Here is a 72,089-nt window from a genome sequence, read left to right on the forward strand (position 1 = left end):
AGGAAAAAAACAAAGCATATCAATTTCACACAGCACATTCATTTATTCTCATTCACCTACTAAAATTAAATTCTTAGTAATTATTCTTAGTCTGACTTCTTCATCCACTCCTTATTCTCCCTTGTTCCTTCTACTGTACATAGTGTAAATTGAAAAAAAAAATCCATTATATTTTTGAATGACCAATGCCCAGTTTTGAAATTGAATCTTGCGTCAGTTAAATGGTTAGTGTATATGAAGATTTGTGTTACTGTAAACATCTTTGAAGTTAAAGACAAATTCTGTGTCAAAGCTTTAAGTTACACTTATTTGTTGATGAGAATAGAAACATTCATGTCTTTGTAAGATTATTTCTTCATTGAGAAATAGAGAGGTATTTATATATATATATGGTAGTTATATATATAGTTATAGATATAAAACTATATATAAGAGGTAGTTATAGATAGTTATATATATATATAGGTATAGGTTTATATATATGGTAGTTGTATAAATATGAATATATATATTCATTCCTGAGTAGGCCTGTGAGATACTGGCTAACTGCTAATGTTCACATCAGGATGTATCTGGTGATGATTCCCTGCTACCCACTGACAGAGTATACCTTGAACATCTGTTGTCGGCTTGGTTCAAGGTACTTTGAGAGTGAGCCACTGAAGGTGGCCTCTATCTGTCTCTCTCTTGGTAAATTCCACTTCATATGCTTTATGATTTAGTAATAGTTCCACTGTTTTGCACATAAGAAGTTATGTTTATTATATGAATTTCCTTCCTTACTGAACTGATCATTCCTATTTGTGTCATATTATATGTATTAATAAGCTTGTTTTATAAAGTTGTAATAATTTTAGGTCACAACATTGATTATCTTTATAGCTGATATATAATTAGATGCTATTTCACCTGCTTATAATCACATGTCACATACTGAAATGCATTATTATTAGATACAATCATTATGTGGCACCTTTCTTAACTTTCAAATACAGTGAAAGCATACATCCATTTACAGCTGAATATTTCAAATTACTTTACAGATTTAGGCTTATTATTGTTATTTCAATTCTAGGAACAATCTCAAGGTTTAGAAAATATATGTAGTCATTTGCTTTTTATGGTTAAGAATAGAAAACTTAACATGGATATAAAAACACGTAGCTAAATTCTGTTGTTGATTTACTAATAATCCTCCAGGTTTTAATCAAAGCCTGTATTTAATGAACCGTCAAATAAAATTTCTATGTTTGAATAACAACTGTCCATAAGAATGTGTTGTTTCAGGATATTTACTCCCAAGTAATCCTTTCCAACTGAGAAGATCATTGAGGAATTTGGATCTGAACTCCTATTAAGCTAAACACGTTATCTTTTTTTTGCAGTGTGTTTTATTTGTTGTAATCACTGTGACTGCTCAGATAACACGTTTCCATTTTTATTCTTTGCTTAAACATCTGTGTGTCACCTTCTGTATAGAATGCCAGCAGCTAAGTAATCAGAAAGGAAAATTTAAAAAAAAATGTGACTGCTATGATACAGCACTAGTCACTGAAAGATTATTTTGAACTTAGCAATATAAATTCAGACTAAGTAACAGAAAGCAGAGGAAGTTGCATTAGCTAGGGCTTATCTAGTCTAAGATTTACACACACGGGTGGTCAAGCTGAATGTTAATAGCCCAAGATTCTATAAATCAGTGGTAAGGACACAAAAAGTGTTTAGGCTGGTCCCATTAGATAAGAAAAAGGAGAAAAGCAGGGTAGAAGATATGCCATCTTCTTTCTTCTCTCTCTTACTCATTGTGTGTGCATATGTGTGTGTGTCAACATTTTTGTGAAATTTGAAAGAAAAAACTTAGTATTTTCTTTAACATGCTGAATTCCTGAGATGGCTTCCACAACCATGAATGTTTCTGTACCATTAAATGTATCGTCAAATACCTTACATTGAAAATTAAGACCAATACATATTTTAATATGTTCATCATTCTAATATTTTGAGTTGCACTTTAAAACAAGCACAAACCAAAACATTTTTCTCAATTTTCAAATAATTGTCCAAAAACATGTACATGGAAATTATATGCAGCTTTTGTGCCAGCACCCTGCTTTTCACACTGGCACCCAGATGGCAAGCTTGTGTGTATTTGGGCGTGTGGGCTTACTGGGATGCTGGGGGTATTGCTGATGTTTTGACCTAAGGAGGCTAGCGGGAGGGGAAGGGAGTGTCATGCTTTAGCATGCTGGCCTGGTGAACTGGTGCACTGGGCTAGTGGTACATTGAATGGACCTGCTGAATCAGTTCACGTCATCCACTGGCAAATCCCAACACCAGAACAGAGTGTGGGTTGAGCCAGATATGGTCGCGACAAAAGCGGTACACAACACAGAATGCCAAGGTGAGGTTGCCTGTGCCAGATGTGACCGCAGCACCCTACCAGCACACATGAGAACCAGGAAGGAAGGGGACAGAGCCAGCAGAGGAATAAGGGGTGGTTCCCTTGCTGGACAGCTACTCCCACTGGAGAGCATGAGCTGGGATGGGGGCAGACCAGACTAGGCAGGGCTACAACACCTGCATGTGGACCAGATCAGGGAAAAAACCAGGCTGGGCTACTGGTGTAATCTACAATTAGAGTGGGGTGAGGGTTGTGGGGGCTTAGCCGCACCATCAGCTGACAGAGGCTGGCACTGGGGGCTAGTTCTGTCAAGTTAAACCACAGAACTCCCTGGAGAGTGCATAATCCGGGAGTGGGAATGGCCTGGGAGGGAAATACTGGGCTCCTCCTCTTAGGTTTCCACTCCCCTCAGAATGGCATGAAAACCACGACGGGGGCTGGGTGGCTTGAGAGACACCCAATAACATCCGTGAAGGTTGGATAGTTGAGCTGGTTAGATGGAGCAAGGTTTAATACCCATTGACATGTATGAGAGCAGAAGGAGATGTGGGACAGACTGGACTAGTCTGCCACAGATACTGGCAAACCAGGGCAGGGGGTGGGCCTGGTGGGATTTATTGTGGGTCGCTCCGACCAGGCTGCAGCTCACATTGGTTTGTGTGAGGGCCAAGTATGTGCTGGGCACAACCAGGCTGAACTGCAGCACCCATTGGTTCCAGTAGAAGTCGGAGTTGAAAGCAGAACCAACCCAGCAATTGCAACCACCAGCTGATCGGGGTGATGGACTGTGCTGGGCCCTGTGCTTGCTAGAACACATAAGAATCTGGACTGGGAATAACATAATTCTTAAAAAAAAAAAAAAAAACCTAAAATTTTGTGTTTTGGACCAGAGTTCTGGCTCAGTGGTTAATTTGTTACTTGCAATATATAAACCCTTCAACAATTCCTTGAATGCAGGTGTTAGATGCCACAGGCCCCAGTTTGCTAGCTTGAAAAGCACAACATCACTGATCAATCAAAGGAAGACCATAAATTCATTGTTCTAGTGGATACCCATACAAATCCCGAAAATGCAACACTATGCCTCATCTTTACTCCATAACAAACATCTGCAAGCTTCTTTGAAAAGCACAATAATGAAAGCACCTGTTCAGTGCTATGCACCTTGCAAATGAAAGCCTGCTTTCTTTTACCGTGTTTATGCCAGTGACTGTCTTTCTGTTGTTTGGCAGAGAAAACCCAGGATTAGGATTTTATAAAAATTTTTTTGGTTATTATTTCTCATTAAATCATTTGATTTCTATCAGGTGAAGAAATTTCATCCTACCATGCCTGGGAAGAATATCATTTCTCACAAACTCTCACATTTCTCACAATTATAGCAGTGCAACTGGTTAGTTCTGTAATACAGAATTAATCCACTTGTTTTACCAGTAATGACTAAAATGTCAACAAGTCTTGCATGTTATTAACTGTAAGACTCTTTTCTAAGCAGGTGATTTACTTTCTAGATTAAATTTTATTAAGAACTGAAAACTTTTCTTCTAGATTGCAAAAAGTAACGTCTGCAACATTTTAAAGGATGAGGGCCATGGATTCAGGTATGCAACAAAGAATAAAACATATTTAGCATTATGTGCTGTGTAGGATTTTTAATAAAATAACTGTAAATAAAACAGATTAGTAAGTCAAATATACTGCTAACTTTTAACGTATAAGTTATTATTTACACCAGAGAATTTGCAAAAATAGCACATACATTCCTTATCTTGACTATTTCTAATGCCAACCCCTATATTATACCAACGTGTTGTGGGCTAAGCTTTGCCTGTGACACCAGAATTCCATGTGGACAACAGTATGACCCTCAGCAGCTACACTCTGGACCCAAGCCCTGGCTTGTGGCCTAGAAGATCAAAAGAGGATAGCTGAAGTCCAGGGGAATCTTCTGCTTTTGGACAGAGTGATTCAACTCTGGACATCTGGGTCATTCACAAAGTCAGCCAGTTAATTGAAGGTTGTGTATATGTGCGTGTGTGTGTGTTTCGTGTAACTTCTTCAAATAAAGATAAAATAAATCTTTTAAAAATGTTAAAATATATATTGCCAAGTCATGATTTTTATTTGATATTGTTTGCATACTTTGTGCTGTTTTACAGTAATAAGAGATACAGAGTTATATACAGATAAATGGATGTATAAAGGGATACGTGATTGGAGAGAGAAAGAGACAGAGAGAGAGACTGAGATTTTAAGTTACTCCTTTAATGAAAGGTATTTTTCATGGTATGAATCCCTTCCAACTGTACTCCTAACCATCAAAAACTTTTGAAAAATGTTAATCTACATTCTATTTCAGATTTTACATTTCATTATTTCAGAATAATTGCATCTTTTGGAACTTGTTTTCCATTTAGTAAAACTCTTTTTAAAGCCTTCATTATTATTATTATTATTATTATCATTATTATTATTTCAGCTAGGAAAGTATATTGAAGTCTTTTCTGTTCATTCAAGAATGACCATAGTCAATAGTACATATCCAGATTATCAACAAAAAAATATTTGGATGTCATGGAAAAGGTATTATTTATAGGTGGGGGATAAGGTGCATTCCTGTTAACCATGCTTACACTCCTGCGTACGTGTGCCATTTTGTGACTGATGCTATTAGGCAGCAAAAGCATCATACTTACAGTTATTTTTTTCTGAATTAATGACATTTGAAGAATCATGCTTATGATAGAACCTGAGGCCTGTAATGGCCGCAGTGATGGAATTGTCCTGAAAAACTGCATTGGGCTGCTACATGAGTAATAGGGAAAATTCTACTGGGGTGTATATTCTTTTTTTAAATTTCTTTTTATCATTATCATTTAATGATACAGTTCCTAAGGCCCTGAGATTTCCTTTATCCCCTCCCTAATTCTCTCCCCTCTCACTGAGTTCCCCTATAACATTACTATACTATAATTTCATACACAATCATATGTCCATTTTGCAGGCATGGATAATAGCAGAGAGTCCAGCATCGTATTGTCAAGACATAGTTAACAGTTGCATTCGGAGTCCATCTTTGTCTGGAAGTAGAGATGCATACTGCATTGCATCCTCACTTCTGGATAGGATGGTCTCCATTACGCAGTTACAATACATCTCCTTAAATGAAAAGCCACAAAACAAAATCAACAACAGGACGAAAAATAAAAAAAGAAATTAGCAACAACATGAAGTTAAATAACATGATACTGAGTGACTAATGTGTGTTGCTGAAGAAATGAAAAAGAAAACCAAGAACCTTCTTGAAGAAAATGATGCTACTGTATGCTGTATGAGTCACTGAAGACTTTAATCAGAAGAAAGTGTTTTGAAGAGATGAAACTAACAACAAAATCAAAATCCATGAGATATAGTTTCTGCTGTTCCTTGTTGGTGAAATGTGTCTCCTGTAGGCAACAAATAGGTGGGTTTTGTGTTTTTAATGCAGTACACTAATCTATGACATTTCATTGATGAGTTTAAGCCATTTGCATTCAGGGTTAATAGAAATAGGTGGTAATTTGGTTTCATCATTTTAGCAATGGGTTGTTCATTGATTTAGTCTTCTGTTTTTATTTTACTGGGATGTTCTTTGCATTTATGTCTGGTTTTTGTGGGCACTATTCCTTTTCTCTGTCAAATGTATATCTTTAAGTATCATTTGTAGGGAAGGTTTAGAAGAGGCATATTCTTCTAACTTTTCTTAACTGTGGAAGAATTTTATTTCACTTTCAAAGACAAAGAAAAGCTTTGCTGGGTACATTATCCTGGGCCTACTATTTTTTTTTTTTTTTTTTTAGAATCTGAAATATCTAGCTCCATTCTTTTCTGGCCTGTAGAATTTTCTGTGAGAGGTCTCCCGTGTGTTTAATTGGCATCCCTTTATATGTCAATTGATTTCTTTTTCACATGAAGATTTAAGGAGCTTTTCCTTGTGTTAGATTGAAGAGAGCTTGATTATCATGTGTCTTGGTGAAGATTGCTTTTGACCAACCCTGTTTGGAGTTCTATGCCCCTCCTTGTTGTTTTTCCCAATTCTTTCTCTACTTTCTCTAGATTAGGGAACTTTTGCCTTATTGTTTCATTAAATACATTTGTAAACCCAGCTTCTCTTTCTGCACCTTCTGGGACTCCTATAACTCTTTTTTTTTTTTTTTTATTAATAAAATTAATTTTGACATTCTTCACATACTTAGTTAGAGTAAGAAGGTTCAAGGGCTACAGGAAAGTGGATAATACTAGTATGTTTTCCATATTGTTACCTTCATGTTAAAAAGGGGGGTATTAAGGGAGAAGGCCCACCCAATTTCCCACCCTCCCCAAGTCCCGGGTGTAGGGCATGCTCTGAGGTTCTTCCTCGAGTGGTTTTGATATTGCAACAGTTATGAATCGCTGTCAATCTTGCCACTCCAAGCACTATGAGGTCTTTGAAAAATCCACTGATTCACATAGTCCATCATAGCTGAGATGGTTGGTTGACCTGTTCTGTCTTCTCTCTTTTCTTCGTTAGGGTTCTGAGTCCAGCATTTAGATTAGGAAGATCTCCAAAGAAACTTCTTGTATGTGCTAACAAGTACAGGGCCAGGCACCGTCCATCGCTCCAATCAGCTGGTGGTTGTAATTGCTGGGTTGGTTCTGTTTTCACTCCCGACTTCCACTGGAACCAATGGGTGTTGCGGTCCAGCCTGGTTCTGCCCCGCACATATTTGGCCCTCACCTAAACCAGTGGGAGCTGCAGCCTAGTTGGAGCGACCCACAATAACCCCCACCAGGACCGCCCCTACCCTGGTTTGCCAGTAAGTGTAGTAGTAATCCAGTCTGTCCCACACCCCATTCCACCCCAGCCACTGTTTAGTTTTATGTCCTCCCGTGGAAGTGGTAACCCAAGAGGGATGAGCCCACTATTACCCTCCCAGGCCTCTCACACTCCCAGATTCCAGTTACTGCTGCCCAACTAAACCTCGCCCACTTTAATTCTGTTTGCACCAGTAGCAATAATCAGCTCAGCTCGGCTTTTCCCTGATCTAGTCCACATGAGGCACGCAGGTGTGGTAGCTCTGCCTAGTCTGGTCTGCCCCCATCCCAGCCCATGCTCTCCTGCGGAAGTAGCTATCCTGCAAAGGAACCCTCCCTTATTCCCCTGCTGGCTCTGCCTACTTCCTTTCTTGTTCTCAGGCTGGTTGGACGCTGCGGTCCCCTCTGGTACAGGCAACCTCACCTCGGCATTCCATATTGTGCACTAGTCTTTGTTGCGACCGAACCTGGGTCAACCCACACTGGTGCCTGGATTTGCCAGTGGATGACGTGGACAGATTCAGCCTGGTCTTGCCCCCACGTCTGCCAAGTGTATGCCAGTGGGTAGCTTTCCATGGCCTTTTCTGGGCTGTTTCCTATCATGTTTCTTGCGCTGACCTGTCGGGTCTGTGTCCTGCCAGAGGAGTTGCCCAGGCTCCTCCATCAGAACCTCTCCCAATGCCAGGTTACACGCTTACCAGTGGGTCCATGAGCCAACCATACTCAGTCCACCTCCTGTCATAGCAGGAACTGTGGCTTTTCCTGACTGGCCTTCCACCCAATCTGGTTCTTGCTGTTGGATGTTCCGGCCCAGCCATGGTTTGTCCATACCTACGTATGGCTCACACATGGCTCAGTAGGGGTTTGAGACCTTGCCTAGTCTATCACACATCTGCCCTGGTCCTCCAGAACACCAGGGGGAGTCGGGGTCCAGCCCGGTTCGGTGCATCCAATCCCAGTCCACACTTGTGCCAAGGGAGACTACAACTGTATCCAGATCAGAACGCAGCCCCCCTTCCAGGCCATGCACCTCTTTGTGGGAACCTCAGCCCAGCTAGGGTTGTCCCCTTTGCTCCCCAACCGAGTCTGTTCCCAGCCATAGATCACTCGCATGCCAGTGGTTGCTCTGACTCAGCTTGGCACAGCTCCTCACCTGTCCCGACCTCTGCCTTAGACACTGTGGCTTCGTGTCCCTGGCTCCTGCAGACCAGTAGGTACAAGAGCCTAGCCTGGCATGACCTTTGCTCCCTCCTGGTTTCTAGTTTTACTTGTGGGCTAAGGTTTGCTCATTCGTACCAGATCTGCTCTGTTCCCTACCAGTTGACACATTAGCCAGCCGTTGGAGCTACTTTTGCAGGACAAGCCCCAAGCCCAGGCTTCTGCATGGACTGGTATTTGGTGCCCAGCATTATTAGTGATTACAACTTTTACAAGGAAAGAGTTACTGCCTGTTTGAGGTCCGAGAATCACAATGGGTTCAACCTGGAGCTAATTAAGCAGCGAATCAAAGAACCAAATCCCCAGAGCTCCCGGGCCGGGCGGCCAGCAGGCGGAGCCTGGCACCAATGGCGCACTGGCCGCCCGGGGAGGACGGCTCACCATGTGCCCATGGCGGCCGTCCGGAATCCAGGCATGAGACGCCCCGTCCTGAGACCCGCCAGCCGCCGGGAGGCTGCTGGAGGTTTAAAATTCCCAGGCCCAAGGTCACGCCCCTCCCAAATCCCCTTCACCGCCCAATGAGGGCGGTGGCTGGGTGCCGGACCTGCCGTCCTATAACTCTTATATTTGGCCTTTTGATCACCCAAGATATGTCCAGGTAGCCCTCAAACATGATAGTCAGCAGATCAAGAACTCCAGTAGTGGCACATCAGGCGCCATTTTGTACAGTGTCATAAACATTTTAAGATTACAGGAACAACAGTGAGTGGTGCATGCACCGAGCTCAGCTGAGCGCAGTACTTTGCACTGGTCCCACAGGAAAACAATACCGACTATCTCATCATATGAGTCAAAATAGGTGTGTGTGGCTCTCAATACTAATAGCCAACAGGTTCCACCAAGATCAGTCTCACCAACAACCTAACTATATATGACAATTGGTATTTCCCTAACCCTGGGTCCTGCCCCAACAAGAAGTGAAAGGAAGGTTGTACAGACAATGTTGCAGCTTCTACATGGTATCACAGGAGGCGGAATCTGGTGAACAAGGAGCTGGAGCTACGGAGACCGTGGTGGAAATCTAACATAAGAACCCAGACATGGAACTTGCTATAACTGCAAACGAAGAGCCATGTACCAGCTGCAATAAGTAAAAGTGAACTGTAGACCTGTGGTGATACAGTTTAGAAATCTGCCCCAAGGAGAAGAATCTGATAACCAGAAATACAGTGACCAAGAGCAGAAGAGACAAAGGCATAACAAATTTTCCTGAAGATTTCCCTGCAAAGGAACAAAACCCTTTGCCAACCTCAGAGTTAACTGAGGAAAACTTTGAGAAAATGGGGGATACATGATTCAAAACATTTGTTGTAAAACTTCTTGTTAACAATGAGAAGCACATAAAACAGGCATTCCAGGAATTTAAGCAATATGTCACACTGGAAATGCATCAAATGAAAGCTGACATATCAAAAACGAAGAATACAATGGAACAAATTAAAAGTACAGTGGAGAGTCTCCACAATAAAATAAATGAAGCAGAAAAAGAATCTCAAAATAGAAGACATTTCCTGTCACCAGGGGAAACAAACAAGAAAGTGGAAGCAGGGCTGGATCAGGGTAAAAAAAGTATTCAAGAATTGGGGTATATATTCTAATGTGATAATTGCTATGCTAAATATTCCAGTACCTTATTACAGTTTACCTGTAACTAACTGAGAAACAGAGAAGTTGATTGTATGTGCTGGCTCACTATCACAAATGTCCACAAAAATTGAAACTTTGCCTGACAATAGATAGGATCGAAACAATCTAGTAGCTTCTAGGGTAGGTAGGAATTTAACTCTCTCAAGCCATCATCAGTGTCTTCCAGAGTCTTGCCTGACAGGGAGATGGTGTCAGAGGCCAAAACTGGAGTATCCCCTGTGCTATCCTGGGGGCAATGTGGCCTTAAACAATTCTTAACCAATAAGCTGACCATCTAAGTCTTCAAATCTCATTTTTGTCTTGCTAATGAATTGAAATGTATATAGAAAGCTTATGAGCACTGGAAAATGCAACAATCTTTTATTTTCTTAAAGTTGAATGATTTCACTTTCTGGTAAATTCACTTATGTTTTCCACTTCTCTTTATAAAATAGGTAGACTTTTGTTTTTCTCCAAAAAGGTAAGAGAGTATTCTAGATGCTAAGTGCATCTGACTTACTTATATTGACCAAGTTGTAAGTAAATTTGCATGAGTAATACATAAATACAAGTAGCTAAATCAACAAGGCATGTATTTCTTCAGCACATCTATAGAATATATTATCTTCCTCTCTAGAAAAGGAAGCAAATCATCTTTATTTTCTATCTGAATGTCATATCCCATACAAACTGGCAAGCCTGCAGTGAAAGAAGATAATAACTACCCCTGCTTTATGGAGTGCTTCTCCTGACTAGCACAGGCAAGAATCGAGCCTCATGATGAAAGAGGTTGTCTCCTTCCTGATTTTGAAATATGCATGAAAGGAAGTGTTTGTTTTGATATACTGGACTAATAGTGTTAATATTTAAATGGTTTCTCTTTTATTCCTAAAGGAACATTTCATTCATATGTGAGATATTGTGTCACCTTTGGTCACGTTGTTTTAGTCTGTTTGGCTGCCTGCTTGTGGTGCCAGTTGCATTGATTTACATATTGAAAACCACATTTTTTTTGCTGCTCAGAAGCACTACAACTTCATGTTTAAACATGGGATTTTTTTAAACACAGAATAAAAAAATGAATAAGTAGAACTGATAGAGCTTAAATTATTACTGGATATGAAAAATGTTAGTATGTCTGAAGGTTCTTGTCTTTGATTAAGTAATACATATCAGCTGCTTCCTAATTGTCAGATATCATCATTAAACTGACAGAGATTAAAAATTGATGTTCTAAAACTCCTCTAGGATTAGTAATATTTAACAACTTGCTCTGAGAAAGTTAAATCCAGCAGTATTACTCATATGCTTTTTAAAATTCTTTTCATGTGAATAAAACTTCCATATTTAACCTCTTATTATTGAAGCCTTTCAAAGAATAAGTAGATTCTACACTGTAAGAAAAAGAAATACCTCTGCTTTGTTAATGACAACGATCTAATCATGGCCAATCTTGCTTCATCTATGTCTTTACCTATTTTATTTTCTGATTAATTTGAAATCAATCCTACATGTAAGAACAAAATTAAAATATATTGATTTTCATGGAAAGGCAAATTTTGCAGTGGGGGGAGACAGAAAGATCTTTCCCTGGAACTAACCATAACAGGTGAAGACCAGCCGATCCAAAACCAGAGGTCAGGAGTTTCTTGTGAGACTTCCACACAATTGCAGGGTCCCAAGGCTTTGGGCCGTCTTCCACTACTTTCCTAGACATCAGGCAGGAAGCTGGATGGGAAGCAGAACACCTGGGACACAAACCGGCACCCATCTGGGATGCCAGCTCTTGGAGGTGAGGGATTAGCCCATTGAGGAATGGCACCAGCCCCATGTTAAAAAAAAAAACAACTTTGAATTATAACTAAACAAAATTTGAAATATGGTGAAATAAAATATCCATCCATAAGAAAAAAAAATATATATTATGTATCTATATGTAAATAAAATGTATATATTTTTCATTGCTATGGTTAATTTGGAACTATTGACACACTATTAGAAAATAATAGTTTAGTCCTTCTCATCTTATAAATGTTTTAATTCTATCATTATTTTTCTTAAACTACTTACTAATGCCATTAATTGACAAAAGACAAATGACATCATGAATCACATTATTTAAAAAATAAGTAAATGGGCCTGACATGATAGCGTAGCAGTTAAAATTCTCATCTTGAACGTGCTGGGATCCCATACTGGCACTGGTTTTAATCCTGGCAACTCCACTTCCCATCCATCTCCCTGTGTGTGCCCTGGGAAAGCAGTCCAGGACAGCCCAAAGCCTAGGGACCCTGCACCCACGTGGGAGACCTGGAAGAAGTTCCTGGCTCCTGGCTTTGGATTGGCTCAGCTCCAGCCATTGCAGCTGCTTGGGGAGTGAACCACTGGATGGAAGATTTTCCTCTCTGTCTCGCCTCCTCTCTGTATATCTGCCTTTCCAATAAAAATAAATAAATCTTTTTTTAAAAATAAGCATATGACCCTGTGCAATAGCATAGTTGCTAAATTTCTCATCCTCCAAGCACCTTGGATCCCATATGGGTACTGATTCTAGTCCCAGTGGACCCATCCAGTTCCCTGCTTGTGGCCTGGGAAAGCTTGGGGAGTGAATCAACAGATGAAAGATCTTTCTCTCTGTCTCTCCTCCTCTCTGTGTATCTGACTTTTCAATGAAAATAAAATAATAACATCTTAAAAACTAGCAGATCGACCAAATGGAAAGACAACAATAATGATGATAAGCCATATAATTAATACACATTTGCACTTATTAGTACTAAGGCAACCAGAATTACACAGAAACCTCTAACACCCCACTTGCTATCTGGGATTTTATCACCCTGTATATTGCTATGTTGAGAATTATATAACCAAGGCATGGCAATAACAACCTATGCCCAGTTTTGGAGATACTTTTCATGAAGATATTTACTTGTGCCCTTTCCCTTCTGTGTTAACACCTATAAGCTACTTGATTTAAAATACACATAAATATATAAATTCATACACACACACATACATTTTATTGTTTATCAGAAAGTAAGGGTTACAAGCTGGGGGTGGGAGGTAAACAGAAAGACAGATTTTTCATTAGCTGGTTCACTCCCCAGATGGCTGCAATAGTTTCAGGTAAGCCAGGCCAAAGCCGGGAGTCTGTATCTCCATGTGGGTCTCCCATGCACGTGTAGAACAAGCCTTAAATCTTCTCAGGTGCATTAGCAGGGAGCTGAATCAGAAGTGGAGTAGCTGGGAATTAACAGGCATCCACACAGATGTTCGTGTTGCAGGCAGTTCAAGGTGCTGAAGCATAATGCCAGGCCCACATTTGAAATTTTTCATATAAGAGAAAAGTGTATTAATAGAAGAAAACTAATATGTAGTATATATTCAGGTTACCATGACTGGTTACCTAGGACATATAGAAAGGCTTCGACAATTTTCCTATTTTTGGGCCGATGCCACACTGATTTGGCAGATTCTGCCAGTCATCTCTTACAACACCATTTCACAGAATTTAGCCATGATAATGCCAGGTAGCTCAAGTGGCTCCTTGAAAAAGATTCCAGAACATGCTGATGGTTCCAGTTAAGACTGGAGCTTAGTGAATGAGTCATCTTAGAAGTTGATCAGCTTAAGTATTGATGCTATATTCCAACTTAATCATAATAGAGAAAATCAGTTTACATTCCCAGTTCAGAAGTAAAACAATGTTTTTTTTCAATACACTATACATTGTGTTATATACAGCATTAGATAACCAAAGAAAATAAACCTCCAAATGCATTACATTATGGAGGAAGCTTTAGTTCTGGGTTCTATATGATGTTGACTACATATCCTTAAAAAGTAGTATTGTCAATAGAACATCAGTTTGTTGTTGAATGTTCTATCCTCAACCTCCCTTTAAAATAGCATGCTGTTCTTTAAAATTCCTTTATTCTGTGTATTCTGTGTTCCTTTTGCCTTACTGCTTAAAAAATTGTTATAGTGTGTGTTCACAATTTTCCAGATTCATAGAATCTAATGTCAAGTGCTTCTATTCACAGGCTATAAAAATGTTTAAAAAATAAGTGGCATGATTTTATCCCTTAAACCATAATATTTGTTATGGGTGCAATATTGATTTCTGAGTGAGTGAATGATTTAAACAGTGCCTTGTTTATAGACTCTTATTCATGGAATCTATATTTTTTCCGACTTAAATATGTCTCACTGTCATAAGTGTATAAACTTTTCCTCTTTTCAAATAAAACAGATAATTAGACTTGGTACAACCATCATATACTTTTAAAATAAAAATAAACAGTAAGATACACATAAGACACTGCCTCACTTCCTGGAGAAAACATTACAATCAAATCCTGTCTTCCACAGTTTCTATATCTGTATCTACAATGGATTTCAGGACAGACAAGGAAGCCCAGCGTTTTCATCTCTGTGCTTGCACTTTACCAGTGCCAAAGAGTCAATGGTTCAAAACATGGAGGACACATCAGGAAGGAAGAAGTCAGTAGATCAGAGAAAACATAATTCCTAAAAGAGAATTTAGAGGCCCAGTGCAATGGATCAGTGGCAAAATCCTTGCCTCGTAAGCCCTGGGATCCTGGATGGACACTGGTTCGTGTATCTGCTACTACACTTCCCATCCAGCTCCCTGCTCGTGGCCTGGAAAAGCTGTAGAGGATGGCCCACACTCTTGAGATCTTGCACCTTAGTGGGAGACCTGGAAGAAGATCCTGGCTTCTTGGCTTCAGATCAGCTCATTGTGGCTACCTAGGGAATGAACCAGCAGTTGGAGTCTTTGTCTCTCCTCTCTGTAAATCTACTATTCCAAATAAAATAAATATGCTCCCCCCTTTTAAAGGAGGATTTTGTACAAAAACTCATTAACTAAACATTGGAGGCTTGAATAGGGGAACACTAAGGTGGTAACTACAGAACATAACTGCCACAAATAGGAGACAGGGAGAAAATGAGTTTATTAAACTGTAACTTGGAAGAGGTGACCCTAAGGGGAAAAAAGGGCAGTTAGATCTTAGAAGAAAGGGACTCAGCAGGCTGCTGCTCCTAGTGAGGGGGAGTTAAGTGGGCTTTCTCTGATAATATAGAGGTAATCTCAAGCTGGATACAAATGCTCTGGTTGGAAGAGGATGCCGCTGCCAAGAAGAGCTGCTGCTAAGCTTTCAGCAAAGATAGCCTGTCCCTGGAGCATTTAGATCTCCATCACATGCTACCTTAAGGTGGAATCTAACAAGAATTCCACTGGATAGGCAGAAAAAATGTTTTTGTAACATTCCAGCCTTTGCCTCTATATAGCATAGAATAGAATGCTTGTTCTGAAACTGAGAATAAATACCATACAGTCTAACCTCTGAATTGGTAATAAGCCATGGCATGGTCTTGCCTCCTTCATGTACTCATCCACCAGGGATCTGTTCTACATTTCTAGTCAGTTATCGCTTGTCTTTCTTATGCAGGCAGAAACCTGAGTACTTTTTTTCCTGCAAGTAAAGTAAGAAATGTTTACTAGAAAAATAATGAGTAAAGGTACAATTATTCCATCTGGGCTTTGCAGACTTGAAGCAGCATGGAGTAGGTTTGTGAGACATTGACTGCAAATAGATTCAGAATTACAGTTATTTGTTCATAGATGGTTATCTGGACTGCTTTGCCTTTCTAGTACAGGTGGAAGAGCAATGTATGCAATGCTTGAATTCAGGAGACGCAAACTAAACAAATAAAACCAGGGTCAAATGGGAATACAAAGCAGAGAAGAAAATTAGTAAGAAAATTGATATTGGTAGATAAGTTGAAATGAAACCAAGTAAATCAATGTAGGCTCTATCTGCAAACCACATGAAAATGATTCTCTTAATGTAATATATTATTATTGTAAAACAGCTTAATGTAAATGTATTTTGAGAAATGAGTGGGTCAGGGAAAGACTAATCATTGAATTCTAAAGACCGTTTCACTCTTCCTCTGCTTTTCTTCTTCCAGAGGCTCAGGCAACTGTGCTTAAACAACTCAATCTTTGTGTCCTGAAATTTGGACATCTACTCATATGCCCGTGCCTCCTTACATTCACATTATCTAGAAAAGTGAGGAAAAAACTTACTTCCCATCTTTTCCTTGCCTGCTTAAAGATGTAAGGCTGGTATTTGTCCTAAATGTGAAAAAACAGTTTAACTACCCTGCCCTATCACATACAATGCATTTAGTTTAGTAAGGATCCAAATATTATTTATGTTCTTTCTGCAAATGGGTATTTAATTGCCATGGTGTATTGATAAGAAAGACTAATACATCAAGGTATAATTAAAGTTTTAGCATTTGTCTTTTAAGTAAATGGATCTAAATTCATACTTATCTTTTTAATTTGATGGAACTTTAGTTAAGCAGTGAGACAGAATCCATTCTTTTGAGCAAGCTGTGTCTGTAAAAATCATGAAATTCAAAGCATATAACTAATGCCTATAAGCTTTTATTGATTATATTGACTGTATCAGCAATATTAACATATATCAGAAATACAAAACTGTTATTACTCATTTAAGGCAGATAAAGGAGAATCATGAACAGTATAGCTGAATTTATTTTGTTAAATAAAAGCAAATTTAAAAAGTTGAAACCAAGATAAAGACAAAAAAGCCTCTGTATGCAACAGGACTGAAAAAAAAAAGAAATTATGAGAATAGTGAGATAATAGGAAATCGGAAGAGAGGAAGAAAGATGTTTATAATTACAAATATATCTAATGATGTCTGGAAATGTATGTGTTTCGCTAAATACAAATTCCAATGGGAAAACTTACTAGATAAAAGGTTGGAAAGCTTATTTTTTTTTAAAGATTTATTTTTATTATTTTTTATTGGAAAGGCAGATATACAGAGAGGAGAGACAGAGAGGAAGATCTTCTGTCCAATGATTCACTCCCCAAGTGAGCACAATGGCCGATACTATGCCAATCCGAAGCCAGGAGCCTCTTCAGGGTCTCCCACGCGGGTGCAGGGTCCCAAAGCTTTGGGCCGTCCTGGACTGCTTTCCCAGGCCACAGGCAGGGAGCTGGATGGGAAGCGGGGCAGCCGGGATAGAACTGGCGCCCATATGGGATCCCAGGCGTGCAAGGCGAGGACCTTAAACACTGCGCCACCACGCTAGGCTCCGGTAAGCTTATTTTTATAACAAAATTTTCTAATCATCTTAATCAGAGTATAGTTTCTTGTGCATGAAGACTTTCTGGTATTTTAAAGAGCTTTACATAAGTATTTCTATTTTCTCCAGATTCTAAAATTTCACAAAAGCCTGGATTTTGCCACTTTTAAAATACTCAACACGTTGTAAATTAATGCACCATTTTCTTGTTAAAATCAGCCTTGCATAAAATGATCTGTAGCTGAACAGGAGCAATAGCAAAGGTGTGAACTACTTCAGGAAGTGCTAACTTCAGAGCCCAAATGAGAACATTGAAATGCTAAAATTTTCAGCAACAGCAAGCAGATGTTTCTGCAAAATACCGTTTTTCTCCTATTTTCTAAACTACTTTTTCTAGGTATGTTTACTTCTTTTAAAACTTGGATTTTCCTGCCACTTTACCAATTTTCAGTGCCCATTCATCCTTGAAATGCTTCATTTTTACTTCTCAATCTCTCCTCCTCTGCAACAATTGTAATGGAAGATGGGTATATGACTCTGCTCTAGAAAGAATGAATTCAATATTAGTGTCATGTACCAGGCTGATGGCTCTGCAAAATGAGAACCATTGTTTTAATCACAGTACCCCAGCTGTGAAGATGCATTCTTTATAGTTCCCTGAACACCTGCCTGAATTCTGTCCTTTAAAAAAGGACGATGCTTAACCCATTGGCTTAAAATACAGTGTTTTTATAAATAACTGCATGACAGAAGTAGCTTGTTGCAAAGGTATTCTACATTGATAATGCTCATGAAATCATCACCAGAGACTATGGGACTTGAATGGCTTGCTAATGCAGACACCTGTGTATGAATTGAAAGTTCCAATTAAATTTATTATTATATAGAAATTATTTCTCACAGAACAGAAATGCATACTTAAAATGGAGTTTGTATGTTTCAAATGTCTTCATTCATAATCTGTATTACACAGGACACATAGAGATTTCATGCTGACTTTTACAATAAGTAATGAAATAAAATTCACTGTCTATATATGTTTAACAAGACTGAACAACATACTAACTCTAAAACAGGCTTTTTAATTTTTGAAACAGCATGCCATCTCCACAAATATGAACTAATGGTGGTTTCATGGAATGACAAGAACAAAAGTAGATCTAAAACACAGGACACTAGATTTAAGTAAGACACATGTTCACAGTGAGCTAAGTATATGACCTTAACAAATTTCTAAATTTGGGCATTACATTGGTCAGCTGTAAAAGGGTAAGATAGATCACACAATCACAGAAGATGAACCTTTTTCTAATGCTCTCTTCTAAAATAGCCATAGGCTTTTGATTCTAAAGCAAAAACTCTATGGACAATCAAAGAGATGTACAGAGTGTGTCTCAGTGTAGCTTCAAAAGAACACATGTTCTGTTGAGAAGTTTCAGCCAGATAGATTTCATATGTTGTTATTTGATGCTGCCTTGAATTGGAGCTCATTCAGAAGCATCACCAACTCAGGCAACAGCATGTATCCTTACTCTGTGGCTGTGTATCTCTTACTCATCCTGATTCTCCTTCAAAAATAACGGCTCTGCACGGTGGCCTAGCAGCTATGGAATCCCATCTAGGTGCTGGTTCATATCCTGGCCTCTCTGCTTCCCATTCAGCTCCCTGCCTGTTCCCTGGGAAAGCAGTTGAGGACAGTCCAAAACTTTGGAACCCTGCACCTACATGGGAGACCTAGAAGGGACTCAGGATTCCTGAATCCAGATTGGCTCAGCTACAGCCCTTGTGGCCATTTGGGGAGTGAATCATTGGACTAAAGTTCTTTCTTTCTGTCTCTCCTCCTCTCCATACATCTGATTTTCTAATAAAAATACATCTTAAAACAACAACAACAACAACAACAACAACAACAACAACAAAAACCCTAGGATACAATATATTTCGCATCAGCTGTTATTTTGTGTTATCATTCGGATTGGTTTAAAGACATAACTTGTAAAATAGGATACACATATACATTCAGTGCTAGAGTATTACCTCTGATGAAGGAAAGACTCAGAGAAGGAAAGAACCATTTCCAGCTTTGTAGTTTTGACTACATTATACATATCAAGGGTTAACAATGAATAGAAGCTAACTCAAATTCTAAGTAAAAATATTGAAAATGACATTCAGGAAGATGCAGTTTGAAGGTGACACAGACTAAACGTTGATATCTTAAATCTGAGGATATAATTGGTGCCAGTGGGTAGATATTACAAAAGAGTGAATTAACATTTTATAGCACCATAAGTTTATTTAACAGTTTTTCAAAGATAAAATTATATGTTTATGGGTAAATTTAATTTTATTCTTTAGAAACAATCATTGGCAGAAATGTTTGTACAAGGAGTGAGCACTCCCTATTGAGGTTAAGTGTGATGTATGGGATGGGAAACAGCAAAAATTGGCTCAAGCAGTCATGATCTTTGTCACTACGGCTGAAACCCGGAGATCCTGGCTCCAACCTCCGATCTGATCCAGTCCTGGCTGTGGTGGGCATGTGAGGAGTGAAACATGAAGTAAGAGAACCAGCAGGAATGTGTGTGTGTGTGTGTGTATGTGTGTGTGTGTGTGTGTGTCTTTCCAAAAAGAAACATTATTTTTTAAAATAATTTTTGCATACACATTTGCTGCATGAAAGGAATCATTAGATCAACATTTGAGTAAAAAATGAATGTAATGTAACTCAAAGTATTAATAACCCCATTTGGGTGTGATATTATACTTACGATTTTACATTGAAATGCTTTTAATTCATGCCATTTTTCTAAATGCCAGATTGCCTAAAGCAGAAAGTTAGTTTTGCCTCTTTTGACAAAGGTAAATTTTGTGCACTTTGTGTCAAGAAAGCAATGGCAATATCATGAAGAATATATTATTTCCTTATGCAGAACATTTGAATTACAATAATTAATTCCTACAGCAAGCATATAAGAGGAATAGCATCACTGTCATCTTGTAGATAAGAAAACCAGAACTGAAATAATTTGACTGCAACTGTAGAAAATCTCTATGATTCAGTCTTCTGTGGTGCACAATCTTCATCTTAAAATCTTCACCATTTCTCTGTGTAACATCAAACATATATTTCGATTTTTCAGCCAATTTTCGAGCAAAGGATTTTAAAAATAGAATAAACAAGTGATCTAAATGATTCAGTTACTTTCTTATAACATAACACTGTGGTGGATAAATTATATCTGAATTTTTTTCAGGCTTTATGTTGGTGAAGATAAACCGAAAAATAATTTTAACTCAGTGAAGAACTTTACACACTTTTATTACATAAGAAGGTCACATAATCACTTTTTATAGAAGTCTGTGAACAGTGGAATTGATTTTTATCAGTCCAGTATTGCTCAGAGGAAACAGTCATTGCTTAACACTGAAGAATGAGCTAAATTGCATTAAGATGCCTTCATCTCTCTGAATATAGAAGCCAAATTTTAACTACTTTCTCTGGAAAAGATACACATGACGAACAGTAAAATAAAAGACACAGGATCGTTTTAGAGATTTAACAATTTTCCTAAAGCCAACCGCTCTGCCAATTTGCCAAGAAACAAGAAGAATTTGATGAGACTTTAAATCCTAGAATCAAGGCTATGAGAAAAGTCTAGCATTGCCCTACATATCTCAAGATGGATTGGAATACTTTGGATTGGAATTGTTTCTCTGAAGCAGACAACAGCTTATTGGGAAATAATCTAAATTAAGAGGTGCTGCCATAGGCATATTTGCATTTTCCAGTTCATTGTCAGTGTCGGAACTTTAAGATCAATTCTTGATGGGTCTAGGAGATACACAGCTTCATATTTTCTATTGTTGAGAAATAGTAGACATTGTCAAATGGAAGTAGAAAGGTTATTGTCTAATAAAATGGAGCTCTAATAAATCAGAGATGAACAGTTTAGATACCATTAGCATTCATCTTTTTAAAAAAATTTACTGATATTCAAATTATACAAATATTATTTTGAACTTACATTCAATAAAATCTTGAGAACATATTATATAAACACAAGCTGTGTTTTCCAAAAGAAAACCAATGTACCGGCCCTGCATCATGGCCTAGTGGCTACAGTCCTTGTTTTGAACACGCTGGAATCCCATATAGGCATCAGTTCTTATCCTGGCAGCCCTCCTTCCATTCCAGCTCCCTGCTTTAAAATAGGGGTTTGTGTGTTGTATTTTTTATTAATTCTTTTAGAAAATCAGAAACCAAACCAATGGGCTGCAGAAATTATGCAAGAAAAATATCGAACCTCTTTGCCTTTATCGAAAGCTAATATTTAATCATTTATGTATCACTTAAAGTTTTTAGAAATTAACAAGGCAATTATACTACTAACATACTGGATGACTCTCATTGTACTCCATTCACAAATGAATAAGACCTGAATATTTTCTCTTTGTTTTTTTTTGTTTTTGTTGTTGTTGGTTTTATTTTCAGAAACGAATGTATTAAAGGATGAACATTTTTAAGTGTCTGGCACACAATTCAATATGATCCTAGTGATTTTCTTATGATGATTATCTAATAATAATTCACATTTTATAAATATGGAAACGAAGATTGTGGATAGTAATAACATTTACATCGATCAATTCATTTTTACTTGAAATGCAGTGGGAGAAAGGCAAAGACAGGGAGAAACATCTTGTACTCATGGGTCCACTTACCACAGGGTTGAAAGTGTGGGAATTGTATGGCGACATTCTGGAGCCAGGAACTAAAAACTGACCTCCCACATGTGTGGCAGGGACACAAGTGCCTGAATAATCAGTGCTTGTCTTCCAAGGAGCTGGAGCAGAACTGGTACTGTAACTCAAGTACTCTGAAATGGGACCTGTCCCTGGGACATCCCAGTGACCTGGTGTTGTATCAATCGAAAATAACAAGCAAATTCAGAAAATGGAAGCTCTAATAACTCTCTTGCTATTTGGAACAATTCACTAGATGGCAAATCGTCGATAATATATTTTTGGTATTTTTTTTCACAGAGCTAAGGTCAGATGCAGACAGCAATCAAATTTGCATACACATTAATAGATATAAAATGTTATGTATCTTATGTTGTAAATTATATACCTCGGAGATAATAAATAATATTTAACATTATTAATTAATCTAACATTAATTAATTCATATTAATTTAACATTTCAAAATGTATCATACTGGTCCAAGTGGGATAAGATATCACATTGGGTAGCATTGAGAGGCAGTTGGGTAATACACTATGTGGAACTCTCTGTCCATCACAGTGTCTGGTCAATTGGTCCTTGGCTTCCTGTCCAGTTTCCAGGTAATGTGCCTGGGAGCCACATGATGACAGCTCAAAGACCGGAGCTGCTACCACCTACATGGGAAAATAATTCCTGGGTTCAGCCTAGCATTGCCTTAATTGTTAACAATGAGAGAGCGAACTGGTATATGGGATATATCTCTGGATTTCTTTTTTATCCTTCCCTCTATCTGACAATGTGAATATCAAATAAGTGAACCAGTAAAAGATATAACAGCTACAAATAGTGAGAAAACACGATTTTAAAAAGGCATCTTTGAGACAATAGCACTTAACTGTAAGAATAAATATATTATCATGCGTTTTTTATAATATCAAGAGAGTCAATGTAGGAGTGGCTAGAGCTTTCAGATCTAATGTTGAGAGAAAGAAGAAAGCAGAAAAAAATTATCAATGAGCAATGTAACTGTGGATACTATAATGATAGTCATGACTTTAATAAAATGTTAAATTATGGCACATCAGCATTGTTCAGTAAAGCAAGAAAATAAAAAAAAAAATTAAAAAGCCTTACAAGGAATTACATAGAAATAATTATTAAAATGTTATGTAATTTATACATGGGTGTCTCAACATTGAAAAGATACATTTAAAGAAAGAAGGAGAGACAAAAAGAAAGATGTTCTGTCTGCTGTGATGTTGCAGGGAGAGATGCCACCTGAGCATCAGCATTCTAAATCAGTAACCGTGTCAGTGCTGCCAGTTTCCCTTCTGAACCAACACCATATTAATGTGCCTGGGGAAGTAGGGGAAGATAGCCTAATTGCTTGGGCCCCTGAAGCCACGTGGATGTTCCAGAAGAAGCTCCTGGCTGCTGGCTTCAACTCTGGCGTGTGCATTTCTAGAATTCTCTCTTTCAAATAAATAAATACATGTTTTAAAGAAACAAAAACGACACATTGTAAGAGAAAGAAAGGAAGGAAGGAAAGAACAAAGTGTCAAAGTCCAAAAAAGCTTCATAAGCAAATTGAATCAATTTCCTTAGCTCTCTAACTATTACATGAAGAAGCAATATCCAATATTATTGCTTTTCTCTGCATCTCAATGAAATAAGAATAAAAGTAATGAAGACAGGACAAAATATGGTTTCACATTTATCCAACATAATTATGAAAGACCCAAAGTAGACCTCTAGAACTACATAAGGAGGGGATCTCCTCCCATGAAGTTCATGTGCTCTCCACATAAAACCGGTTAGAAGGAGGAATCGCTCAGTTAATAGTTTCTATAGAAGAAGCTTAATCAGTTTCCTAGGGAGAATAGTTGCTTAGGAAACTCAAAATATTATGGCACAGAGGTTGTGACGAGTCACCTGCTGGTACACACAATTTCATGCTGCCAGTTTTATCCACTTTTCTCTCTCCTAATTGTGCTCTCACATGGCAGAATTGCAAAGTTAGAAAACCAATGAGGTTCTTGGCACAGAGATGAGAAAATAAAATTGTGTGTGGGTTTGCCATAAAGACCACCTTTGGTGGATAAGTTGTTTTTCAGAGCTGATTGGACTGTATTTCCTACACTGCGAACACCTTCCATTGGCCGTTAAAATAATCTCGGAGGATTTAGTATAATCATATTCTCTGGAAACCTGGCACATTAAGAAATGGTAATTGAATTTCATGAGAACAATTTTCAAAAATCTACCTATTTTAAAAAAATATCAAAGGCGTTAATATACAAGGCATAGTACAAACCCTAGGCTAGTTTCCTGGAAAATAAAAATGGTATGAACCCTTTAAATGTATAATAGTTCATCAAATATTATGTAATTGTTTTGAGATTTTTCAAACTGAAGAATCATTTTCATGCTAATCAACTTTCACTTTATCTAAAATAAAATTTTTGAACATTAAATTTATTCTTGCTTATACACTTACTTTTGCATTTAAATGAGAATTGCATTGTTGTTTGAAAGTTGACAACTCATTTTTAGTTGATATCCTTTTAAAGCATGAAATAATGATGGCAGTGTTGGCCTGTGTGCTGTAAATATGACTTAGGGGTCTCAGCACACCAGGCTGCCACATTTAGCAGCTGTTCAGTAGACACGTTGAGCTCAGCAATAGAGCCCAAGCCAGTGGACTGGGGACCCCTGAATGACACAACATCACAAAAAAGAGAGAAAGTAAGTTTTGCAATTAACCATCAACTACCCCTCAGGTCTGAAGCTCAGCATTAGCTCTGCTATCTGCACTTTTTTTGGGGGAAGCTTTTTAGAGACAGCCAATCATAAACTCCTACTCTAACAGATTATTACAATATAGTTGCTCAAATTGTAGCCATCAGCAATCTCCTATTTTCAGAGAAGTGAGAGACAAAGAGAGGCAGCCTAGAAACATCATTCACATTTCTAGTGCTCAAGGACACTTTAAATAATAGTGTGCGATGCTGGACTTTGCGTGCTTTGATAGAAGAACTCTAAAATCCTATTGTCTCCTCTCCACCCTAACCCCACACTCATTTGTCTATGGTCCCAAACACGCTTTTGATTTGCATCAAACATTACTATATCTTTTTTACTGAACTATGAAAAAAAGAACCTATAGTGGTCTGGACACACTTGGAGCTCTCTGTTTGCACACTGCATTGGCCTCCAGAGTGTCCTTGGTGTGCCCCATGAATGCCTGCCTTGCATTTTAGCCTTGTTACTCTGTTCTGAAACAGCACCTCCTAATTATTGAAGACTCATGCTTTCGGTTGTTCAGTCCTGGCACTTGTTTCTATTCACATATCTCAATGCCAAACCTCATCTGGTTTTATCCCCTTATTGTCCTTTCCTTTTTTTTTTTTATCATGTGCTTTCCTTTTAAAATTTTGTTTTTAATATTACTTGCATAATTGAGGAATGCATGCCCATGTGGGTTTCTGATTAGGGTGTGAGAGGGTGGTCAGGTATGGAGGAAGATTGGTGGACACATGTTTCAGTTTTTTTTTTCTCCTATTTCAACAGGGGAGGAAGAGGACTGCTCTTTGCTGTCAGAATGCACCAGCATTCAGGGATGGGGGACAATTCTTTGATGACACCCCTGAGATGTCAACATAGAGAAGAGTGTTCTGAGAGTTACTTGAGCAGTGACAACCCCAAGACATTGTTGCTTCCATTGCTCCAGGGTTGAGAAAATCTTTCCAAGGTCTACATGGGTCGACATTCCCAGGCCCATGAATATTGGGCAAAGCTTGATTAGGAAAAATTTCCAACCACTTTTGTCTTCCATCTTATGACAAGGCAGTCAATGTCCCCTCTTGGCTAGATGAGCTGCATGTCATTTCCCACTGTGTGCATCTGGACATGCTGTCCCCTGCATGCTCATCAGCAACTGAAAACACCGTCATGATACATGCATTCTAAAGTTGGACTACATATCTTATGATATTTCCCTGAGGCCAGGGTCTGAGTCCAACAGCCCAGCAAGAAGTTCCCCAGGAATCCAGTCAATGCAGGGTCAGCTGCAGTACCCAGCACACTTACCAGTGGATGTAGAGGCCTGGTCAGTTCCACTTGAGCCCCATATTTCATGTTTAAAGATGGGTGCTGTGCCCCAGCCCAGCTAGCCTACCACAGACCTTATCCTCATGCATACAAGTGGGTGGGTGCTGTGGCCTAGTCAGGGTGACCCACAATAACCTCTACCAGTCCTGCCTCAACCCTGGATTTTGTGTGTACCAGCCTCTGCAACAACCCTGCTTTACGCATTATATCTTCAATCCTGGCCCTTGAATGTGCCAGTAGGTGCTGCAGCCTAGCCCTAATTGACCTGTTCAAAGTCCCAGCCCCTGAGAGTGTCAACCTAATTCCTGTTAGTTGAGTTCTGTGGTGCAGCTCAGCCACAGCTCTATGGCCACCCCAGCTCTATGTCAGCTGAGTATGTTGCAGTTCCCCAGAAGCAAGCTCACAGTTCCTTTTCAGAATCTGCTCCTTGGTCTGGTTCTCTCACATTTTTGTGGGTGCTGTGACTCAACCTGATGTATCTCATTCCCACTCTAATACTCATGGGTGGGCACTGTGGCCTAGCCAAACCATGCATGATCCCTAGCCCTTGCTTCTGCAAGCACCAACTGGTGGCGGATGGAGCTTTTCAGTCCAATGAGTCTTCCATGTGGGCAGGTGACCTGGCCCGATCCAGACACGCCCTCTGTTTCCTGCTGCTAAACAACTTCCTTAGCTCCATCGTCTACCTGTGAGTGCAGTAGCCCAGTTCATGGAAAGCCCCAGAAATCATTCTTTCTTTGTTTACTATGCCATCAGCCATTTCTATTCCAATATATCCCCACACTTTTCCTGAGAAAATCTGCAATCTCTGCTCCCCACTTGGTCCAGGTAGCATGGAACAGCTCAGAGTTCCTGCCTTCCCACTTAACTTAAAAAAAAAAAAAAAAAAGGCCTGGCATCTAGTGGCATCTAGTGGCTAAAGTCATTGCCTTGCATTCATTGAATCCCATATGAGTGCCAGTTTGTGTCCTAGAGGCTCCACTTCCCTTCCAGCTCCATAATTGTGCCCTGGGAAAGCAGGAGAGGATGACCCAGGACCTTGGAACCCTGTATCTGCATGGAAGACCTGGACAAACCCTGGCTCCTTGCTTCAGACCAGCTTAGCAGGGGCCATTCCAGTCACTCGGAGAGTGAATTAGTGGGCAAAAAATCTTTCTCTGTGTGTCTCTCCTTCTCTGAAAATATGACTTTCCAATATAAATAGATCTTAAAAAAAATAGGCAACTATGCTGGCATGCTGGTATAGCTAGCATAAAATAGCCATTAACCAGACTGAGTATGCCCACCGGCTATTTGCTGCTTTTCTTCCATCAGTGTAAACCTTCTCTAGGTACAGGGCAACGTAGGTCATACCTACAGCTGGGGCTTAATAATTTTTTTTCTTAGTGCGAATCACAATATATTAAATGACTATTATTTTGTTCTGTCTACCTGATCCAATTTAAATCCCATTAAGCTGGAAATTCTTTTTCACTTCTCTTATCTATATGTACACTATGAAAATTGCTGAGAAAATAATGAATGATCACAATTTATATGAATGAATGAATTAAAATGAATGATTGGAGAATTCTACAAACAGTAAGCTGGATCTTGTTCTTCATTCTCCTGTCTTTCCTGGGAAAATTAATCAAGGAAAAACATTTTGTGAAACTGCTTATGTATTCCTGGAAAATCCACCTCATGGCAAGGGGTTTCTACACTGCTGTTCACAACCATGCCCACATCCACACCATAGCCACGTCTATAGCCTTGGAACATCCGCATTCACAGAATGGAATGCATGGATTCCAGTTCAGCTGCATTCTTTGCTAATGTGAGTGCTGAAAGATATCAAGCAATACTCAGGTAGACGGGGTCCTTCAGCAGGTGAATAACCTGGAGTGACTTCCAGGTCTCTGTTTTCAGGCTATCTGGGGAGTAAGTCAATGGTGGATGTTCTCTCTCCTCTGATGTCTGTTTTAATATTTCCTTCTATCTTTCAAAGAAATAGAGTCAGTAAAATTTTTTCACAATGACGATCTAGATGGGTCAGTGTGACGTGGCAGTTTAGGCCACGGATTGTGATGCTGACATCTCATAGCTGAGTGCCAGTTTGAGTTTCGGGCTGCTCTGCTTTCATTATTACTCCTGGAGGAGGTGCAGCTGAGAGGTAATTGGAGGGTGGCCATTGTATAAAAGACACTTTACTATTTATAGACTCAAAGGGAGTTTTCTTAAGATTTAATTATTGTTAATTAGAAAGGCAGATATACAGGGAGGAGGATAGACAGAGAAGATCTCCCATCTGATGATTCACTCCTCAAGTAGCTACAACGACTGGAGCTGTATCGATCTGAAGCCAGGAGCCCGGAGGCTCTTCCAAGTCTCCCATGTGTGTGCAAGGTCCTAATGCTTTGGGCAGCCTTGACTGCTTTCCCAGGCCACAAGCAGGGAGCTGGATGGGATGTGGGGCCGCTGAGATTAGAACCAGTGCACATATGGGATTTTGGCATGGGCAAGGTTGGGACTTTAGCCACTAGGCTACAACGCTGGGCCCCAAAGGGAGCTTTAATCAACTTTTAATCTTACTGGCATTGATCTTAGAATGGTAAAAACATGTACATCACCTATATCAACATGAGTGTTAATAATCTATGCTGTGGAATACATCCTTCTTTGTCTGAGGCTATTTTTAAAAGTTGGGTGCCATAAATGAACATATGATTTCTGTAATGAATTAAACACCACCAACTGAGGCAGAAGGCATCACGAGGAATCTTGCCTTACCTCAGATCACGTAAAAATAAAGTTGTGATACAGCTTCTATGTGTATGCATTTAAGGGTTAATACTAGTGGGTAGGAGCCAGAGATAAACCAATATCAAGGTATATTATTAAATTTATTGTTATAGGCAACAGATGCTTCCAGGAAGCATATGGGATGTCTTCCAGGATGATCCAATCAAAACATTTATTCATCAACTCTTACCTCAAATGGTCCAAAACTGTTTTGTCAGAGTGCTTCCTTTTACGCTACTGAGAAACACGCATTGTGAGTTCTTCTAATTCATTCTCAACAAAAACTATTAGAGAGGTCGATAGGATGTGAAACTGGAACATTGGTGAGGAAGAATGAAAACTCCACCCTGAGTTCGACCTGCCTGAGCATGTTTTAGATTCTACTGTTACTAAGTCTTCAGATTTTCTACAAAGACTCCATAACCAGTGAGAAGTGGAACAAGCTGCAGTCAACTTGACTGCCACGGGTCCTAAGGTTGATAGTGATATTTGTCATCTCATTTTTCTTATTGTCAATCATAGATATAGTTTCAGGAACCATGGTACTCTGCATAGTTGTTTTGTAGAGAAAGTGATGTATTGATCTCTGAAAAGTTTAAGCCCTGGAAATCCTTGAACCAGTAGTAACTACTACATCAGGAAAGACACTTGGAGATGTATTGATTACCATAAATACTCTGTTACAATATGTGTGAAGGAACCTGGGTCTACTGTGTCCCCTAGCACAAATATCTTCACGAAGTAGCTCTGCCATCTGAAACAATGGTGACTACATTTTTAGGGGAAGAAAAGATAAACTTTTTACATGTAATTGACATTGATGCTAAGAGTTTGATCTTGCTTGCTGAAATTGTGCATCCCATCTTTGTGGCACATGATCAGTGCTTGCAGGAATCAATTCAAAACCCATCTGAAACTTCATCCTGGTAGACAACATTTACATCCCAAGAATTGCTTTTTCAGACAATATAACTTAGTTGAGTTACATTTAAATTTTTTCTTTTTAAAAAAAGAGACAGAGAGTGAAAGGGAGAGAGTGAAAGGGAAAGAGACGGAAATTTTTCATCTCATGTGGGACCAATGTTGCATGATGCATTTGGTTGCTTCTGTCACTATACCACGATACTGATTCCATTGGTTAAGTTTTTAATAAAATGTTTGACTTTGCAGTAAGATCATCCCATTATTGAAAATATTGAATTGGATAGGCACTCTACACCAAAACAATGTGCTAATTATCCTGCTTACCTGGATCTTTTTCACTTAGTTCTAAAGACGATGGACATTGGAAACCGATCAATACCAATTCTGTTCGGTAAGAAATGCTTCCCTCTTTTGGGATGGAAGTTTCAGGTGTAATTTTCTTGCCATGAACTGATTAAATTTTTTTTTTTTAATAATCTTACTTAGTTGATTAGAGTAAAATGGGTCAAGGACTACAGGAAAGAGGGTAAGATCATTGTTTCCAGACTAATATCATCACCTTTTCCCCTGTATCTGGGGTCAGGAGTGAAACAAAAGGAGAAGCCCCACCCAGCCTCCCACCCATCCTAGGTCCCCAATGTGAGGCATGTTCCGGGGATCCTGCTCAAGCAGTTTTGATAGTTCAACAGTTCTGAATTGCTACCAGTCTCGCCATTCCAAGCACAATGAAATCTATTCAGAATCCACTGGCTGACATAATTTCTGCATGGTTGGGGCTCTAAGGTGAGCAGTTCAGTTGGAGAGATCTCCAAAGAAACTTCGTCTGAGCTGATCCCAGACTTGATTGTTGTGTGTGCTTGCCAGTACAGGGTCCAGCACATTCCGTTGCTCCAATCAGCTTATGCACATGCTGGTCGTTGCAATTGCTGAGTCAGTTCTGTTTGAAATTATCTTCTTGACAGTGGAGAAAAGGGGGACTGGGGAGGATGGGTAACATTTCATGGTTTCAGTGTTGTTTTTATATAAATATTTTGGACTTTCCAAACATTTGTAGATGGTATATTTGGCTTTCTGGAATGAGTGTCAAACAATTAGGTCCATGTATAGCTTTCATTTTGTTAATATAGAAACTGTACTGATGACTTTTTCCACATATGTTTGGATAAGATATGGAATAATCTGGCTGATGTTCACTTTTCATGAACATCATCTGGTCTCTTGTTTTTAATGTGTCCTTAATGTGTCCTTAATGTGTCCTATATTTCTAGGCTCACATGTTAATATAGAAGGTGAAACTACGGAATTTTTCATTTCATGGGCTGAATTTTACGGATCAAGTTCTTTTCATTATTTGTCACATCCTGAAGTTATATTGGTTAATCAAACCAGAGCCTTTGCCAAAGATATCACAAGTTTTAACTTTAAGATATCTCTCAAAATGATGTTGGAAGTTGAGCTGATAAGGGTCACAGTCTCGATCCTAACTCAGGAGTTCCAAAGCTGCTTTTTTTAATTGATTGGCATATTACTTGTATGTACACAGTTACATATTACACACTATACATACTACTTATAAACTGGCAGCTTGTTTCACTCTCTGCAAATGTTCTTTTTGAGTAAATCTTCATCTAGAAAAGGATATTCTTGCATGTGTGAGCATGAAAACAACTATGTCCCATTAGATAACCCACCTTTATCTGCAATATTCACTACCATATCGTCCTATTTTAAATAAATAAACGTTTAGAATGTTAGAAACAGAGACATATCATTTGGTCCAGCAAATCATACACACACACACACACACACACACACACACACATCGTGTCTATAAGTCTCTCTCTCTCATATTCTCTCCCTCTCTCTCGTCTCTCTTTTTCTCCTTCAATAGTCCTGAGTATGACATCTAATGAGAGTACTGGCTTAAATTTTGTAATCCCTAGCAAATTTTCAGAAAAAAAAATTCCTTACTATTAAGTCAAAGCACATAAAAAAAATCCTGTTTAGTCCTTTGGATTTACACTCTTATCTTGCCCACTGCAGGAGAGTGCAGTCTCTCTGTCATGCACACTTGCTCTTCAGAGTGGATTTAGGCCAAAACGTACATGTAGACATATTTTTTTTTAGCATTACATCATACTTTTTCAGGGAATATGCCCAAGGAATGAACAATTTTAGTATGTTGCAATTTCAGAAGTAATTACAAAGAAAAAAGTGTTTCTGTAAGTTGTTTATGGGAAATTATACTGAAAATAAAAAATTTGGCCCATATCTATTCTTGTAAATCACAGAAGAAGCAATGCAAACAAATGTGTGTTGTTTGCTAATAAGAACTTCATGTTTGCTTCTACAGTATGTGGGTAGTAGTTATACAAGGTGTGATGTTTCAAGGGTTTAAAATAGTGCTGAAACAATTTCATAACAGAAGCTTCTAGATTTAAAAAGTTTGAGTCCTATGAACGAGGTAATAAGTTATAATAAACGTACATTTTATTTCTGAATCATTTCCCAACAATTTTGCAATTGAAATTTTGGCTGTATAGTGTGTGGTTTTGCTTCGAGGTTCTCTTTGTCATGTTCATAGTTGCATAACACTCTTTGTACTTGTCTCTCTTTGTCTATATTACTGTTAAGAGAAAAACATATTGCAAGTGATTCGATTGGAATGAGGTAATGTCTTCTTAATATTATCTTTCTGTCTTGACCTGTATCAGCAACATCTTTAAATGCTCTAATTAAAAAATTAATGTTTTTGAAAAACCTCATTCATTGTCTTATTTGTGCTGATCAGAGACCTAAATTATTAATAACTGTAACAATTTTCCATACCATTTTTATCTTCTTACAAAATATTCTTTCTTCAATAATGAAAAAAGGAACAAAATTTTCCACTAATTTTTAAGTTGTATGACACAAATATGTACAGCTGACCTTAAAGATAACTGAACAATTTTGAATTACTTAAGTTTAGCACATGAGTATTCAATTTATCTTATATAAATTCCTAAACTCAGTAACTCAACTTGTTCATATACCATTAGGGATCTTTGTACCCATTCACTCAAAGTAACTCAAAGAATTATTTAAAGCATATGTTACTCCACAGACAAGAACATATCTCTATAAACTATAACTACCTTGACCTTGCTATGCTAATCCTCGTAAATATAATATTTAAGATGGCTCTAAGATTTTCATTTCTGATAGCTAACATAGCCTATAAAATTCCATTCCCTTGAATATCGAATCAATCTGTGAAATAGAATATCACTCCCACTCTAAGCTTACTTACTAGCTGATTTTAGTTAATAAAAAGAAATGTTATATTTTGCGACATTACAAATAGAGATGAATTTTGTATAAATGAAGAAATGTGAAGCTATCCTCTCCCGATGTTCTTGAAAACACAGATTCCTTGAGTGTTTCAACTGGAAGGAGTTGAATTCTTCCAAAAAAAAAAAAAAAAAAAAACAGAAGTAATTCTTGGAAGAGAATGACACTGTGACTCAGCTCTATGATAATCAACACTGGAAAAACAATTAAACCATGCCAGTATCTCACCACTCAAACAGCAAAAGCCAGACATCTAAACCACTGTTGCATAGCAGTGGACTATGAGCACTCTAACCCTTTTAGAAGAAAGAGATTCCCTGTTGCAGATGACTGTTGAAACTTACAACTACTTGATTCCTTTAAAAAAGTAGTTACAAAAACATTACTAAAATTGATTTACTATACATGGAACCCTCAGTTTGCCCTCAAGCACAGCTACAAAAAATCTAGAGCGAGGGAGGTGTTAAAGTTCTGAATTTATAAGCGGTATGGGGAGGTCTAGGTAGTTATCACATCAAAAGTGGCTGGGCTAGTGTGTAGGGCACTGAGGGTGAGAGATGAGGAGAATTCCTCAGGCAAGCAAACCCCTCTCCTGTGATTTCCAAGCTTACATCTCTTCCATCTCATACACTATGCTTCATTATTTATAGGAAATTGAATACAAGTTGTCTTATCTTCTATCATGTTGCTAAAATCAATAACGTATTCATCTATAAGCAAGAAACTTTAAATTTAGAGGAGAAGCAGATATGAATTACTGAATATCCTTCAAGGTCAACTGAAACAAATTGTAATTTGAACAGATAGTCTAGTGGGTTTATAAAAGACATACTAAAGTCATGGCAACTGTTATAAGCCTTTAAATGCACCAAATGATATTTGTGACAGAAACAACATGGAGAGACAATCACTTGGATTTGATAAAGGGGGTTCATCTAGAATTTTTAGTGTACAGATTGTAATTATGCAATGCTGAACAGACAGGAGCAGAGGGGAATTACAATGTAGCTGAATTTTATATCCTAAGTGTGTGATTCCCACATTCTTCACACATTCTGTCCCTGTTCCTCAGTCGCCAACACTCCCTTATATACTTGGTTTTGGAATATATTTATGAAAGTTTTTGGATCCCAATATTGTTACCACATCTTGGAAAGTGCCGACGTTAAAACATTATTTTCATCTCCAACAATTATACACATGTTACATGTAAAGATATGCTTGTACACTATTAGTTTTATGGCTGATGTCAAAATTGTTTTAATTTCATTTTTGTTACTTATATTTAAAAGTGGTATTTTTGGAAATTTTGGGGACTCATTAAAAAGCAATTTGGGACACCTGCAGACCTTATCGAAATGCCTAGGTTCAGTCTCAGATCTTCCATTGACACCAGCTTCTTTTTACTATGCACCCTAGGGTGAACATGTGTCAATTTAAGTAATTGGCCTTCCACAACATACCATACACATAGATGTGAACTGAGTTGTAAACTCTTCATTTCTCTCTCTGGTCTATATACAGCTGTTAGAAACATCTGTGGAACAAACCAGGAAATGGGAGAAAATTGTCTATTTCTGTTTGCCCCTCTATCATTCATATTTCTCTCCATCCCTCTTTCCCCCCCGCCTCTCTCTTTTTCTCTCTGCCCCCCTCTCTTTTTACGAGTTTAAAAAAAAAGAAAAGAAACAAAATAATTTTTGAGTGTTATTCTTGATGTCTAGTGGTAGATGACGTATTTTCAGCACTAACAATAATTAAATGCATTTTGCACACTCTTTTGACATTAAAATGATGGGATTGGTAGAAAAGATGAAGAAAAACAATGTGGGTTAAATAATAGTAAATCTTGGAGAATCTTATCCTTTGCACTGACTGAGGTAACCAGTTTACAAGAAGTGCTGAAAGAAGGAGCTCGTATCTTAGGATGCCCATTTTAGTCTTTCTGGCTTGCTTAGCTTCCCTTCTAGAATGTGCTGTCTATAGTAACAGGGAACTTTGAAATACAGGCCTCAGTTGAAGGAAAACATTGCAGGAAAAATCCCAGCTTTCATCTGAGAGTATAATAATACCTAAGAATAATGCAAAAATAAATTGCAGTAGAAGTTCCTATGAGTGCATAATAAAAAAGCCATCTAAATAAACATATTCAATTTTAATGAGGGAATTTTATTGAACCCATTTCCCTGTTGTGTTTATGTTATCAGCAACAAATAAACTAGATGTGAAATCAAAGGCACCTATCAAATTTTTCTGAATTATCACTCAGGGATTCTTATAATTCAAGCAATCTACATGGAAGTGGTATAATTTTCATATACATTTGAATTTTATAGACTCGGTCATGGATTATCTTTTAGTTTCTCTCTCTCTCTCTCTCTCTCTCTCTCTCTCTCTCTCTCTCTCTCTTAACCCAAACTAGGAAAAAAAAAAGAGTGTGTGAGAATGAAACCACCCTTTGAAGCAATTAATCACTTCACTTGTGGGAAAAGTCTGAGCATCATACATTTTGTGGCAATTGAGAGGAATGCAGGGTAGGCTATTTCTGGGTTCACAAGAGAAATAAATTTTTGATGTTTCTCCACATATCATTTTTTGTACTCTTTTGTGGTATGTGAAATTCATACGTAATAAACTTGAAAACTAGTCATTTTACATTCTACTAATTCTACGTAGGAGCGACCCAGAGGACAGGTTCATCAGGACAGAGTGCTTGCTGCACTGCTTCCTTGTATCTCCTGTGTGTTGTATAACACCCGTGTAGGAGCCAGTGAGCTCATGGTGACTCACATTCCCACATTACATGCAGTTATTTATTTTATTATTTTGGTATTTATTTAATCCATATTAAAGGAATTTAAGATGCTTTCCAGTATTGTATAGGTTAATGAAAGCATAGATTTAAAAATTGTATTATACACTCAGAATAGCAACTAATTTTACAGTACATTAATTCAACTCATGGACTTCTGTGAAAGAGAAATGACACGAAATCCTGGTTAAATTATGTGGAGAAGTGTCAGAGGAAGTGTGTGACTTCAACTGTTGATTGTTCAAAATGAAGATATTACCAAATTATCATAAATATAATGAAACTTCATTGTAGGATCTGATTAATTTCAATTAAGATAGTAGCATAAAAATTATGCTGAAAGTAAAATATCAGAGAATTAATTTTGGGAAAGATGCAACACTAATTCCAGAAAATGTAAATTTTTTATTTTAAAGAATAAATTTTCTCTAACCGCAAATACAGTGCTCAGTCTCCTAAAGAATTTATAATAATTTTTAGTTTCAGAAAATGGAAGTAAGGTATTGATCGTACACGATATATTCTTTTCACAATTGTGCTGTAATTTTAATGCTTGATATTTTAACTTCTGCTTATTCCTTAATGAAAACAAACCATATTTTCCCAGTTTACGTCATATAACTGTTATATGAAATATTTTATCCAAAACTCTGCTTCAAAAAGTCTGAATTATATATTATATATATCATATATAAATAATGAAAAAAGTCTTTTCACAGGTAATATAATTGTGTGTATGTGTGCGTCATGATTAGATTAAGGGATTTATGCAAGGTTGTACTGACATGTGAATTGTTACAAATGATGGTGGGCATGGTGCCGGGTATTGAGTTTTCTTCCAATACCCTGCTCACATGCTGGGGACACCATAGATAATCGCTCAATTAATAATGAATTATTAGGTCATTAACATCCACATAGGAGATCCAGGTGCAGATGATGTGGTTTCAGCTTGCCACACTCTGGAGAGGAAACAACAAATGCCTTTCTCCCTCTTTCTCAGTCACAACCTGTCAAATAATTAGATAAAGCCTTATAAAAATTTTCACTGGTTTAGATAAATGTAATAGTATGGATAAAATTAAATGTTCAATGTGTTATCTAATCAACATGTAGTATTACTTGAGTTTGTTTTTGGCTATGAATATAATATATTTTAACAGACTTAATATTAAATTGTAGGTGTATATTTAGGTAAAATCTATTGTTCCTATTCTTCAGATCCTGGAGAGAAACCAAACTTTTGTTTTTGTTTGTTGTTTGTTTGTTTGTTTCTCTCCAGGTTCAGTAGAGTAGGAACGATATACTTGACTACATATACAGTGCTACCATTACCATCAAAGAAAAAAAAAAGCTAATGACCTGTCCTGCAAATTCTAGTGAAAAGGAACTACACACAAGGTAGGCCATCAAATTATTTTACTAACATTACTCTACAGTTAGAAATGTAATTGAGGAATTAGACGTAATTGAGGAATTAGACGTTTATCATTTCTAAATGAGTGTAAAAGTGAGAAATAACTTTATTTTGAAGGTTAACTATAGTTAGGTCTGAACTTGAGCTCCCCAACAGGGGAGTAAGCATAGCATCTCTCTAGCACCAAGGCTTTAGAATTAATGCAATATGACCAAGGCAGTGACAGACTCTATGAGTCACTGCCCACTCGGAATAAATGTTCCAAGTAACTACAGAGAAACTGCCAAGGTCAGACCCCAATGCTATTTCAGATAGATGTTATTTTCTATAGAATAGTCACTCTCCCCGTCTGCCTCCGAAGGAAGCCGAGCAGTGCAGGAGCTCAGGATGAATCTGCCAGGTTTAATAACAATCAAGAACAACCTTAAATAAATGTCTCCAGAAAGAGAAGAAATTGAAAAACTTAACAGTGAGGACTACTTGAACTGCAGCTCACTGCAAAGAAGTCTACCTTTCTTGCTTCTTTTCAGAACAAAATCTTCAAGAAGCCATAAGAAAGCAGCAAATGAAGATTTCTTTTTTCCCTTGTAACCCAAAAATCATCACCACAGCTATGGTACAGCAGCAGATATCCAGAAATAGAATGTAGATAAAAGCAAGATATGTACATCACTAATCACTGCTGATTTATTTTCATTTTGATACACTTGTCAGGCACATCGTCTAGCATCCTAATATTTAGAGTGAAACATTAAGCAAAAGTTGGGGGCCATTCCTGTGCTTCCCTCACAGCAGTGCTCCTGAATAACTTCTTTTTTTTTTTTTTCATTGTTCCTACTTTCTGTTCCTTTGAGGATGTATGTTGTATTCATAAAGTTAGTTTTCAGCCTTACAAGTAAAACATTTCCAAGTAGAAGTAGCAACATTCTGTGCATTTGGGGCCACAAATAAATTACATATTGTAACACAACAAATGAAATCACAGAAACTTTTCAGACAGTGAAAGCTACCCAGGAAGTACTCTAGACAAAAGAATGCTGCCTTGTGGCATGATTTTCATTCAACGTCATTTATCATCTAATAGGATGCCCATGATAGCTGCGAATATTTTACCTTGCAGTACAGAGTTTATCACATTATTCATTTGTAGCTCACAAGTTATTCATAAGTGATTAAGAAGCAAAATAGTAGGCATTTCAATAGTAAGCATGTTCAATCTACTCTAACTGTTCAAACAAACAAAAAAAAATCACTCCAGAATCTGTGAATTTGCACTAACCTTCACTGCAGACAGCTTGACCCAGGAGAATTTGTCATGTTTTTACTTGAGGTGGTTTTTTTTGTCTTCTACAAAGTAATTTGCAGTTGGGTAATAAGTTCAAAACTGTCAGTTTCCTGCACCCTTAGGAGCTACGGGAATGATTATTTTATTTCTGAAAAAGGTGAGTATGAGTTCGCATGTGATGAAATAGCATAACCCTTCCTCTCCTTCTAAATAATGCTAAATTCTACTTCCCATTCTCATGGTTGCCATTTAACTAGTATCACTCCCCATTTGGTTTGCTTCAAGCGCTGTTCACATTTTTATTATTGCTTTGCCTACACTGAAGAGTTACTGTTTTCTTTCTAAAAAATGTGTATTTATAATTATCAAAAAGACAGATTTATAAAGAGAGATCTTTTGTCTGCTAATTAGCTTTCCAAATGACCTTAAAACAGCCAGAGAGAGCCAATCCAAAGCCATGAGTCAGGAACGGCCCCTGAGTCTTACACGTGATTGCAGGGGACCAATGAATTAAGTCATCCTCCATTGCTTTCCCAGGTTATAGCAGGGAACAGAATTGCGAATGGAGCACCCAACACAAGAATCGGTACCCTTATGTGATGCTGGTGCTGGCAGTCCAGTATTGGCTGATATACCACCATACTGATCTAGTGAGTTAATCTTACAAATAATTTGTTTTTCTTGTCATACACCTTCCCATACACATTAACAGGGAGCTGGATAGACAATGCAGCAGTTTGGATTCCTCATACTAGCATTCTAATAGGGATGCTGACATCACAGGAGGTAATATAATGTACTGTGCCATAACACTGACCTCTGCCATCTGATTTCAAGATGCCCTGCATTGTTTTCCTACTGCGTTTACATAAGATAATACTCTCAGACGTATTTTATAAGATGTGTATCGGCATTGCCATTTCTTTACCCTGGCGTAAGGATGTGCACTGTGTCATTCTTTGTCTCCAAGCGCATCGATATTTGAAAATTCTTCAAAAGATTACTGTATCTAGGCCTTCAACCTAAAATCCTCTGCAACTCATTTTCTTCACTTCTCTATGGCATGGAACATGCTAATCAGTCTTTTGAAATACATTTAAATAGTAGTCTCAGATTTAGCTGACTGTAACCTGTTTATATACAGCCAGCTTACTAGCATAATGTCAGGTATCAGGAGATCACAGGGAGAGATATCTGTGGAACTGAGAGCAGGTCACAGTGCTGAACACTCACCCTGGGTCCTGAATCCAGCTACCTGTAAAGACAGAGAGATCATGGAGTAGTGACAGGTTCTGGATGCGTGGAGTGTCTCCATTGTGTTCTGAGCTCCTTTCTTCACTTGCTTCCCAGACCCAGTTGTTGCAAGCAGTTGGGTGCATAATTAGCTGGGACCAGACATGCTGTGAAACATCATATAGTACACAGCCCTTCCTGTCCTCACACCCTAAAAAGAAACAAAAAAAAAGACTTCACAAGGTCACCAGAAGGCTTTGTTTTCACCACTCCTTTAGCCCCTAAGTTCTCATAGAGTCCACTTGGGGGAAAGGGGGTGGTTGATCACGGAGCCCTTCTCATACAATGTGACTAATTTGTACAAATTCTTCAGGGCAGTTATATCAATGAAAACCTCATAGTGCCTCAGAATTTAATTCATCCTCCTCAGGCCATTCAAAATTATTCAAAGTGCTGAAGTCCTCGCTTGTTATCCTTTGAATGCGCTGTGGATGTTGAGTATATTCTGTCTAACAGGGTTCTTCCATCTAATCACTATGAGATGTGAAAAGGAAATTTGAAAAGCATCAATTTCTCAAGGATTTTTACATTTCATGGACGTTTTTAATTATCGGTATTATTTGTCAATGCTTCTTCTGATCTAAAAGACCATTAGTTTTGACACTGAAGATGTTTCTTTACCAAAAGGTCCTTGTAAGCCATGTCAAAATTATTCTAAAGACAGACACTGAGTGCAGAGGGTGGCTTGGATACCTCCATTCTAAGTCTAGGAGTATGGCTTCCTGGCCTGCCTCTTTTCCATGCCAGTTCCTTGCCCACCCAACTCATGGGAGGCAGCAGCTGGTGGCTCAAGTACTTTCATATAGCTGGACATTGTGAACCAAAAATGTTCAAATGTATCTGTAGAATCAAAAAATGTGGACATATAGGATATTAATTTGCAAATAATTTGAGTTTTTAATGTGTTTATTTTATGAATATCGATCCGGTTGAAACTTTTTAAGGACCCTTTATACAAAAGAAAAATAATTTAATTACGTTGTTATGATCTGTTCACATATTTATTAAATGGTTTGATTATTTTATCCATATTTATTCCCATAATGCACAACGTTTTATGAGTAGTGATTTCACTGTGCCTTTTATGCTACCATTCTTTTCTTTTACTCTTAAAAATGCTCAATATACGTTTAATAAAATTCTGCTTTTTTAGATACTATATTTGTGACTGCTTTTAAGATTATTCCATTGTGGGCCCGGCGCGATGGCCCAGTGGTGAAGGTCCTCGCCTTGCACGCCCGGGATCACATATGGGCGCCGGTTCTAATCCCGGCAGCCCCGCTTCCCTTCCAGCTCCCTGCCTGTGGCCCAGGAAAGCAGTCGAGGACGGCCCAAAGCTTTGGGAACCTGCACCCGCGTGGGAGACCCGGACGAGGCTCCTGGCTTCGGATTGGCATAGTATCAGCCGTTGCGCTCACTTGGGGAGTGAATCATCGGACAATAGATCTTCCTCTCTGTCTCTCCTCTCTGTATACCCGCCTTTCCAATAAAAAATAATAATAAAAATAAATCTTTAAAAAAAAGATTATTCCATTGTACACCATATTATGCACTCATTTTATCAGTTTTTGCAATATATCTCACTATTTAACCAAACACAAATATTAATATATTTTGATATATTTTGATATCTATATAATTGTAATATCTACTTAAATTAATAAATATGCACATACTTAAATTTAACAAACATAGATACTGTGAGTAGGAATGAAAGCTGACATTAGAGGAACCAAGTGGAAAGCCTTGTAGATTAACTCTCATTCTTACCTCTTTTGTTTTTCATTATTGGCTCACTGGTTTGCATCACAGCCTGGTTTTCTTCATAAAACAGGAAGTATAGTCAGCTAAGTGGAATCAGAGAATTCTTTAATCCAATCATCTTAGGAAAAAAAAAACAGGTGATTTTCCTTCCTATATCTTATTTTCTTTTTTCCTTTCCCTTCCCTTCTGTGGTTTCAACTGCTCTAGTTTATTAGAGCATACTTGTGCTGAGAAGGAAGGGTTACTCATAAAATCCAAACTCCAGATTTTCTACCTGGTGGGAGTCAAACAGCAGAAAGAAGTTGTAATAATTTCCGAAGACTTCACTCTGGCTGGGTATTGGAAAGGAGAGGGAATAGCCAACTTCTTTTATTTTATTTTCTTTTATTTTTAATATATTATGTGGTGCAATTTGTATAGGCTGGGATTCCCACCCCCCAAACACACACCCCCTCCCACAAAACCCCTGACAGATTTTCACCGTTTTACTACAATGGTGTAGTACTACATAAGGAATCATAATTCTACCAGTCTCTTATTTAAGTGTACCACGGCGTTGTTGGTACAGACAATGTACTAGCTAGCATCCAGCTGTACAGCAGTCCAGCATCCCATTGTCTACACACATCCAACAGTTTCATTGGGAATCTATCTTTCATCTGAAAGCAGGGATGCATGTTCCATTATTCCCCCACATCTGTACATGACAGACCCCAGTACTCCATCACTATACATTTCCATAATTGAGAAGCGATGAAACAAGGTCAACAACTAGAATGAGTTAAAACATTCACCACCATCACCACCACAACACCAACAACAAATTCCAGCACCATAAAAAAAATGTGCCACTGAGTAACCAACACACGGGTGACTAAAAGGAAACACAGAATCTCTTGGGAAAATGATGCCTCTGTGAATCCATCAGCTCAAGATAAATTCGACAAGAGAAAAGAAGTTATTTGGAATTAACAAAACTGAAATAAAAAACATCAAAACACCTGGGATACAGCCAAAAAAAAAAAAACCCAAAAAAGCAAAAAACAGTATGGATCAGATTATTGAAGTAACACTTTCCTTGCTGGTTTCCTTATATGAGAGAACATACAGTATTTGTTCTTTTGTGATTGACTCATTTCACTGAGCATAATGGTCTCTAGTTGGGACCCCTAGTTGTAAATAATATAATTTCATTCTTCTTAATAACTGAATAATATTCCATGGAAAAGATGTACCACAGTTTCTTTAACCACAGTTTCTTTAACCACTCTTCTTTGGTCACACATCTGGATTGTTTCCATGTCTTTGCTATTGTGGATTGTGCTGCTGCAAATGTAGGATTACAGATCCCCTTCCCATATGCAGATTTCACTTCTATTGGGTGTATTCCTAGGAGAGGGATAGCTGGGTCATATGGCAGGTTTATTTGCAATTTTTGAAACACTTTCCATACTGATTTCCAGAGCGATTGTACTAGCCTACACTCCCAACAGCAGTGAAGGAGGGTGCCTTTCTCCCCACATCCACGCCAGCAGGTGTTGTTAAGGCCAACTTCTCCTGTTCTTTGATTCTACTCTCTTCAACCAAATCCTCCCACTGGCCGAATGCTGTCAGAGTTTTGCTGACTTGAAAATATGAGAAATGAACCCCCAAGGTCAAGCATTATATTATACAAGCAGAAAATTTTAAGAAATCATTTGCAATGGAATCAATTGACTAATTTTACCCTGTCCCTAATCAGATTTGCTTCTATTGAATGTTTCATAACTGGGTAGACTTTTCTTTGATATTTCTTATATTTTTTTTACTTCCATGAAAATAAAACCTGGTTTCTAAATTTTATAAATATTAAAATAGTGTACTTACACAGATAAACTTCATATTTCTTCAAATAATATTCATCTTTAGTCTCTGCATCCCAGTATGCCCTTGCTGTACTAAAAATTCTACAAGTTTACAATGGTAGCAATCAAAAAAATGAACATAGTAAATGTGTACACAGCATAAAGACTTGTACTGGAATGCGACATACAAAGAAATGAGTATTGAAAACATGACAGTCGTTGAGGATAGAAGAGGCGATCCAAGCAGCAACCCTGTTGTACTTGGTGATATTTGTTTCCTCTGCCTGGGGCTGAATAATTTCCTGCCGTTGTGTTCAGTGAAAAAGACAACAGCAATTTTTTTCTGGATTTCGTTTTTTACTTATAATACAGAATGTTTTCTTACCAGTTATTTTCTATCTAAAATGATCTGGTCTGAGAGATGCATGTCATGGCAATCATCTCCCTTCTAACACAGGTTCAGCTTGATTGGCTGTCCTCCTTTTCAGCCAAATATTTCATACTAACCTTGGTTGCTTAATGAGGCAAGATTTCATTTCTGTCCTTGCTTGTCTCAAATTTTGTGATTTTTTAAAAAAATATTATTTAATATAGATTCGATGACTAGGAATAGTGAAAACACTTTTTTCCTTCAAACTTTGAGATGTTAAAACACTTCGTCATTCTGAACTGGAGACAGTAAGGTGGCATTTCTGCCACGGTTTTTCTAATTCTGTTTCTAATTTCTTTCCTAAACATTTTGAAAAAAACTTTCATTATGGTAGAGTTTTCTCTTCCTCTGTACCAGGCAACAGCCATTACCTGCTTCACTGCCTACTGCCTCATAGGTCAGCCTACTGTCAATTGTGTCTTAAGTTTGTGCCTCATTTCTATCTTGTCCTATTGGATATGAGTCGTTTTCATGTTGTTTTTTTTTTCTTATTGTTTCATCTGTCCTCAGGACCTAGAACCGTACTTGGCAAATTCCAGATGTTTTATAACTATGTGTAGATTGACTGAAAAGAAGATTAGAGTGAATATCACATACTAGCCATTTGTACTGCAAGGACATGACACTACAGCTCTTCTATTTCACACTCTAATAATATTGCCAACTCTAGCTTGAAAGATTCTTTAAAGATTTGTGTTAAGTCAACAAGGTGAAGTGACCAGGAAAGTTCAGATTAGCATTTAGCAGGAATTTGTCAAATGTTTTCCTGAGGGAGAATCTGTGAATCAGTAATCATTTACTAAGCCTCTTCCAAACACTCACTGACTTAATGACTGATTCATTCAACTTCTTGACTATCTGTGTCACCACTTGCCTTGAAACAGAGGTTATCTCAATGAAAAAAATAATTTACGTGCTCTCATATGCCTTATAAACATGTTATGCATGAAAGCGAATTAAATTCTGTGTTTTTTTTTACCATTTGTTATACTGTTTCATGTTAATGTGCAAATAATACAAAGATAATGTATTTAATATAGCTAACAGAAATAATAATCAGTTATAATAGGACCTGATGCAGTAGCCTAGTGACTACTGTCCTTGCCTTGCATGTCCAGAATCCCATATGGGTGCCAGTTCTAATCCAGGCGGCCCTGCTTCCCATCCAGCTCACTGTTTGTGGCCTGAGAAAGCAGTGGAGGACCCTGCACCCACATGGGAGACCCAGGAGAAGCTGTGTGCTCCTGGCTTTGGATTGGCTCAGCTCCAGCTGCTGTGGCCACATGGTGTGTGAATTAATGGATGAAGATTGAAAAAAAAAGTAACAATAGTTCCAAGAGTTGCTGTTGATAATATTTCCATTAATTTATTGAATGATGAATTGGATGTCCTTGTCTTGTTCCAGATCTTCAGGCAAATGTTGTCAACCTTTCTCTATTCAGTATGATATTGACTTTGGTTTGTGATATATGGACAGCAATTGCAATTTTGAGATATGTCCTTTCCATACCTAATTTTTAAGATTTCTTTTTTTTTTTAATCAAAAAGAGGTGTGAGATTATTTCTAAAAACTTTTAAAGATTTATTTATTTTTACCTGAAAAGAGAAAAAGGAATACATTGACAGAGATCTCCCCCCTTGGTTCAGTTCTCAAAGAGCCACATGGCCAGAGTTTGAGTCCTTTTGACGCCAGGAATCAATAAACATCACCAGGTTTCCAATGTGGGTGAAGAGGCACAAGGCTTTAGGCCATGTTCAGCTGCTTCCCTAAGCTGTTGACTAGAAGCTGAATTGGAAGTAGAGCAGCCGGGACTGATGCTGGCACTACAGGCAGATTAGCCTACTATGACACCGTGCTGGCACCATAGGTGTGAAACCTTATCAGATGCATTCTTTTTATATACTGATATGATCACATGTTTTCTGTTCTTCATTCTGTTTCTGTGATTTATGACATTTTGTGTTTTGCAAATGTTGGAACTACATTGCATGCCTGGGATATATCTTACTTGTTCTTGATGTATGACTTTTTTTTTAATATATCTTTGGAATGGGTTTGCTATTGCTTTGCTAAGAAATCTTGCATTTATATTAATAAAGAATAACGATCTTTTCTTGGTGTGCCTTGGTCTTGATATCAGAGTGATTCCTGGGATCATCAAGAGTTTCTTTACGATTTTGAAATACTCTTGTTGAAGGACTGTATTATTGCAATAACATGGGAGGAAAATGATGGGGAAAATGTGGAGGAAGGAAGGAGAGCCGGAGGGAGGATCCTTATACCTGCAAAACTGTATCATGGAAAATAATAATTATTACAAAATATCAAAGAAGTATTAGTGTTTCTACCTCTTTAATTGCTTTTTAGAATTCAGGTGTGAAGTCATCAGGTCCTGGATTTTCTTGATGGAAGGCTTAATTATTCATTGATTTAATCTCCTTGATATTTTTGAATTGTATGTATCTTTTTGATTTAATCTTGTTAGGTTATATATGTCCAGGAAATAGCCAGTTCTTTGAGGTGTTCCAGTTTGCTAGCATACAGTTTTTCATAGTAGATTTTAGGATCTACTGTGATTTTATTTCAGCTATGTCAGGTCTCATTTTTCATCTCTAATTTTATTCAAGTTTTTGTCTTGTTTTTCTTTGTTAGCCTTACAAAAGACTTGTCCATTTTGTATTTGCTTAAAAATAAAGGGCATTTGGTTTACTTTTGTTTCAAGTTTATTCATTTCTGCTTTATCCTCATTATTTCTTACCTCCTGCTGATTTGGGATTTGGTTTTCCCTTTTTATATGTCATTGAGATACATCATTATACCATCTATCTGAGGCATTTCTCTTTTTGTAAAATAAAGGTGCTTAATATTATAAAGTCATCCTATAATGCTGCTTTTACTTCATGCAATAAGTTTGACATATTGTGTTATAACCTTCATTTATGTCACGAAAGCTTAGATCTTTTTAGATTGTTCTATGACCCCCTGATTAAGCAGCGGCATGCTGTTTGATATCTACATATTTATAAATGTTCTATTCTTGTTGACTTTTGATAATCCTTTATGGTCTGGTAAGATAATAGTATGATTCCAGCCTATGAAAACTTACCTAGAACAAATTTGTACACTAATGCTTGATTTGTCCTAGAAAGACATTGCGTATGCTAACCAGAAAATGTGTGCAACTACAGAAGGTTTCTTATTTCTATAATAATAATTTTAACATTTGATGACCCAATACTAGTAATCTTTGCTAGGTAAGTGAGTTTTTATTTGGAACCTTGTCAGTAGCCCTTAAATTTGGGATCAAATGTTTTGGCAACATGGTGAGCAGTCATTGTTTTTTGAGTACATAATTTCCTGAGCAGAATATTGTGATAGTGTGATGCTTTTTCAAATTTTTGAGCTATATTCTATTAAAGTATAAATTAATTTGATTTTATTTTAATCAGTTTTTCTTTAGATACAATAATCAAATAAGACTGAATAAAGTAAGTTCAGACCTGGGCCCCAATGTTCAGAATGTTTACCCTTATCCCAATAATTTTTTATGTGTTTCATATTTTGTGACCAAAACTTGTGTGGAAATGTAGTACCCATTGAACATTATTAGAGGAAAAGCACTTAAAAGATGATTTAGTTATGAGAGATCTGCTTTTGAGAGTGGATTAGTCATTGCATGCACTAAAAGATTAATTAAGGCCCAGCACCATTACTAAGGGATAATGTTCTTGCCCTGCATGTGCTGGGATCCCATTTGGGCACAGGTTTGTAACCCTTTGGCCCTGCTTTCCATCCAGCTCCCGGTTTGTGGCCTGGGAAAGCAGTAGAGGATGGTACAAAGCCTTGGGACCCTGCACCCACACGGGATCCTGGCTCCTGAATTTGGATAGGCTCAGCTTTGGCCATTGTGGCCACATTGAGAGTCAACCAGTAGATGCAAGATCGTTCTTGCTTTTGTTCCCTCTCTCCTTGTCTCTGTAAATCTGCCTTTCCAATTGGAATAAATATTTTTTAAAGACTAATTAATTAATGATCTAATCGGTTATCTTTAGAGTGATTCTTACAAATCTGCTTTGTCTATATTTTAACCTATCATCTTAGTACTATCTTGGGCTTCACCGGAATTCATCTATTCAGAGTTCTGGCATGGTTGAAAGGATCCAATTACTCATGTCATCTTCTAATGCTTTCTCAGGCAGCAGAGTTGGAGAAGGGGAGCAGTTGTTTCTAACAAGAAACTTTATTGTTCTTCATAAATTACCCTATCTCAAAGCTTAGAATCGGACAGGAGATGGCCAGTATGGACCCAAACAGGCCTCACTAGGTGGGACACAAAGATTAGTAATGCCTCACTGGAGTATTGGGGATTTCTCTGCACAGCCATCCTAAATTTAAAAATATATATATATTGTACCTAAACTGATAACTGTATGGAAACAGGTTGGATACAAACCAAAATTGAAATGTCTATGAAGAAGTCACAGGATGTAGTTAAAACCACATCTTCCCCATCAACATACTATTAATCAGTGTCATGTCAATTGATGCCATGAGGTTGTAAATGGCTGTTGAGAGCATGTCGGGGCCTTTAATCGTTTGGGATGAAGCTTAGCTGGACTTACCTTCAGACCAGAGATGGTCTCACCAAGAAATTGTTGAACCCACTAGGATAATAAGACACTGGACTTTATGCTTGGTAAATATTTCCCAAGAAAGAACCACAACTGAATTTGAACTGTGGTAATGCAACAAGGTGGAGAAATCCACCATGGGGAGAGGGTTCTGGGAGGGGTTGGGGGAATCCCAGTGCCCATAACACTGTGTCACATAATGCAATACAATTAATAAAAATAAATAAATAAATTACCCTATCTCTGGTACCTGTCATAGTAACAGAAAATGTGCTAAGTCACATGGAAAATTCATCTGATAAGGATTCATAGAATTTCATAGATCTTGCTCTTTAAAATTTGCTTATGTATGCCTGCATGTATGTGAGACTCACTACATTATCAAGCCTGTATTTAATAGGTCAATGCTTTTCTTAAAGGCCAGAAGCCAATAGGTGTTAGAAAAACAAGAACAGAGTTGGCACCAAGAATGAAAATTGGACTGGAGTAGGTTCAGGCAGATTGCTGGCCATGGGGACAGGACTGGCTTGAGTAAGTGCTTCCCTCATTCAAAGAGCACAATTAAAGAAAGTGAAGTAGAAGTGATAGACTTGCAGCCAGTCTTATGGAAGAGAGGGATGAAGTGACATCTAAGTCCATCATGCATGCATGGGGAAGGCAGGAGGAAGTTCCTGGAGCTGGATTGGCTCAGCTCTAGCCTCTATGGCCTTTGGTGAAGTGACTCAGATGATTCTTCTTTCTATCTCTCTCCCTCTGTAAGCTCTGACTTTTAAATAAAAATAAATGGGTTGTAATTTACTAATTTTACTAATAATTTAAAGACATAAAAATTTAAAAAGAAAACAGCTGTGATGGTTGGGCCTGAGCCTGGCTGCAGCCAGTCTCCCGCATGTGTGACAGTGATCCAAGTACTGGCATCCTGTTCTGCTACTTGGGAGACACGTTAGAAGGGAGCTGTATTGAAAGAAAAACAGTAGGGTCTCACACTGCTGCACCAACATGGAACAAAACTATAATTATCCTTGGTTAGGAATTGAAAAAAAAAATTTCTTCTTTGAAATTGTATCTTTTAAAATTTCACATGTTCATGAAAGAAGGTTGGAAATTTACTTAGACACCTTGGAATATGGCAACAGATAGAGTGTTCTTGTGTACTGCCTTGGCAAAATGAATAAATTAATCAATAAATAAAAACAACAAAAAATGATATGACATGTATGTGAGTGTCTCATCAGAAAAATATTTTGAGAATTGAAAGCTAGTGAATGAAGCTGTGACATGCTTGTTTTACAACAAAATAGCCTTAGACTAAAAGTAGGCACGGAAAGTCAAACTCCTTAGCAAGTAAATATTTAGGATGTAAGTATTACTTTCAGCCATGCAAGACAGTCTCGCTGACCTTTTCAGTGCGCTACTCCTTCCAAATCTAGTTCATGTGCTGCCAAAACAAGCTGAATTCTCCACTCAGTTGGACAAAGTTCACTACCATTTGAATAAATTATTTTAAAATAGCCCTTTGCTTTGTCTGCAAACTAATGGAACACCTTCATCAACAAAAGCCTTACATTGTTTGCATTTTAAATTCAAGTTAGTAAAAAGAGCTCTAAATGTTAATTTTGTGGGCTGGTAAGCCTAACCTTCTAAAGTTGGCTTTCTCAGATTTTTCCAATTCCTTTGCTATATTGACAATAGATGTTCAAAGATTCTCTAAAAAATCGCAGTCCCATTTTATTCTGTTAAGATGCTTAAATGCACATCTGTGGACTGATCATACTAATGATTATTCTCATCAATCAAAAATTCTTAAAGGTTTACAACCAGCTGAAACTTCTAAGTTTTTATTTTCTGGGAGAGATCAGAGATCAGATTTGAGCACGCTTACTCATTTTTAATGCGAATTACCGCTCGTAAAAACAGTTTCCTTGCAAGTCATTGATATATACACTCACAAAAAGAAATTGTGCAGAATTAGGACTCTAACTGAAAAACAAAACAAACAAACAAACAAACAAAAAAACAAAAACAAAAACAAAACTGGGCCCTAGCAGCTAAAGTCCTCACCTTAAACATGACAGGATCCAATATGGGCACTGGTTCTAATCCCAGCTGCTCCACTTCCCATCCAGCTCCCTGACTGTGACCTGGGAAAGCAGTGGAGGACACCCAAAGCCTTGGGACCCTGCATCCACATGAGAAACCCAGAAGAGCTCCTGGCTCCTGGCTCTGGATCAGCTCAGCACTGGCCTTTGCCGTCACTTGGGGAGTGAGTCATCGGATGGAAGATCTTCCTCTCTGTCTCTCCTCCTCTCTGTAAATCTGACTTTGCAATAAAAATAAATCTTTAAAAAACGTATAATTAAAAAAAAATCAAGTACTAATAATGGCAACAGAGAGTAGGAAGGTAATCTAACATTATGAATGTTGGTTGGTTTTACCAGGGACTGGTTTATAATGCACAGTGACATGATGGGTTTTGACATTTCTCACCCCATTAACAATACAGTGATAAAACACTGAATCCACGTAAAAACTGGTCCATAACTCTACTTGGAACACAAGATAGGTAAGATTATTATTGCAAACCTAAAAGTGACCAACAATACTGATTAATTTGTGCAATTATGTTTTTTCTCCCTAAACCAACTTCAGCCTTTATTTGTTGAGCCTCACTTCTAGATAAGAATGATTAAGAAATCCAATCATGAAATTACATTATGTACATTGCAATAATCAGTTCAGTATTCATTTCCATTAAATCCCCCTAGAATTACCTGAGACAAGCAAAAATTTGGCAGTAATTCCTTTCTGTATGCTGTTTAAATGCCCTAGGTCTCATCATGCTAATGTATTCTCCCTCACTGCAGTCATAAGCTCAAGTTTGTGTGACCACCTTGGTATTTCCAAGAAGTTTTATTAGAGATTATTACCAACACCAAACATCAAGCAAAATTTTAGCATCATCACTTTATCTTTAACAATTTTGTGGAATCACAATATTATGATAGTGATCCCACCAAGTGGGATCTTAGCAGAGGTGTGCCCAGCCCTTAGTTAGCACAGCAACAGACTGCTGGAGGCCCCATGCCCCAGTGCCTCAGTCCTTTTTCAGTATTAAACAGTGAGTTGACTTTCTTTTTAACAATTAAAAAAAGGGGGGGAGGCTGGACAGAAGCTGAGTAATATTGCATAAGAGTACCAGAAGCTGCCTCAGTGGAAAAAAATTGTGATAGATACACGCAGATACTTTATTAGTAATACTAAAAGCAGATATGCTATTAAATGTATATGTTTACTATAAAATATAAAATTCATGCATTTAAAAGATAAGGCTCTTTAAAGTGAAGGCTAAGGGCCCAGTGTGGTAGTGTAATGGTTAAAGTTCTTGCCTTGAACCTGCCAGGATCCCATTTGGGTGCCGGTTCTAATCCCGGCTGCTCCACTGCCCATCCAGCTCCCTGCTTGTGGCCTGGGAAAATAGTAGAGGATGGCCCAAAGCCTTGGGACCCTGCACCCGCGTGGGAGACCTGGAGGAAGCTCCTGGCTCCTGGTTTCAGGTCAGTGCACCACCGGCCGTTGTTGTCACTTGGAGAGTCAGTCATTGGATGGAAGATCTTTCCTCTCTGTCTCTCCTCCTCTCTGTACATCTGACTTTCCAATAAAATAAATAAATCTTAAAAAAAAAGTAAAGGCTAAAACCATCACAGAAAAAAAATTTTAAATTAATTGATAATACTTTGTGTTTTTCAATAGCAAGAATTAGGGATATGGCCATTTATTTCACAAATTATGCATTTATTGGATGGGGTTGTACCTATTCCTGTAGGTCCTGATTACCATTAAAATAATAATAATAAAAAGAACAATTTTAAAAAAGTGTGAATTTCCAAAAGTGCACTTACTTATCTCGAATAAAATACAAAGGCAGAATTAGACATTCAGCACTACTGGAATATGAGGACTAGTTTCGAACAAACAAGCAGTATAATTCACTCTAAGCAAATTACCTATTATATGCCAATATGATCCGAATCAGTCAATAGCTTTATTGTACTTCCTTGATATTTGTAGTGCTTATGAACATTCTGCTTGATTTTTGAACATAGCAATTTCAATCATAATCCTGTGTTTTTTTAAGTCAGAATTTTTCATGTAAGAAAGTAATATACCTCATCATATACTGACTATAAATTGGAGATGCTATTTATATCACTGTAGTGTATATAACCATTTCATAGTAATCCATTAATTATGTGATTTTCCATGTCTTAAGGAAAATTTGGGGGAGTATTTGTGGGTTTATATTCATTTTATCTGATGCAGTATTACTTTTTCTAATGGCTATTTGGTGTTCATTATATTTTGCACAATTACAGCTTACACATTTCCAAATTCTGTTCAGGCTATCATATGCAACCTGTAAGTTATAGATAACAACCGCAATTATGACATTTTCTAATTCATTAATACAATTCTATTTAAACAGTGTATCACCAGCATGAACATTCAGGTAATTTGGTTAAGGATAAAGTTTAAGTATAATAAAAATATAGAGAGATGGTTACCAACATGCTAAAATAAAAATGTGACCATATGTAAAATAATGACCATATATTTGGATTTATTTTAATTAGCACCAGAAGTAGGAATATGTTAAGTACATTCATCAATACAAAATCCTGGGATGGAGCCACGCCAACAGCAGTGAAATCGCATTTTCAGGAATGTAGCTCAACTGCGCTGCACAATTCTAAAAAAACATGGATGACAGCAGGGTACCTGGCCAGCTGTTATACAGCGAGCTGATGTGGGGAGATCTCAAATGAGACAAGCCAAGGGAACATGCTGCAGACACATTGAAGAACAATTTCAAGTAATGAAGCATGGCTGCGAAATACTGGGAAAGAATATCAGGGGAAAGTCCAACCTGGGATGGAGCAATCGGAGAAGCAAAGGTGTGTAGCCAGGTGAAGAAGCCGCATTGCACATTGCAGTAGGATTTGTAAAAAACGAATCACTCTGCCAAACAACGAGCCTGTCAGCCTATCTCCTTTGAATAGACATGGCTAGTTTCTTACCAAAATTTATGGTAGCGCAGAGACAAATTGGAATATATTTCCCTCTAAAAACCTAGTTAGTGTTATATTTTCCAATTGCTAACAAGTATGTCTAGTTCTCAAAAGTTCTTGCATAATTCAAGGACAAAAACACACCATGTGAGGAAATCTATGTGTGTAGGCTGGTTTGCCCATTCAGAAAATATGTTGAGAGCTTTCACGGACCAATAGGCATTCGCCTTGGCAATGTTTCTGAATCGGTTAATCCAAGACAAACGAGGTACAGCGAAGCAGGGAAAGAAAATCTAAGGAATCAGTCTATTCAAAAGTTAAAATCACATCCATTAAAACAACCACAGGGTTAGTGCTGGACCAACTGGACAACTTGCTGAGATGCACATTCCAAGTCTGTACAGAACAGCACTCATTGGACTACCTGCGGTACAGTGTTGGCAGAGTTTTCCTCACTGTGTTGCATCATGTAGTTAGTAACACAGGCCAATCCACTTTTTTTTCTGAATAATTTATACAAAAGCAATGAGAATTAAGTGATAACTGTAATTTGTAATGGGATTTTGTATACTCCTTGTATTTCTGCCTTCATATAACTGGTACCAGACTAATGTGTGTTAGGAAACTAGCCTTTAAGAAAAATGCATAGGGCCCGGTGCGATAGCCTAGTGGGTGGTGTCTTCGCCTCACATGTACCAGGATACCATATGGGCACTGGTTCTAATTCCCACAGCTCTGATTCCCATCCAGTTCCTTGTCTGTGACCTGGGAAAGCAGTGGAGGATAGCCCAAGGCTTTGGGACCTTGCACCTACATGGGAGACTTCTGCTCATTTATTCCCCAAATGCCACAATGACCAAAGCTGTGCCAATTCAAAGCCAGGAACCAAAGCTTCTTTCAGGCCTGCCATGCCAGTGTAGTGTTCCAACACTTTAGCCCATCCTCTGCTGCTTTCCCAGCCAACAAGCAGGAAGCTGAATAGAAAATGGAGCAGCAGGGATATAAAACAAAGCCCCTATGGAATCCTGGCACTTATTTCTTTTTATGACTTATTTATATTTATTTTTATTACAAAGTCAGATGTACAGAGAGGAGGAGAAACAGAGAAGACCTTCCACCTGATGAGTAAGTCCCCAAGTGACAGCAACGGCTGGTGGTGTGCCGATCCAAAGCCAGGAGAGGAACTTCTCGCAGGTTTCCCATGCAGGTGCAGAGTCCTAAGGCTTTGAGCTGTCCTTGACTGCTTTCCCAGGCCACAGGCAGGGAGCTGGATGGGAAGTGGAGCTGCTGGGATTAGAACTGGTGCCCATATTGGGTCCTGGCGCATTCAAGGTAAAGACTTTAGCTGCTAGGCCACTGCGCCAGGCCCAGAATCCTCACGCTTTCAAGACAAGGATTTAGATCCTGGACCACCACGCCTGGCCTATCAATGGAATTTTTTTAATCACCCTCTTTCTGATATGTGTGATCACAGATCAAGCGAAATTCTACACAACCTGTTTGATACACGTTATTGCAATGTAACTTTTCCCAAAATTCTTCCCTAAGTCCACCATTTTTTCCAATACCTCTAATGAGTCATTCTCCAATCACATAGAATTTTGCCTGATTTTGCACTTATTTTTATTGGTTGGAAGGCAAATTTTATATTTATCTGCGTATTTTCAGTATATTTTAGGATATATACTATCTTACATATTCTGCAATATGATTTCATGTTCTGGTCACTCAATATATTTTTATTTGGAATTTACATTCAACATGGAAAGACTTATAAATTAAATTTTGCGTGTGGTTTGTGAAGTAGAGTTGTCTTCTCAAACCCAATAAATGAAGAACAACAGTAGAGACTACATTTGAAATAATACATCCTAGACATGATATCAGGAATGAATAACAAATGATGCAAATTATTTTGTTATTCTGATTCTTCTAATATTCATGCACACATGCATCTGTGTGCATGCATGCATACATTATGCATGTATTGGAAAGGCAGAGAGAGTGTGACAGTTCTTCTGTCTACCGGTCTGTTCTGCAAATAGCATTGATATCCACTTCTGGGTCAAGCTGAAACCAAGGACCAAAAATTTGATGTGGGGATCCATGCAGGGAGAAGGAGCCCAAGTCCAGGAGCCATTTCGGCTGTCTTCTGAGTCATGGGGTCAGGGAGCTGACTGATACGTGTAGTAGCCAGGGCTTAAACTAGAAACTGGTGTCATGAACAACTTAACACAGTGCACAGCATACCAGAAACCACGATTCTTAGAAGAATTGCTAAAGTGTGGTATACTTGATTTTCATTGTGTGGATGCTCAGAAATGGCTCATTTCATTTTGCCATAAGAATAAGTATCTAAAATCTTGTGTCTTACCGTTACCAGCACAAGATTGGTACTTCACAATGTTGTTGATTTGCACTTGTGCAGTTCCTTGCTTTTAAAAATAATTCTGTAAATACTCATTCAACACAGCAAATGACTTTGATAATGTTCTGCACTCAAGTAGAATGGTTTTCTATCCCAAATTTATTACCTTGTCTTTGTCGTGCTTGGTCCTTTGAATGTCTACAAGCCTTAACTAACTTATAATCCTTAAAGATCGGTTTTATTGTAAATGCTGTTATGGCATCATTTTAGATAACAGCAAATCTCCATATTTATATGTATAAGAAAATTAAATTTTTCCATTCATATTTAAGGCAAATTGCAAGTTAGACTCCACATGAAATACTTCATAAAGTCAAAACATATGTGACCAAAGAAATGCTAGAAAACTCCCTGTGTTCATTTTGAGAGCGGTGTATGTTATTCATTCTTAGTGAAATTTGTAGTCTGTCTTCTTTTTCTATTTGTTCCTTGTATGAAACACTAATTAAATTCTGCTTCACCCGATTCTTTTCATATACCACATGAATAGCAGGTAAAGTCAATTTGTGAATGTGTTGTCCTTGACATGCAGAAGAAGTGTTTCCAGCTGGAACTGATTATGCTTAATCTCCTCTGCTACTCAGGTAAAAAAAAAAATAATCCAAAAGATAATAATAAATAATTGCAGCTCCAACTTTATTTAAATTTGTTCCGCTACTGTTGTGGAACAATAAGGATAAATAGCAAAGGATCTTTCCAATTGTCCAAAAAACGTTTCAACAATTGTAATTATTTTCTACTATCAGTCTATGTGCCCTCTGCTGCGTGTGACAGAAATGTGATTGTAAAATATGAGAAAACCACATTGAAGCACTCATTATCCTTTCAGTAAGTAGATACACACTAGGTTGTGCAATTCTTATGTTTTATATTCCTGAACAGGGCAACTGGTCACATTTTAGAAGATAGCATCTTGTGTTTATTTGAAAATATTTGGTCTGTCTTTTTTTAATTTTGGTCTGTCTTTTTGCTCTAAAATATGTGACCCTTGCAGCTGTGTCACAGCAATCATTTTCAACAAATGAAAGCCTCGCTTTACAAGCATGAGAGAGTCTTTGTGAAATTTGCTTTGGAAAAATATGCCCTGGGAAGGGACTGTTAGACTTGCCGACCACCTGAGAAAAAAAAGGCGCTCACGGAGTACAAACAAGCAAAGGGACGTGTCCTCCTGGGCCTCTCCCTGTGTAGCGGAGTCACAAGCAGGAGAGGAAGAGACTGTGGGCAGGAAAGAGCCAGAGGAGTGGGGAGAACAAAGGTTTGCCAGCCCTTCTGAAGTGGGCTTTAAATCAAACTCTTCTCCATAGAGAATCTCAGTTCATTTGTTTTTGTGTCTTAATCATGCATGATAAACGTTTTAGTGGTTAATGCTAGTGAAACACAAACTTTATAATATTCTACATTTCCATTTACAAAACTGAGTTTAAAAAATCTTCCAGTGGACATCACATGCAACATGAATAAAATATTAGAAAAGTTCAAAATGAAATAAAAGTTCAATAAAGTATGAAGACATTGTGGAAGGAAAAGTTACAAACCAGACTCAGGCTTAAAATTGATTGCTGATGGACAGATTTATTTTGTGAGCATTTGTAGGTTTTTGATATATGAAGAAAGCATTTTCCCGGAGCTTCCTCTTCTAATGTGTTGCCACTAAACCCCTAGGCAACATCACTTTCCATAATATGGTTTTTCTTTTTGTCGACTACAATTGAGTGATAATCTTCCCATGCACTCACAGCTCAGACCTGGATTTTGCTATTACCTATATCTTAATCCTTAAGATAACTTTCTTCAATATTCCAGGCTCATGCTACAGCCTCCATTTCCTAGCGGTGGGTATACCTCGGTTTGAATCTTGTTGTCATTTGACCCTAAATTTTCCATCCAATTTTTCTTTTGCTTCTGTGCTTATATTCCTATCCCTTCACTTTGAAAGTCCACTTTGACCTCTTTCATCATTTTCTTCTCCTTGATCTGAAACTCTCTTCATTATCTACTAAATGACTCCATCATGTTTTCAACTAGTTGCAAAGTCTGACTTCTGCACCTGAGCATCCGAGTATTACTGAAGAATATTGATTAGATGGGCAGAGTGGTGATACTATTGTAGTTTATGTTTGTCAGCAATAATCTCTGAAAATTCTTCCTGTTATAAGTTCCTTCTTCAGTTTTTTTCAGTTTTTCAGATTTTAACCCTGGTCTTCAATTCCCTTTTTCTGCTCTCGTTTTACTTATACTTATTATTTTTTAAAAAAAGCATCTTTATCGGGCCTGATGTGACTGCTCATTGGCAAAATCCACGCATTGCACATGCCAGGGTCCCATATTGGCCCTGGTTAGTGTCCCAGCTGCTTCTCTTCCCATCCAACTCACTGTGGTCTGGAAGGGCAGTCAAGGACAGTCTAAAGCCCTCAGACCCTACACCAGCATGGGAGACCCAGAGCAGGCTTCTGGCTACTCGTTTCAGATTGGCTCAGCTCTGGTGTTTGCGGCCACTTTGGGAAGGAACCTGCAGGCAGAAGATATTTATGTCTCTCCTCTCTGTAAATCTGCCTTTCTAGTAAAAATAAATAAATCTTTATATATATACATATATATACTATATATATACTTGAAAGAGAGAAATCTTCCATCCACTTGTTCACTCCAAAAATTGTATAGGCATAAAATTGAGCACCCCTTATTTATTGAATATGTTTTCTATTTTTTATGTAAAATGAAAAACAATTTCTTCATTGTTTCACATGTTCCATTTCCACCAAAACTTTATTCATACCCAGTTTCTTACACCATTTTTTTCTATAACATTGGACAAATACTTGCTCTACCTACGATACAAACAAAACATTCACGCCTGTGTTCCCAGGTGATACTTGGAAAAAAAAAATGAAGGTACACAAGTAAATGATCATTTCTACTATTCTCACTGTTGACCCATTAATTGCTCACATCTAACTATAGTTACATCTAGCTTCAAAATACAGCTGGATTAATCACCCTGCACAATTTCTACTATTATTCATGGTTAAGTCATGTGAAAATCACACCAGGATTACGGCAATATTTTAACACCCTTTATGTTAAGCAAAACTTCTCCCTAAAAATCCATTTTATTTTATATTATTAATAATTTTTTAAAGATGGCCGAGGGCTTTAAAATTTTTACCCTTGCTAAAATATTTTAATTCCTTTACAATATATTTGGAGTAAAATCTAAGTGTGTTTGGCATCAACATGCACTTATATGAAATGGGCTGTTCCTGGCTTCTAAGATAATTCCTACCTGTTTCTGCTCCTGTTGGATTACTCTGCCAATATCATATATTTGTTTCTATTGTGTGTGTTATCATCTAATTATTTTTTTTTATTTTTCTCTTGTGTACTTTCCTGTATCTGTAAACTCTTCTTCCGTCAATGTTAAAACTCATTCATACATTTGAAAGAGAGAGGGAGAGAGAGATGTTCCATCCATTGTTTTGTCAGCCCAAAGTAAGTACATGATCTTTTCTGAGTCTCCCATGCGAGAGTCAGCACTTGAGCTGGTCCTCCTACATGGCTCCAAAACAGCAACTTCGTTTTCCATTTTCTGTAACTAATGATTATAAAAGGATTGCTTCAAGCATACAAATGCAGTATGTGAGAGCAAAAGTAGAATATCTGAAAGGAGTAAATGGAATTAAATGTCCACACAATTTGTGGACCTCGGAGGATCTCAACCTGGGCTGTGGGGGCACTGAAGATTGAAGAAAGACACAGGGGACGAAGGAGTATGAATCCATGGTGCAAAAAGTTTATTGCAGTGTGTTTTTATACAATGCTTTTTGCGCAAATCCAGAGTATCTGAACAATGCTAAGAAACACATTTTCACAAAGGAAATCTGCAGTATACATTAACTTTCATCAAGTTTTTTTACAGAACATTTTTCAGGGGATGCTTTCTTCCCACAAGCCATTGTTTCTCACAGGTGGAGGCTGTTTTCCAGCATCTGGGGTAGAATGTAGCAAAGGAAAAAAGTCACAAGAGCCTAGCGTCCAGGGGGTCTCTCATGTACCCCTTTCCACACATTCACCCCTGAGTCCTCAAGGCTGGGGGGTCTGCCCTGGGGTTTCTCATGCTTCTTCTGATTGCTCTCACATCCTCGCTCCAGCCTGATTACACATAATGTTTGTATTTTTTCAGGATGTGGAGAATATCTGTGTAATAAATTAATGATAAAAAATTCTTTTTTTCATTTTTAATTAAAAAAAAAGATTTACTTACTTTAAAGGCAGTACTATGGTGAGAAATATTCCATCCTCTGTTACATTCCCGAAATGTATGAAATATATCCTGCAGACCTTATACCTTGGAAAGTTCAGGTAGTTTTAATAATTTCAAAGTGGACATCAAAATATACATTAGAACAAAATGCATACACTTGACAACATTTTTATGAATATTTTCAAGATAAAACATCAGGTAAAGGAAAAATAAATGCTCGTAAGAAGACTCTAGAAAGCAAAATGAAAACAAACCAAATAATATACTGATGAATGGGGATCCCAGCAAAGCAAAATTTACTAACTCATTCAAAACTTACAGAAAAGTCAAATATTATATGTCACCTGTCATATGTGGACATTCGTAAAAAGTTGATGAAGATACTCAATAGTGATTATCAAAGTTAGGGAAGAGGTAGAGGGAATCTAAAACAGAGCTAGAAACTACATAGAGAAAACTACATAGAGAAAATACTAATTCTAGTGCCCCAAACACAAGGAGTATAGTAACTTAATTTCTAACTGAAAGCATTGATAATTTTTCAACCTGCTACTTATGTGACAAAGATAAATGGAGATCCTGCATCCTAGTTCTCATCTGACCCAATGAACCAACAGGTAGACGTGCTCTTTCTCTCCCACCCTCACCAACCTCTCTATCTCACTCTCTCTCTTTCTGTTGTGTTTCAAATCAAATGAGTGTAAAAGATGTACAAGAGAAGAAAGTTAGAGACAGATGAAAAAAGATTTCCCATTAGCTAGGGATAAACTGCAAAAGTCACGAGCCCAAAACCTAATCTGTTTTCTGTGTTGTCAGGATCCAAGTACCTTTGCCATCACCTGCTGCTTCCCAAGCTATTGCATTAGAAATACGAATAGGAGCTTGGACTTGAACTCAAGTGTTCTGATTTTGGATATTAGCATACAAAGCAGTGTCTTAAACCCTATTCCAAAAGCCTTACGCCATGATCCTAATTTTCCATTTATTTTTAGCTTGATCTCTGAACACTATTCACTAAGTGAATTCTTGCCTTTGAAGAAGTAAATGTATTATCTGGTCCTATTAGGGATCTGTTTTTTCCTAATCTGATCAAACTCCCTGTAATGGCCTGAGGAAAGCAGTGGAAGATGGAACAAATATTTGGACCCCTGTCCACTAATACGTAAAGCCTGAATAAAGCAACCAGATTCTAGTTTTGGTTTGACTAGCCTTTTCCAACCTTTGCAGCCATCAGGGGGTTGAAGCAACAAAAGAAAAGATCTCTATTTCTCACACTTGTCCTCTCTTTTCTTTGTGTTTCTCCCTCTCCTCCGATTCTGTAAAAAAGTTAAAAACAAATGAAGAATAAAACAAACTCCTGTTTATTGCAGTCATAGAACAAAATTAAAAAGGCATCTTTTTCAAAGCCTTCAAAATATTCCAAAATTGGGTGTTGGTATCACTTGATGAACTCATTTTAATGTGCTTATGTACATTTAATTAACCAGAGATGTATCTTAAGTCCTCAGGATGAAATATTGGTTTATAAATACGTAAAAATATAAGGATATTGTACATCTTTCTCTTCAAGGAGTTTAATTAAATATAGGGATTTAATCTAGCTGAACTCTTGAAATGCAGTGCTTAAGCAAGAAAATTGTTTTCCCTAAAGGGTGTAAATTCACTAGACTTTTCTGAAATGCTTGAATTTATCACTGTTTTTCAATTAATGTTTAAGCTTCTAAGAAAATCAATATTTTATCAGAAAATTGGAACCCAGTATGTATGATTTAAGTGTAGTATCTAATAGACAAAAATCTCTTGTATTCCCCCTGTCTTTTAAAAATTTCTGTCTACTAATTTAGACAACATGATTGAAACTATGAATTAAGGCATATCATCTAATAGAGAAAAAACACTTATACCCACCCCCCCATCTTGTACATAATTCTGTCTACTAGTTTAGATAACACTGTTGAAACTGTGAATAAAGGACTCTTTGAAGACTATAAAGAGCAAGTTAACATCTCTGGTAATTATATTACCATTAAAATCATTTGAACTAAAATTGAAATTCAGTCACTGAGGATTAATCAATTCTGTGTTCCAGAGTTCACAAATCAGTTTACCCTATAGTCAATGCTTAAATTAATACTCTTGAGTGGATTTTATACAAAGTAAATTATGCATCTCACAATATTATCTTGAAATCTCACCCCTTCTCTAAGCTATTATATTATTTCATCTCTTTGTCTAATTATTTCAAGAAAACAAGAATCTAAGGAAACCATTTAAGAAGCATCTAGAGACATTCCAGTATCCTCACTCATACACTGGAAAGCACTGAATTAGGTAAGTCATGAGCAGTCAAGCGTATGTGAAAAATTCTGAACACAAGCATATTTATCTGTGCAACAAAAAATATCTGATTTTCACTTCTTCCAAAGTACTTCCTTGGTACAGAGTAAATGCAAATTGCACTTCACATGTTGTTTTATTATATTTCTATTCTTTTACCCAAAACTTGCTGCCCTGTGTCTATTTCCTTCTATAGTTCAAGCTTTTTGAAAATTCACATCTAATGGCTTATTGAAAATACATCCCTTCTCACAAGGGGCTTTGAAATTTAATAAATATTGGGGTGTGGAGACAAAAGAGTTTACTCACCCAAAATAAAATTTCATTTGGACTTCTCTGAATTGATGTTCAGCGTTTACCTGGGATTGTGGGATCCAGAGCTCAGCTCCAGGAGGCAGCAGCTCAGATTTGGACAGGTCCAAAGGCAGCTTTAGATCCTCCTGGGGACGCATGCATTCTGCGTCTCAGAGGGAGAGTCCTTGGAAAACTTACCTGCTAGCTTGTGGTATCTGAAAGTTACAGACAAGGGCCTACAACTATTTCTGTGCTTTTTCATATATATTTTAGAGACAAAGTGGCAGGCAGCCAAGCAGTTACATAGCAGGACTATATGTCTCTTGGTTCTCTGTCTAGCAGAAAGCTTGTCCTTTTCAGGTCTGCTGGAGACTTTCAAGGCAAATCAACTCCATTTCCCCAACAAGGATATCAAACTTAAACGACATTCCTAATTCATTGAATTGTTATCAAGGAAAACATAATGCCACAATATGTTCCTGTAATGGTAGAGAACAGTTGTATAAAACAAAACAGATTTTGCCCTTTATGTTTGGATCATTGACAAATCCTAGGTTTATTTTACATGTACAAACAGACATTTTCACTATGTTATCTAAATTTAGACTTGATGTTTTTGTGCACATGATGGACTAGAGATTAAAAAATATATATGTCAATCATGCTTTGATGCTTTATAAAACTAGATTTACACTAAGTGAGTTATAGCATTCACTTAAGCTTCTAAAAATTTACTTTTTTTTTTTTAAAGAACACAAACCATACTAAAGTATTACTATGATGAGGAATAATAACAAAATTAAGAGTTACTTAAATATGATCCTTTTATGATCAGGAATTTAGAAACAAAACTATTTCCACAATTCCAAAGAAATTAAAAAAAAATCATAAATTCTATCACATAAATTAATTCGCAGGAAAGTCAGAGGGCAATATATCTAACACAATGCAAATCATAACAATGTTTTATTCAATCTGTATCAGCGAATATAATTAATATTTAACAACTTTTAGTATAAAATATTACTGATTTACATAATTAAAATATTATCATGAGATGCATTTGCTTTAATACTGTGCTTGAGTTTATTCAGTTTTTTTCATTTTCAATTTACTCTGTAATCATAATCTTACCCTTCCATCAAATGAAGAATTGAACAAGTAGCAATTAAAAAAAAACAAAAAACAAATAAAAACTAATTTCTCAGGAGTATATGTAAGGTGTATAAACAATAGTCAAGTTTCAAAATGTCAATTTTGCAATGAACCTTTTTGCACTCTGTTTATTAGTTTCTAAAAATCTGGAAAAATATATTTACTTTTGAGAATGGCCTATTTCAATAAAAACTAAAAGCAGTGGTCTCCAATTGAACTCATCCGAATTCTTGTGAAACTAAGTTTTTAATTTTCTTTAGTGCAAAATATTACTCCACTATATATACATGATAATACATAATATATATACATAGTAATACATTTTATATATTCTGCTGACTCCAATAAGTCTATAGTCTCTATGATAAGTATGCATAGAAATCGCATTCTTTTAGTAGCTTTAGGTTTTGAACATCCTAGTTAGAATTACTTTTTTCAGATCTTCCATTAAAGCATTGCTAGCATATTCCTCCTTAACACCCACAGTACATATTCGAGTAAAGAAAAGTATATTATACGAAATGTTAAGTAGTGAGAAAAGACACCAGGCGGTGAGATGGGTGAGTGACAGAAAGAAAAAGTGTTGCACATTTCAAGGTTAAAAAACATGATGGGGTTAAAGTAAAACAGACATTGTGATGGACTCTGTCTTAAAAATTAATAAAATAAGTACATAATTAAAAATAAATAAAATTTGAAAGATTTTTTTAAACTAATTTTAAAGACAGAACTACAGAGAGAAGGGGAGAAACAGAGAGAAAAATCTTCTATCTTTTGTCTTACTCCACAAGTGGCCAAAATGGCTGATGTTGAGTGAATCTGGAACCATTGGCTCCTTTCAGATTTCCCACCTGGATAAAGAGCCTTCTGTCTCCTGGCTAAAGATAAGTTCAGCTTATGCTTGGGGTAGCCATCTGGGGAGTGAACCGCTGGGTGGACAAGTTCTCTCTCTCTCTCTCTTTCCTTTTCTCTGAAAACATTTACCTTTGAAATAAAAAAAAAATCTTAAAAAAAACCCTTATCTGTTGCTGTTTTTCTCACTGTAGAATGCAAATATTTATAGTTCAAAGCAGCTCAGGAAAGTAATCTATGTTTCACAGTTGCCTTGAATATGTTCAGCTTACATAGTCTTTAATTAGTGAGACTAGGCAGTAATGGTAGTCTGGGAAAAGAATGCTTATTTTTCTCTTAACTACAAAAACAATCATTCACAGCATTTATCTCTTCCTATTCAAAATGAAAATGTTCATATTTCATATTTTTTATTTAAGAAGACCTTTACAAGAACCATAACTTATTTAAACATACTCAAATATGGCTTTACTTTATATCTTTCAATTTTCAAATACTCATGCATACAGAAATCTCATAAGCCTTACCATTAATATGCATTTTTTGTTCCCTCCAGCCATAAATAACCTCCTTGTACTGGTGTCCAGATTCATTGTGTTATTCGCTCAATGTCGTAAGACAGAACTTTGCATTTGTAGGAAAAAAATGTATGAATACTATATCATGGTGCTTTCTAATTTTATTGCTCTTCTTTTAAAAAACAAATGATACCTCTAGGCATCAAAGATACACTTTTTTAGAATAACATACCAATAAGGAACTAATTAAAACACGTATTTCAAAACATAAGCCTAAACCATTGCTAAAATATATATATGGGAACAAGTGCAGACAGCTGGTCAGCATGACTCTTTGGGTGAATGGGAGGTCTGGCCTGGGTGCTTTGTGAATTGGCACAGGTACAGAGAGCCGGGTGTCATAACTCCCTGGGGGAGTGGAGGCTCTGGGCTGTGTGGGCACCAATGGTACCAGGTAAAGCCCTTGTACCAGGTGACAGTGTGTATTGAGAACTTGATGGTGTGGACTTGCATTTGGTCTAGGGCATGGCACAGGTATAGGGGCAAGTGGGGACCTGGGGCTTACAATCCAAATGAGGAATGATTTCTGAGAGTCTTCCATGGACAGGACACTAAACAAGGAGTGCTAGATCAAGGGACCCATTGGGAGAGTTGGAACAGGAAGTGGGAAATGTGAGGCTGGTCCATAACACTAATCAGCATTTAAGTGAATTAGGTCTGAGGGCAGAATCTGTGGGGGAGTATGTGGGATCACCCAGTAGGAACGACAATCTCTGTCAGCATGCACAAGATCCATGGCTTGGGAATAGGCTTGATTGGGGAGGTAAGGAAACACTCTGGTTGGGTTGGGTTTTCACTGATTAGTGTGAGCCAGAATTGAAGCAGCAGGCGGGTCTGGACATGGCTGCAGTGTCCCATGGTGCGGCTGCAGGCTTGGTCTGGGAGTGGGAGCTCCAGACTGGGTGCCAGGGGAGGGGAGTCCGGTAGGGTCTGGGTTGACAGGCTCATATTTTTGGTTCCTGAGGACTCGTCCTCCTCAGTGGAAAAGGCATTTGTGGATGATTGACCCAGGTCCACACAGAGGATATGGCAGGCCATTGGGGCCTTCGGAAGACTTCTATTACCATAGCAGAGGAAGGAGGATAAAATAGATTGGACAAATACCCTAGCCCAAAGATGACAGAAAATGGCAAATGGGGACTCTAAGGTGGGCTATATCAGCCAGTGGACATTGAAAGTGTTCTCTCATCCTTAAAGCAGAGAGATTGACAACATTTTAGAACTATTGAAACCTAAGCAGAATACTTGGAGCGTATGCCACATCAGGACCTTGGCTGGATACTGGGTGGCTGTTCCCCATCCCCGAGTTCTGGGGCAGTTGGGAGGCTAGATGTGGCTTATACCCTGGTCTCTCCCCTCCCCTCAGATACAGGAAAAAGAAACAGAAAACTTGGGAGCAATGATCACACCCACTTTTCCCTGCCCATTGATGCTTCCCCCTTTGATGCTGAAACATCCTAAATACAAGTAAATATTAAAATCAGTTTCAGGAACAGAATTTGAGTTTTGTAAAGTTGCAGTAACATTAAAAATGATATTATTTTGATAACTTATTGCAAATTATAGAGTAGTAAAATAAGGGGACATGATTATAATTGCTGATCAATAATGCTGAGAATTACTTTGAACACATGCAAAAGCAGCATCCCTTAATATTTGTAGATATATATCTTAACATTACATCTTAATTTTTTAATGTATCTCATATATTTTAGGATGGATATTCAATTTGCAGCAAAATCAGTTGATAATGATGATATTATGCTTTTTATAGTAAGCCAATTATATTAAAAATTTCATATGTGTGAGTGCTGTAATGGTAGGGTGGTAAATTTCTTTTCTCAAGGTATAGTTTTATGATGTTAAAATTAGAAGCACTGCTGGATTCATAACAATTTCTGAAGTATCATTAGGCAAATGAAAATTATATTCACGTTTAAGTTTAAAATACTTTGTATGTATTTATCTGGTACTGTATCTCTTAAGTGTCTATACTTTATTTATTTATCTATCCATCTATTTTGTGTCAGGAGAGTCCAATGTAGACAGCTGTACATGTTTGATGGAATGTCATTTTCTGTCACCTGGAAATAAGGCAGTTCTTGACTTCAGTCTGTCATTGATTAAATTGTCATCGTCTATTTGAAACCTAAATGCTGCCTTTGGTCATTGCTCTTTTTTTTCTTTAGAAAGTGACCTTTTTGAATAATTGCATGCCCCAGATGTGTCAAAGTGAAGAGAAAGCACCATTTCTAACTATGAACATTTTATAAACTATTTGCATGCCCTGCCTTGAACAGCTTTACAAAAATGAAATATTTTAATTCTGTTGTGGAGTCAAAGATTTTAAGAGTAGCAACATGCTACATGAATTCTGTGTACGATGATGAGATTTATTAATATTCTTCATTTACCTTGGATGAAATAATATTAAATACATTGCATTATATCCCTAACTGCATTTGTACTTTAAGAACATGCAAAATGAGAGATAACAAAAATTTATAGGAGCAAAATGGATACCTATGATTTGATTGTTGTGGTTAGTCCTTTGTTTAGTCCTTGTGCTTACTCCTTTAGAACTCTGGTCTTTCTACTTCATATTTGTTGAATATTTTTGTTAGTGATTCATTAAGCCCACAATCAGAGAGTGGACTAAAAGTATGCTTTTGTAAAAATCACATTAAAAATGAACAGAAAGAATACATATTGCTGAGGGAGGGCACGTGTTTGGAGGGAGGGAAGTATGGATCTCTTCTTAGACTTGTGCTTATGAAATATTTGGAATCCAGCTCGATTGCCACTCCCATGCTTACATGGCCATTGCAGCTGGCTAGTGAGGCTTTGGGGGTGTGGGCTTACAGGGAGATAGGGGGAGAGCACCAGAAGGGATGTGAGAGGATCTTGGGGCTCACGTCCAGGAAAGCAAAGAGAACCTGGAGATTTACCCACATGTTTGTTCACAGGTGGTGTCAGAGGAGGGCAGGGGAGGGAAGGGGAGAGACCCCCTTTAGCTGGCTGGCCTGGTGTGCTAATGTATCCAGCCTGAAGACCCTATAATGGGCCAAAATCTTGTGTGTGTGCAGGGGTAAGGTCCCAGGGCAGCACACATGCCAGGAGCTCAAGACCCTGATAAGCAGCCATAGCTACGGGCCTGCATACCACACACTGGATTTCTAACCTATGCACTCCTGGGCATGCAGATTATGATTGATTAGGAAAGCAGGTAGGGGAATGTGGAGGAGGGCAAGCTGTTGAGGGAGTGTTTTGCAAGTGGGCAATGACTTCTGAGGGACTCCAAATGACAAGGCTTAATTATACTTGCAGTTAAGCAAGGGGACAGGGTGGGTTAGAGGGGAGAGACTGGAAACATTTGTGGTTCAAATAGATGCATCAGCCTATGTGGAAGACATGAGTTGTGATGGTTAGTATGTGATTCAGGTCAGGGTGCATCTCTGGTTGGTCCAATCAAGGCACTCACTGGCAGTTGTGAGAACCAGGATAGGGGTGCAGGACAAGCTGGGTCGAACTCCAACCCAGCCAGTTCACATCTGGATTGGAACTAGGGGCTGACTGGGCTGGGCCTGGCTACAGCAACCCCTGGCAAATGCCAAGGAGAGGCAGGTCATGCTGGACCCAGGGAGTGCAGGATGCTAGCCTGGTACAGATGACACAGGAGTTTCCCTACTTGGCCACTGCTCCCATTGGCAAGGGTGAGAACTAGGATAGGGAGCAGGCCAGGCCTGACAGAACTACACCATCTGTTGGCTTACATGTGAACTGGGATATGGGGAGAGCCTAGTTGGGCTAACCTACTATACCCACTGGTATAAAAATGAGCCACAGTGGGTACAGGATGATTTGACTTTGCCACAGCATTGGCTAGCAAATGCTGGGAATGGGAACACATTCTGTCAAGCTAGACTGCAGAACCACCTGGAGAGCGCAAGATCCAGGCCTGGGAGTGATCCCAGTAGGAAAACTGTGGGTACCTCTCTGATGGGTTGCAAATCCCACTGGTTAGCATAAGAACTAGGGCTGGGGTAGGCCTGACTAGATTGGTGATGGCACCGGCTGGCATTAGTGTTGGCTAGATGGAAGGGTTGGTTGAGTTGAGCTAGGTTTCAATGGCCATTGATGTGTTTAAATGCTGAAAGGGATGTAGGACATTGGGCCAATCTGCTGTACATACTGGCAAGCCCAGAACCAGGGCTGGGACTGGGCCTAGTGGGGCTTATTTCAGGTTGCTCTGACTAGGCTATGGTTCCTGCAGGTGTGAGGGCCATGTGTATGGTGGGTAGAGTTGGGCTGGTCACAACAATCATTGGTTGGTGTATGAGATTGAATTGTAGACAGAACTGACCCTGCCATCACAACTGCCAGTGTATTCACAGGTTGATGAGGGTGACAGGCAAGCACACATAAGAGTCAGGTCTGGAATCACCTCAGATGAGATTCCTTTAGGGTTCCCCCCAACAACTGAACTGCTGGAAACATAATTCCAACCATAGGGAGAATTGCAAGATCTGTAGTCTGATTGAAGAGTTCATGAGTCAGTACTGGGCGTCAGTGGTTTGGACGGAGCAGTGGGCAGCATGCCCAGACGCATATGCATGATCTGGCAGTCCACTGGAGCCTGTGCAGGACATAACAGGGGGTGGAGGCAGAACAAACTGATCAACTTCCCAGACAAGAATTGGTAGCAAATATCTGGGTGAATGGACACTCTAAGGCAGACAGTGTTAGCCAGTGGACCTTGGATGTTATTTTATAGTCCTTGGAGTGGCAAGATCAACAGCATTTCAGAACTGTAGAACTATCAAAACCACTTGAGGAGGTTCCTCTGAGAATGCCTCCTGTTGGGGTCCCTGGGGTGACATGCAGTAGCCATTCCACATTGCTGGATACTGGACCATTTGGGAGACTGGGAGCAGCTTCTCCCCTTTTCCCAGATACAGGAAGAAGAAAAAGGATAACATGGAGACAATGGTCTCACCCATTTTCCCCTAATCCTCAACTCTTTCCACCATTATCAACTAAATAAATGTCATCAAAAAAATTCAAAAGATAAATAGATGAATCATGCTTTCCTTATGCTATTAAATATTTTAAAAGTACATTTTAAAATGTATTAATTTTATCCTGTCTTGAAATCATCAGGAAATTTTAGCCATATTTGGTTTTGAAGCACAGGACATATTGTCTCTAGTTGTTTTTATAAATATTCTATCACTTTGCCTTTAAAAAATATTATATGCGTACAAGAATGTAATGATCACTACTGAGAGAATATGCTTACGTGATTACCTACATGTTAGCATTTTTCTAATTACTAATTTTGATTCACTAGCTACACTTAAAAGTGTGTCGCTTTCCCACCTCAATCACTGAATAGAAATTTTAAGTAGACTATTCGAAATGAAATTGTCTTTATCTCTTAAGTGCAAATACACTAAGCAAATACAAAATCAAACTGCACACATTTGATTTGTAATGTTCATGGTATAATTTCAAGGAAATATTAAATCTAAAAGCAGTCATCAGGATCTAGAGAGAGTATGAATGTAGATAGTGCTGTTTGATTTAAATAATGTATCATATTTGTAAAGGGTAGAAAATCTGTGATAGTTTGCATTTGAAGTTCTAACAGAGTGAATAAGGTGGAGGAAAATTCAATGTATTGCAGTGTGGGGAGAAAATAGGTAAAGACAGGAGTCATTTCATCAAAGGTTTACTGGGTTTCAAATGTGCATGTTTGCGTCTATGTGTTTATGAATATAGATTACTACAAAGCACTATGTGTTTTGTGTGTGATAAAGTAACAAAAATGCCTTTTAAAAATGTAATTTTGCAGAGGTGGATAGTAGTAAGACTCTGAAAGCAGTGAGTTGGATAGGAAATATTTATATCTACTTAATTGGGTAAAGAGATTAAAATGATGGCCACAGGGAGAAAGAAAAGACAGCATTAGTCTGAAATATTGAAAAGAAAACATTAAGGAAACAAACTAAAAGGAGACAAAGTGAAGAATATTGATTTAAAGATGACTCCAAGTTTTTCAGTCTAGGACATACCAACAAAACAAAGAGAATCTGTAAGGATAAAGAAATGCAGGGAATTTTTCAGTTAAGTAGGATTAAGATAAGAGCCCATGCTTTAAGTCATGCTGTGATTCAGATTATTAGAAATGTGGCCAGGAATTTACAAGATCAAAATTGAACAACTGATTTCAGTATAAATGGCTTCATATACATAAATTCATATTCATATTCATTTAAGTTAGCAAAACAGAAACTTAAGATTGGAGGATGTAGGACCTAGAGATAAGATATGATCAGTAAATCCAAATAAAATAAAGGAAAATTCCAAGAGATCTGAAAGAATTGTCATCATATGAGAAACAGATGATAGAGAAAACACTGCTGATAGAATTTAAGAACCAGAAAATATTTGCAAATAATTGAGATATTATTTCCTGTGCCTTTATTATATTACATAAGTGTAAAATAATCACACTGCGTAAACCCGTGT

The 72,089-nt window shown here is 37.8% G+C and overlaps 1 long non-coding RNA gene across 1 annotated transcript; it reads left to right on the plus strand.

Annotated features, from left to right (window-relative positions):
• Positions 1 to 9,038: 9,038 nt before the first annotated feature.
• LOC121163499 lies at positions 9,039 to 20,398 on the plus strand. Its single transcript, XR_005884902.1, has 3 exons — positions 9,039 to 9,122; positions 9,252 to 9,255; positions 20,389 to 20,398. It is a non-coding gene; the product is annotated as an uncharacterized LOC121163499 (long non-coding RNA).
• Positions 20,399 to 72,089: the final 51,691 nt, after the last annotated feature.

This window comes from Ochotona curzoniae, unplaced genomic scaffold, assembly GCF_017591425.1.
Source record: "Ochotona curzoniae isolate NIBS_2020 unplaced genomic scaffold, NIBS_Ocur_1.0 contig_64, whole genome shotgun sequence".
In the NCBI taxonomy this organism is placed as follows: domain Eukaryota; kingdom Metazoa; phylum Chordata; class Mammalia; order Lagomorpha; family Ochotonidae; genus Ochotona; species Ochotona curzoniae.